The sequence below is a fragment of the Bidens hawaiensis genome, unplaced genomic scaffold (assembly GCF_021521415.1).
Source record: "Bidens hawaiensis isolate Kalapana, Puna unplaced genomic scaffold, B.hawaiensis_p1.1 tig00022925_1, whole genome shotgun sequence".
Lineage (NCBI taxonomy): Eukaryota > Viridiplantae > Streptophyta > Magnoliopsida > Asterales > Asteraceae > Bidens > Bidens hawaiensis.
The window spans coordinates 253,378-325,466 of NW_027493589.1; the positions used below are offsets into that span (position 1 = coordinate 253,378).

Consider the following 72,089-nt stretch of genomic DNA (forward strand, 5'->3'; position numbering starts at 1 on the left):
CGTAAGATGATCACCATTTGTAACACGTCGTCTGTTGTTCAGGCTGTCACCAAGCGTAAGGTGATCACCATGTGTAACACGCGATCTACTGTTCAGGTTGTCACCGAGCGTAAGGTGATCGCCATTGTCCAGGCTATCACCGAGTGTAAGGTGATCACCATTGTACAGGCTGTCAGCGAGCGTAAGGTAATCACCATTTGTAACACGTCGTCTGTAGTTCAGGCTGTCACCAAGCGTAAGGTGATCGCCATTGTCCATGCTGTCACCGAGCTTAAGGTGGTCTCCATTGTTCAGGCTGTCACCGAGCGTAAGGTGATCCCCATTTGTAACACGCCGTCTGTTGTTCAGGCTGTCACCAAGCGTAAGGTGATCACCATTTATAACACGTGATCTGCTGTTCAGGCTGTCACTAAGCGTAAGGTGATCGCCATTATCCAGCCTGTCACTGAGCGTAAGGTGATCACCATTGTACAGGCTGTCAGCGAGTGTAAGGAAATCACCGTTTGTAACACGCCGTCTGTTGTTCAGGCTGTCACCAAGCGTAACGTGATCGCAATTGTCCAGGTTGTCACCCAGCGTAAGGTGATCTCCATTGTACAGGCTGTCACTAAGCGTAAGGTGATCACCATTTGTAACACGCCGTCGTTTGTTCAGGCTGTCACCGAGCGTAAGGTGATCACCATTTGTAACACGCCGTCTGTTGTTCAGGCTGTCACCAAGCGTAAGGTGATCACCATTTATAACACGTGATCTGCTGTTAAGGCTGTCACCAAGAGTAAGGTGATCACCATTTGTAACACGCGATATGCTGTTCAGGCTGTCACCAAGGTGATCGCCATTGTCCAGGCTGTCACCGAGCGTAAGGTGATCTCCATTGTTCAGGCTGTCACCGAGCGTAATGTGATCACCATTTGTAACACGCGATCTGCTGATCAGGCTGTCACCGAGCGTAAGGTGATCACCATTTGTAACACGCCGTCTGTTGTTCAGGCTGTCACCAAGCGTAAGGTGATCACCATGTGTAACAGCAGATCACGTCTTAGAATACACCAGAACATCATCGATAAACACGATCACGAATTTATCCAAGAAAGGCCTACACACCCGATTCATTAGATCCATGAAAACGGCGGGTGCGTTGGTTAAACCGAAGGACATGACCAAGAATTCAAAATGGCCATAACGAGTTCGAAAAGCAGTCTTCGGAACGTCTTCATCGCGGATGCGCAACTGGTGATAACCAGAGCGGAGATCAATCTTCGAGAAACAAGAGGCACCTTGGAGTTGATCAAAGAGGTCGTCAATACGCGGTAAGGGATACCGGTTTTTAATGGTGAGTTTGTTCAACTCGCGGTAATCAATACACATGCGAAACGATCCATCTTTCTTTTTAACGAACAACACCGGAGCACCCCAGGGCGAAGAGCTAGGGCGAATGAATCCTTTAGCAGTCAACTCTTGAAGTTGGCTTGCCAATTCTTGCATCTCAGCGGGCGCAAGACGGTAAGGAGATTTAGCTACGGGGGAAGCACCAGGGACAAGATCAATACGGAACTCGACTTCACGAGCGGGAGGGATACCAGGAAGATCATCAGGAAAAACTTCAGGGAAATCACGCACAACAGGGATATCGCGAAGCTTCTTTCCTTCATCGGGTTTGACCACATGGGCTAAAAATGCAATACACTTCTTCCTCATGAGCCTTCGGGCTTTGGCGCAAGACATAAGCTTAAGACCACTGGAGGGTTTTTCGCCGTAGATGTGAAGATCACCATTTTCTCGAGGTATGTGAATCATCTTCTTGGCGCAAATAACTTCGGCGCGATTATGCGTAAGCCAGTCCATACCAATGATAACATCAAAGCTTCCAAGGGGCATGGGGATGAGGTCGATTAGAAAATCGTTTTCGTTAAGGTTAAGCGTGCAATCCTTGATCACAGAGTTAATTAAAACAGTTTCGCCATTAGCCAATTCAACTGAAAAATTTTCTTTTAAATCGCTGCGCGGTCGCGCAAGCTTCTGCTCGAAGGCGCGAGAGATAAAACTTCGATCGGCGCCAGTATCAAAAAGTACAGAAGCATAAAATCCGTTAAGCAAAAATGTACCATTAACTACGTCATTATTCGCTTGCGCTTGGTGCGCGGTTATGTTAAAAGCTCGTCCACGCGTCACTTGGTTCGAAATCTGGTTCACCGGATTCGCTTGCGTAATCTGAACTTGTAGTCTTGGGCACGCGTTCCGGAAATGACTAGGATCACCGCAGTTAAAGCACGATCTGGGTCGTGGGTTTTGGTAGGTTGGTTGTGGATTCTGCGGGTAGACTGGTGGTGTTGGCGCAATTGGGTTGGCGAGAGGGACTCTACAGTATTCAGCAGAGTGACCAACGCGGCCACATCGGTTACATTGTCGACACGGGGTTTGGGTTGGGTGGTGAAGTCTACAGGTTGGGCAAAAGGGTTGATTTCCTGTGTAAGGTTTCTTAGTTGGCGGGGCAGGAAGTGCTGGATTGGTTAAGGCATAGTTGTGGACTACAGGAGGTGTTGGGTAGGCTGACAGAGGGTTAGGCGCATAAACTGGAGGTTGGTAGATGGGTTGCTGGACAATGGGCGGGTTGGTAAGCGCATAGGCCTTGCGCCTGCGCTTGAGGTTGTTACGGTTTGAGGGTTCAGGTTTGGTCTCTGCTGGTTCAGGAACAGTCTTGGTGAGTTTGGTCTTCTCAGATCCCCGCAGGAACAGGGTTCCTGCTCTGACATGGTTGTCGCTGAGCACAGCGGCCAACTCGATGGCGTCAGAGAGGGTTACTGGGTTTCTGGCCCATACAGAATCTTGAATTTCCATGAGGAGACCCCCAAGGAATTTCTCTATGGCTCGGCGGGAAGGGGTAACAAGGTGAGGGACAAGCAGGCTTAGTTCATGGAAGCGCGTCGCGTACTCGCGCGCTTCACCGCTGTACTGCTTAAGATTCCAAAATTCTTCCTCCAGGCGCTTAACTTCGTTGGGAGGGCAGAATTCTCGCGTCAGAATCTCCTTAAATTCCTCCCAGAGCATGCTAGAAGCAGTTTCTGCGCCACGCGCATGAGCTACTCCATTCCACCATGTAAGCGCTCTAGATTCCAGGACACTGGAAGCATACAGGGTTCGTCTGTCTGAGGGGCATTGGGTGTGGAGGAAAGTGTTTTCTATTTTCTCAAGCCACTGGAGCATCACGGTGGCTCCTTCAAGACCTGTGAACTTTGGAGGGTTACCCGCGTTAAAGGATTTAATGTTGTAACTGGAGGTGTTGGTATTGTTTTGGCTCAAAGCTTGGGCTATTGCGGTGGCCATTTCCTGGGAACGTTGCTGTCTACGCATGCGCGAGGCTTCTCTTCTCTGAAATCGGCGAGATAGCGGAGGCATTCTATAAAAGTTTTAATTTTAGTTAATATCTTGATTTTAGCGCAAAGTTTTAATCTTATAAAGCTTGGTTTCGCAGAGTTAGATACTATCAAAAGTTAAAGTAAAATAAATGACTTTAAACGCAGACTTAATAAAGGTAACAAATCCGAATCGAGAATCGACAATTCATGTATCACCATGACCTTCCAAATTCTCAATTTAAAATGTACGAGCAAACGGGTATTGGAGATTGACGATTCATGTATCACCATGACTTTTCAATCCTCAATATAAAATATACAAGGAAATGAGTATTGGAAGTTGACAATTCATGTATCACCATGACTTTTCAAGTCTCCAACCTTAGAACATAATCGTAAATGGAAATTGAAAATCAACTATTCATGTATCACCATGACTTTTCGGATTTTCAAATCCAACAAACGAATATGTAAGTAAAATCAATAAAAATCGAAATTCAATCAAAAATCGAAATATCGCGGAATAAAACATAAAATCATATACTGCGCAAGCGCGAGCATATTCATAAATAACGAGTAATTAACAATAAGCGCGCAAACATGAGATTTCTCTCATGCGCGAGAAGGGACTCTTAGGTATTCTAGGCCGTTACGTCTAACCACCTATCCTAAAGTCAACGAGCTCTGATACCAATCTGTAACACCCCGACCAAAGGCGGATTATACATCGGGGCGCCACATATTGTTTCATTACTCGTGACACTATTGGGTGTCAATATTTAATAAATACATTCATTCGCGCACGCGCAGCGTAAACACAAGATAACATAAAGCAACATAATTCAATATATTATAAGGCAAAATATTCGAACAACAATAACTTGTCTTGATACATTTTAATCTAGGTCCAAAATAAAGAAACTTCCTATGTACAAGCTCCAAAACAGCTACTGCAAACCTGAACATGTGTTAAAATAAACATCAAACACTTGCGTGTTGGTGAGAAATCAAGTTTAATACAATACATAGATAACAATAAATCTGCGCGCAACATGTGTATGTCTGGTTTTCAACAAGGGTGTAATCTGATCGGGACCAACTCTAAGATTCATAAGACTGCCAGTGCTCACAATTGAGCTCACAAACAAGACAAACTGTGCATGTGTAAACAAAAGAGAAAATCATAAACGATAGTTCTCCCGTGTTCATCTAATGGTACCATGAGAACTGCGGAATAGACCGACAAGACGGTTAATGATCCACACATACAAATAAACAGCCAAGTCTACGTCCTCAACACATGGGATACTGCGCGACTAAAGTTCATAAACAAGTTTAAGACTCTAAGTTTGTATAAACACATGAACATCCCAAAACATTAAAAGCAAAAAGGGATTAGGTACGAGATTACTCACTTGATAAACGATGCGGTGTAAGATAAAGCAAGAACCAACTTTAAACAAGCACAAGTTAACCTATAAATAAGATTATTGTTTTAATGATTTGTTTTAAGTCTTGATTATAAGTTAGCATAATTAATAAGTAAATTATTATATATATATATATTACCGGAAAAGCAGGGCAGAACAGGGAGGAAGACGGAGGCGGAGAGGAGGACGGCAGAGAGAGAAAGGAGCAAGAGAGAATAAGAGAGATTAAGTGTTTTGTGTGTGATGTGTTAGGAAAAATAATATTATTATTTATAGAGAAACCCTAGGGAACACAATCCCTAGAAAAGGGGAAAAAGATCTCAAAAAGCAAAAGATTCCAAAAGCAAAAGATATCAAAAGATATGGCAGCTGCAGGGGGCAAAGGAAAAGCTGACAGGGAACAGTAAAAAGGCATGGGCGGTTCAGATAAAGGTACTGGTCAAGCATGGAAAAAGCAGATTTCCAAAGATACTGTCAGTCACTTTTTCTGTCAACCAATGGGGTTGGTGCGCATGCTGCGCCGAAAGTAACTTTTGAGACGTAAAGCAGATTAGGTCAACAGCACAAAAGATAAGACAACACAAAAACAAACGGCTAGATTAAACAGAAGAAAACTCAAAGGGTTTAGCGCGAGGAGGCTCGAGCGCGAAGGCAGACACAGAAGGTCAAGAGAGCGCGAGCGCGAAGGCAGACAGAACCAACCTTAACGCGTCGCGGAAAGAACTACATTTCTAAGCGCGCCGCGGGAAGAATCACATTTCTTAGCGCGCCGCGGGAGGAACTAAAATTCCTAGCGCGCCGCGGGAAGAACTATAATTCTTCGCGCGTCGAGGGATGAACTACGATTCTTAGCGCGCTGCGAGAAGAACTACAAATCCTTAGCGCGTCGCGGGAAGAACTACCGTTCTTAGCGCGCTGCGAGAAGAATTACAATTCTTAGCGCGCTGCGAGAAGAGTTCGTCTCGCGTATCACTGAAACAGGTGGTCTTCACGCAGGATTCCTTGTAAGGGGTCTGGCGCGTGGAGCTGCGCAGACAACCTTAGGCGGGAAGGAACAAAGGACAAGCAAAGAGTTAGAAGAAAAAGAGGGAAACAAGGCGTAAGGGCGGGACGGCGACGAGAGGGAAAAGAAGGCGGAAAGAGAAAAGGAGAGGGACGGGACGGCGGAAAGAAAGAGAGAGAAAGAGGCGGGAAGGAAAATATATATTATTATTAAAAGTAAAATATAAGTATAAATAAATATTAAATCATAAAAGAAAGAGATCGGGTCAGAGAAACGGGTACCTGGGTCGGGTCGGATCGGGCAGATGTTACAGTGATCGCCATAGTCCAGGCTGTCACCGAGCGTAAGGTGATCCCCATTGTACAGGCTGTCACCGAGCGTAAGGTGATCACCATTTGTAACACGCTGTCTGTTGTTCAGGCTGTCACCATGCGTAAGGTGATCGCCATTGTCCAGGCTGTCACCGAGCGTAAGGTGATCTCCATTGTCCAGGCTGTCAACGAGCGTAAGGTGACCACCATTTGTAACACACCGTCTGTTGTTTAGGCTGTCACCAAGAGTAAGGTGATCACCATTTGTAACACGCGATCTGCTGTTCAGGCTGTCACCGAGCGTAAGGTGATCACCATATTTAAAACGCGATCTGCTGTTCAGGCTGTCACCGAGCGTAAGGTGATCTCCATTGTACAGGCTGTCACCGAGCGTAAGGTGATCACCATTTGTAACACGCCGTCTGTTGTTCAGGCTGTCACCAAGCGTAAGGTGATCACCATTTATAACACGTGATCTGCTGTTTAGGCTGTCACTAAGCGTAAGGTGATCGCCATTGACCAGCCTGTCACCGAGCGTAAGGTGATCACCATTGTACAGGCTGTCAGCGAGCGTAAGGAAATCACCATTTGTAACACGCCGTCTGTTGTTCAGGCTGTCACCAAGCGTAAGGTGATCGCCATTGTCCAGGCTGTCACCGAGCGTAAGGTGATCTCCATTGTCCAGGCTGTCACCGAGCGTAAGGTGACCACCATTTGTAACACACCGTCTGTTGTTCAGGCTGTCACCAAGAGTAAGGTGATCACCATTTGAAACACGCGATCTGCTGTTCAGGCTGTCACCGAGCGTAAGGTGATCGCCATTGTCCAGGCTGTCACCGAGCGTAAGGTGATCTCCATTGTTCAGGCTGTCACCGAGCGTAAGGTGATCACCATTTGTAACACGCGATCTGCTGTTCAGGCTGTCACCGAGCGTAAGGTGATCACCATTTGTAACACGCTGTCTGTTGTTCAGGCTGTCACCAAGCGTAAGGTGATCACCATCTGTAACACGCGATCTGCTGTTCAGGCTGTCACCGAGCGTAAGGTGATCGCCATTGTCCAGGCTATCACCGAGAGTAAGGTGATCACCATTGTACAGGCTGTCAGCGAGCGTAAGGTAATCACCATTTGTAACACGTCGTCTGTTGTTCAGGCTGTCACCAAGCGTAAGGTGATCGCCATTGTCCAGGCTGTCACCGAGCGTAAGGTGATCTCCATTGTTCAGGCTGTCACCGAGCGTAAGGTGATCACCATTTGTAACACGCCGTCTGTTGTTCACGCTGTCACCAAGCGTAAGGTGATCACCATTTATAACACGTGATCTGCTGTTCAGGCTGTCACTAAGCGTAAGGTGATCGCCATTATCCAGCCTGTCACTGAGCGTAAGGTGATCACCATTGTAAAGGCTGTCAGCGAGCGTAAGGAAATCACCATTTGTAACACGCCGTCTGTTGTTCAGGCTGTCACCAAGCGTAACGTAATCGCCATTGTCCAGGCTGTCACCAAGCGTAAGGTGATCTCCATTGTACAGGCTGTCACTAAGCGTAAGGTGATCACCATTTGTAACACGCTGTCGTTTGTTCAGGCTGTCACCAAGCGTAAGGTGATCCCCATTTTTAACACGTGAATCTGCTGTTTAGGCTGTCACTAAGCTTAAGGTGATCGCCATTGTCCAGCCTGTCACCGAGCGTAAGGTGATCACCATTGTACAGGCTGTCAGCGAGCGTAAGGAAATCACCATTTTTAACACGCCGTCTGTTGTTCAGGCTGTCACCAAGCGTAAGGTGATCGCCATTGTCCAGGCTGTCACCGAGCGTAAGGTGATCTCCATTGTCCAGGCTGTCACCGAGCGTAAGGTGATCACCATTTGTAACACACCATCTGTTGTTCAGGCTGTCACCAAGCGTAAGGTTATCACCATTTGTAACACGCGATCTGCTGTTCAGGCTGTCACCGAGCGTAAGGTGATCTCCATTGTTCAGGCTGTCACCGAGCGTAAGGTGATCACCATTTGTAAAACGCGATCTGCTGTTCAGGCTGTCACCGAGCGTAAGGTGATCACCATTTGTAACACGCCGTCTGTTGTTCAGGCTGTCACCAAGCGTGAGGTGATCACCATCTGTAACACGCGATCTGCTGTTCAGGCTGTCACCGAGTGTAAGGTGATCGCCATTGTCCAGGCTGTCACCGAGCGTAAGGTGATCGCCATTGTACAGGCTGTCAGCGAGCGTAAGGTAATCACCATTTGTAACACGTCGTCCGTTTTTCAGGCTGTCACAAAGCGTAAGGTGATCGCCATTGTCCAGGCTGTCACCGAGCGTAAGGTGATCTCCATTGTTCAGGCTGTCACCGAGCGTAAGGTGGTCACCATTTGTAACACGCCGTCTGTTGTTCAGGCTGTCACCAAGCGTAAGGTGATCACCATTTATAACACGTGATCTGCTGTTCAGGCTGTCACTAAGCGTAAGGTGATCGCCATTGTCCAGCCTGTCATCGAGCGTAAGGTGATCACCATTGTACAGGCTGTCAGCGAGCGTAAGGAAATCACCATTTGTTACACGCCGTCTGTTGTTCAGGCTGTCACCAAGCGTAAGGTGATCGCCATTGTCCAGGCTGTCACCGAGCGTAAGGTGATCTCCATTGTACAGGCTGTCATTGAGCGTAAGGTGATCACCATTTGTAACACGCCGTCGTTTGTTCAGGCTGTCACCAAGCGTAAGGTGATCGCCATTGTCCAGGCTGTCACCGAGCGTAAGGTGATCGCCATTGTCCAGGCTGTCACCGAGCATATGGTGATCACCATTGTACAGGCTGTCAGCGAGCGTAAGGTAATCACCATTTGTAACACGCCGTCTGTTGTTCAGGCTGTCACCAAGCGTAAGGTGATCGCCATTGTCCAGGCTGTCACCGAGCGTAAGTTGATCTCCATTGTTCAGGCTGTCACCGAGCGTAAGATGATCACAATTTGTAACACGCCGTCTGTTGTTCAGGCTGTCACCAAGCGTAAGGTGATCGCCATTGTCCTGGCTGTCACCGAGCGTAAGGTGATCTCCATTGTCCAGGCTGTCACCGAGCGTAAGGTGATCGCCATTGTACAGGCTGTCACCGAGCGTAAGGTGATCTCCATTGTTCAGGCTGTCACCGAGCGTAAGATGATCACCATTTGTAACACGCCGTCTGTTGTTCAGGCTGTCACCAAGCGTAAGGTGATCGCCATTGTCCAGTCTGTCACCGAGCGTAAGGTGATCTCCATTGTAAAGGCTGTCACTGAGCGTAAGGTGATCACCATTTGTAACACGCCGTTTGTTGTTCAGGCTGTCACCAAGCGTAAGGTGATCGCCATTGTCCAGGCTGTCACCGAGCGTAAGTTGATCACCATTGTCCAGGCTGTCACCGAGCGTAAGGTTATCACCATTGTCCAGGCTGTCACCGAGCTTAAGGTGATCGCCATTGTCCAGGCTGTCACCGAGCGTAGGGTGATCACCATTATACAGGCTATCACCGAGCGTAAGGTGATCACCATTTCGAACATGCCATCCATTGTCCAAGACATCCCTGGCCGACTTAAAGTCGTTTCTTGACCTAACACTGTTGTAGAGGCTGTCGAAGCCCGAGATGTCAATCTTGTTGTCTAGTATGGTTGTGGTTGTGATGATTTTACGGGCACACACCCCAGACAAAGCTATAAAGGCTGTGAATGCGATTACAAAAGGTGCTAGTAATTTTGCCATTGTTGTAATACTTAATTAGTGTCAAGTGGTCGTGATTGACTGATTGATGGCTGTTGATTTATAGTACAAAAAGTGTATTTGCATGCCAAACACGTGGAGAGGATGCAGGATTATGGCTCCTATTGGTTTGATTTTCTCCATTGATCACACTAATTAAAAGTTTAAACAATTGATCCATTAATATAATTGTGTTTTGCATGGGAGCCACGTGGACCAGGTTTATGGTTTACTGGAGTAGATTATCTTTTTTCCTTCCAATTAAAGTTGTTTAAAAACTTTATAAAATTATTGCCTATTTACCATCCACCTCAATGATACACTTTTTAATTATTTAGACACATCTCTTTTGAAATATCTTTTTGTACCTAAAAGCTTTATCACCTTTTTAATATAGAAACTGATTCTTGATATTATACAAATAATATAACATATTTATTAGATTTTTTTGTTTAATCAATTTTTCAAATCGAGTACGAGACAGTAATCTATATATACGTATATATCCTACGAAATTTAAAATAATAACTAGTTTTATTAAGAACCAGCTCAATACAGCATACGAAAATTGACGACAATGGTGAAAAAGAACGATAAAGTTCACATAAAAGCTGAAATGTAGTTCGAAACAAAAGTTATAAGATAATGGTAAAATATTAATATTAAAAATATATCAAATCTTTAAGACTTAAGTCCACTATACTAAAAGAAAAAGTAGGAAATAGATTAGTCAACCATATGGTGTGCATGCTTTTAGTAAGGCTGAGGGGTGTGGGGGGCGCGAGTGGGGGCTCTAGCCAATAATATTGTGACGTGTGGCAGAGAGAGAAACTTGATAAGATGGGTGTTGGTTGTGGTGCTCGCGCCCCGGGCCCTGGTGTGGAGGGGCGCGAGAGGGGGCGCGAGCGGTTTTTTTTTTATTTTTTTATAAATGTATTAAAAAAACGTATTATTAAAAAAAACTCATAAATTATTTAAAAAAACACACATTAATTAAAAAAACACATTAATATCTAAAAAAAAAATTAAAGTACTAAAAAAAAACATTATTCTTATTCTTCGGCTTGGTCTTCTTCGATCAACCTCTTCCGGATACGTTCCTTTTGTTTTTCCATCAGCATTTGGTCGACCGGATTTAGGTTACTGAAGTCTCTTGTAAGGAAGCCGAACCCGACCCGTCCGTTGCAACTTGTTTTTTCCGGTGGACGCGTCTTCTTTGTCCCGCAGCTTCACCTTCTGGTTCTTGTGTCTCCGGAACAACAAAGTTAGGAGACGGTTGTATGTTGGATGGTTGAAAGCCGGATGATTGTTGCGACCCCGAATAAAATATCGGTTGGTCCGGGTGCCGACCATAAATCGTCGTAACTGTAATCTGAATCTAGGTTTGGGTACCAATTTCCAGCCATGTTTTTAAAAAAAGGTTTGGAAGATGGGGTGATTTTGGGTTTTGGGTGTGGTATGTGATATTGGTATGTGATATTGGTTTTGGGTGGTATGTGATATTGGTTTTATAGAGAAAAATTTTTTTTTTTTTAATAAACTTAAAGAGCCAACGGCTCTATTTCTAAGCCCCAACGGCTCTTCACGCATTCCCAAGCCAACTTTACGCCCATTTTCAGCCGTGACTAGCCTTGCGCCCGCCTTGGTCTGCGTGCTCGCGCCCCTCTCGCGCCCCTCTCGCGCCTCGGTGGTGTGGTGCTCGCGCCCCAGGGCGCGAGCCGATGGGCTCACGCGCCCCCTCTCGCGCTCCACACCCCTTAGCCTAATTGATTACACATTACCCATGCAAAAGTGATTAATGCCAACCAAATAGAAAGCAGAAATTACCAACTAATAATCATCAAGTTTTGACCTTTTTCTTGGACTCATCTTCATGCTACCATTGCTTTACCTTTCCTTTGTGGTTTCCTTTCCATCACAATCCCATAAAAGAGTATTTTAAAACATGTATATCTATCTTATATGGTGAATTTAATATAGCCTTAATTATCACCTTTTGGTCGTTGTTGGTCAAAACTTTTAACCTTTTAATGTATTTGTTTCCAACGGTCCGTGACTAACAGAATCCTAACGTCGTTAGTTGTAGATTGCTGGAGAAAACGTTTTTTTTCTGGAAAACACCACCTAAACACCGCCACCACCACCAATTGACTCACCACCAACCAACAACCACCACTTGAGCTAACCAACCGATTCCGACGATGGTTCTAAGGTTGCGGCGACCTAAATAATTGGGCCTTTTACTAGAATAATATTCCTAAAGGTCCGATACAAAGTTACAAAGACGTATGAGACAAAAATATTGAGTTTTCTAGAAAAAAAATTTGTGACTAAAACGTTTTCCGGCGACCTGCAACTAACAGCGTTAGGATTATATTAGTCGCGGACCGTTGGGAATAAATACGTTAAAAAGTTGGACCGTCAGGAGCCAATTCGTTAGTTAGGACCGGCAGTCTGCCAACCAAAAGATAATGGTTGGGATTAATAAAAACCAATATACCTTTTTATGCAACTTGGTTATGGCGCATAGGGGTGCAAATGAGCCAAGCAGCCCGTGAGCTACTCGAGTTCAGATCGATAAAAAGCTCGAAAGGAGCCGAGCTTTTTCAAGCCTCAAATAAAGCTCGCTTAGTTATCGGGCCGAGCTCGAGCCTTGTGTATTTTCCAGTTTTTCCTCTTTTGGCCTTTTATATATTTATATTACATTGCACAACCGATTTTTAGCTCGTTTAAGGTGGTACACGAGCTCAAACCGAGCTTAGGCTCGTTAAAGGACTTCCCAAAATATATAAAAGATAATAAAAAACGTATATAATTAATATACCCCATCGTTGATTTTATTGGTCAACTGTGACCAAAAAGTCAACTAAAATAAAAAAGGTCAGCCTCAAACCAAATTTCAATTTTGGCTAAAAACTCCATCCTTTGTATCGGATTTTTAGCTACGCGCAATCAAGGTTTTACATGATTAATTACTACGTGAATCATAAAAGAAATTAACTTTTTTTGTTTTATTTATCTTAACTCGTTTTAACTTTTAATCTCGAAGAATCATCAAACTGCACATTTTGACAGCAACAAAACATATTAAAATACAGCAAACACTATGTTTTGACAGCAACAAAGCATATTATAGTTTGCACTGGTTGACAGAAATAAAATGCAGCAAACTGCATTTTTGACAGCAAAAAAAAAACTGCATGTTTGACAGCACTAAAACACGTCTAAAACTTCACATGTTGACAGCATTATCATGACAACATTAGAATGCAGCAAAAACTGCTCTTTTGACAACATTAAAATACGGCTAAAACTTCACGCTTTGACAGCATCAGTTGCACTTTTGACAGCATTAGAATGCAGCAAAAACTGCATATGTTAGAATCATGCATATATTAGATGCAAAAAGACTTGACAGAATGTTTGATCAATTTAATCAATTTCACTAGTATAGTACATTTCTCACAAGAAATTAATAAATCTCAGTAGGCTTCTAAATATATTGTCAACTTAACACTAAATCATCTTCTTCTGCTTTGACCAAATTCTTTTGCAATAACAACAATTCAGCTTGCACTTCATCAACCTCCGGGTGCATTCGATCACCCGACGAGAAAACATGCGCACCACTAACCAACTCAATCCAACTCAACCCTGCATCTTTCTCCCCCAAAAGCCCTCTTATCTTCCGCCTCATTCTCGCCACATCATCCCACCGATCCATCAACGCGTACAAACTCGTTAACAACACGTACGCAGCACTATCTTCTTCATCCACATTCACAATCCGTTCAGCCACACGCGATCCCACTTCAAGGTTCCGCTTATCGACACACGAGCTCAACAACGTCCTCCACAGTTCAAAGTTAAATCTGCATAAACTCGAATCCAAATCCATTATCATCTTCTCGGCTTCTTCCAAGAATCCTGCTCGGGTCAACAAGTTGACCAAACAAGAATAGTGCTTTGACCCGGGAGTTAACCCGTTTTGCTTCATCGAGCTCCATATAAACCTCCCTTTATCCACTAACCCGAAATGATTACACGTGGCAAGCATCGAAAGATACGTTACTTCATCCGGGATCAATCCGAGTTTCACTATTTCATTGAAAATTAAAAACGCTTTCTCAGCATCCCCATGGTTACCATACGCTAACAAAATCGAGTTCCAACATTTCAAATCCGGGTTTTTTATATTATAAAGAACCGACTCCGCTGACGTTGAATCACCCGTTTTCGCATACATGTCGATCAAGCTTCCACAAACGTTCATTTCTGAATCATACCCGCGTTTAACTGCTAGACAATGAATCATATCCCCTTGTTTACTAGCAACAAGATCCGCACACGCGCTTAACGCAATACTAATCGCAAAGCTATCAGTTTTATGATCTTTCGACATTTCACGGAAGCATTTTATAGCATTCTCCCCATCACCCATTCGAGCATAACCTGTGATCATTTCGGTCCAGAAAACAATATCTTTATTAGGAACTAAAGTTTGAAGCTTTTGAGCCGATTCACAATCACCGTTTTCAAAATACATAGACACGAGCGTGCTTCCAATGTACACGTTTACATCGAATCCTGATTTGATAACTTGAGTATGGAGCGGTTTTCTATAGCTACAACTCGGTAATGATCTTGTTCCCGATATAACTATCGCAAACGTATAATCATCCGGTTTGATAAACGAAGCTTTATGTAAATCAATAAACAATTTAAAACAATTTTCACCGTCTTTTTTTCCCGTTAATCCGGATAACATCGAGTTCCACGAAACCAAATCCGGATTCTTTATATCTTTAAAAACTTTCACTTCCATATCCGCGTCTTGACAACTCGAATACATATTCAGCAACGCATTTTGCAACGGGAGATCGGTCGGTGTTCCCGATACAATTAACCGTGTGTGAGTGACTCGCCCGATGTCATACCGACGTAACTTGCTACACGCGGTTAAAACCATCGAATACGTAAACCGAGTTAATAAAGCTCCGGACTTTATCATGTTTTCATATAAATAAAGTCCTCGTACGATCTTTTCGTTTTTCATGTGCCCGACGATGATTGTATTCCAAGCCGTGGAGTCTTTTCGGCTCATGAAACCGAAAACCTTACTCGAACTATCCAAATCACCGTGCTCCGAATACATCGAAAGCAAAGAAGTTTGAACCAATGTATCATTCACAAAATCAACTTTCACAACCTGTGCATGCAAAGAACATCCCAACATTACATCTTTATACCAACAACATGTTTGCAGTAAGCTAGTGAATGTCGATCCACTCGGCGTAAACCCGTCAAGGTTCAACCTTGTCAAAAGCTTAAATCCCACGTGGGTATTGTTGGGACAACGAGAATAAGCAGAAATAAGTGCGTTATATGACACAATGGTTCTTTGAGGCATTTCGTCGAACACTTGGTGTGCGTGTAATAATGAGCCGAATCTTGAATACATGGATATGATATTGTTGTATAGGTAGGGTGATTTGTGTATAGGTGGTCTGGAAGTGATGACGTGTGCATGGATTTGGCGGGCTTTTATTAGGGTTTTGACTGATTTGCATAGTTGGATTAGTGTGGTTGTTAATGCAGTGGCTTCTTGAGATGATGACATATACAATACAGCAGCTACATGCTGTTTAAATGTAATTAAAGGCTCATTTTATTTTATTTGAATAGCCCAAATATAAGGCCCAATTAAATGCTTAAACCGAAAAAATAAAATATTATGAAACTTAAACGAGTATGCACTTTCGCATTTCCTAACTTGTTAATTTGTAATAATTACTAGACTATTAAAGTTAACCCAATAATACTAAAATTATTATGTTTTGTTTTATTATTATTTTTTTTAAATCTCCGTTTTTAATTTAAACAACAAGAAAAATGACCAGCATGTCCTTTTGATCGGCAAATATCAAGAAATGTTCATTTAACCAGTTTTTCTCATAATGTCCACCCTCAAATCTCACTGATCCGAACATTTTTTTTTGTCGTTAATCGATATGATTTTCAACCAACAAGATCGCACATTATATCTTTTTTTCTTGAACAACCAACATTTCCTTAGAAAATCGTTGGACCCGACGAGATTCTGCACTTCTTGTCTCCATAGGTCTACCAAGTTTCACGCCAACATACAAGGGTGTTTCTGTCGACCCGACACTTCTTTTTAAACTTCATTTATATTCTTAAAACTGTCACTGCCTTGATTTAGAGCATCCCGACACACACAAGAAAAATCTCGTTGGTAGCACCAATCCTTCGACTCACGCTAACTCAATACATGACAATAACTGATTGGCTAAAATTCCGGTTGAGTTAATAATTAATAAAACTTCAGTCATTTTGTTAACTACTACCAACCGGTCAAATGAACATTTTCGTCATTTCGATATATTATATTATCTGCCGGTTTCTTTTTTTTTCCGGCTAAAACTAATTCATCTCCGGCGACGGAGACGGTGACGGTGAGATGGACCGGCTTCAATACTCAAACCTCTGTCATCTTATTCACGATTCACTCCATCCGTTTACTGTAAACTCTTCTTATTATATCATATCATATTATATTATTCTATATATATTCTTATATTCATCGTATTCTGCTAACATTTCACAGGTGAAATCAATAACCAAAGAACAAGAGAAAGCGATATTAATTACACTCTCTCAGGTCTTTATTACTAAATTCAACTTGCAATTACTTCAATTAGTGAATACTCTGTTTACTTGCAAAGCCCTAATTTGAATTTTTAGGTTTTGAACAAAATTAAGCTTTGGACTGCTGAATTCGACTCCGATTCCGGTTCCGGCTTTGGTTCGGGTTCCGATAGTGGCAGTAATGTGATTAATAATATTCATGATCATTCTTCAGCTTCACATTGTATACTCAAGATCATAAATCAACTGGTACTAATTTTTATTTAGTATTTATTATTTAATCAATATTAAATACGGATAGTATAGACCACACATGAGACTAGGGGTGCAAATGAGCCGAGCCAAGCCCAAGCTTGACTAGGCTCGTTTAACTTACACAGAGCTCGAGCTCGAGCTCGGCTCGTTTCTAGCTCTATATTCAAACCTCGATCTCGGCTCGTGAGTAGATTTTCAAGCTCGAGTTCCACTCGTTTACTTATTTTTTATATAATTATAATTATTTTTTATATTTTTTATTATAATTTTATGTATAAAATCATATATATTATTTAGTTATTTTTATTTATTTTTCATAACATTATATATATTAAATAATAATTATAAAATTATTAAAAATTATATTTTAAAACATTATATAAATGACTCGTTTAGGCTCGCGAGCCGGCTTGAGCTCGATAATTGAAGCTCAGGCTCGCTTATTAAACGAGCTTACTTTTAGGCTCGAGCTCGTTTATTAAACGAGCTTACTTTTAGGCTTGAGCTCGGGATCGGGCTCGATTAAGCTCGGCTCGATCGAGCTTTTTAACGAGCAGCTCGGCCCATTTGCACCCCTACGCATGACTGACAAGTGTATGAAGGTGACACAAAAAACAGCTTTTTCAGCCTATGCGGCCCTGTATAGGTCTTCAACAACTCAGGTCCTATACGTCTTGTATGCCTTATACGGCCCGTATAGGCGAAAATGGTATGTGAAGATCCATGGTGGTGCATGAAGATCCTATGCCATTAAATGATATGAAGTTGATTAGTTCACTTTTCGGTTTAGGTGTTATTGCTAGCTGTAGAGAGTGAATTTGTCCAACATTTGGCTGCAAATGTGGTTGTATCTGTATCTGAATTTGTGATGGCATCTGTAAGTTATAATATATTAATATCTAACACTAGTTATAAACTTATAATAATTTTAATGTATCTAATATGGTAACGCTGACGTGTCTTGCAGGGGAGTTACTGGGAAGAATTCATGCAATCGCTGTGTTCTTACTTCGAGTTAATATTTTGTAAAGTTCTTTCGCCTTCTTCAGACCGACCATTTAGAGCTAAAACCCCAGGGTTTGATTCAAAAGATTTCACATTGGATTTGCAGCGCGTGTTGGATAATGCCACATGGCACTCAGCAGGTGCTGTTGTTTTAATATTACGCGCTATTTTGAAACAGTTGAAGCATGAAGATGATGTTGAAAGCTTGGAAATTTACTTTCAAGTTCTTGGTTCTTGCCTTGAAGTTATACCGTGGGACGCGTATAACATTAGTTTAGTTGTTGACATTAACGAAAAGTTTTGTGGATATCTTGTTCAGTTATTATGTTCATTGGCTGATTCTGAAGACGAAAATCGAGCTGTTCGTGTAATCTTTAACGTATTTCCAAAAACTTTAACATGGTTTTTTGGAAAAGAAGAAAGTTATAATAATACAAGCATGTCTCGATACATTCGACACAAGATTTTGGTATGTTTTTTTGTTTATGTAAATCAAGATTATATGATAACATATTAATACTTAACGATTTAGTTAAATGCAGGTACTGATGATCAGGCTGAGTTATGCCAAATTAGACTGTGAAACCGCGGTTTCATGGTTGCATATTATTGAAAAATACTTTCAAGATTTGTTATCTGAACCTGTAACCGAGCCAGAATCTGATCAAGATGACTGCCTCAAAGATTCTCCATTTAACGAGACTTCTTATCGACATCTACAAAGACGGGTTATTTTTATTTATTTAAAGTGTGCATTTAGTTTGATAGGGTTAAAAGATAAACGCGAGAAGCAATGTTCATGTGGGAATATGAATTCTTGCTCACAAAGTGGATTTACAGCACTTTATGAATGGGTTAAAAAGCATCTTTCTGTGAATATTCTTGATAACCATGAGTTATATGATGAACGCTGCAAAAGCTTCACCAAATCCTTCATCCGGCTTTATATGCATGAAGATGATATGTTATTTAAAGTTCTCTTGCAGCTGACATACGCCCCATTTGGACACACGCAAGCGTGAGTAACCCGACTTATTGTTTTATTTTTTAATATTTTTTATTAGTTTTAAGTTGGGTTAATACATTAAAAGCCAACATACTTTCTGTCTTTCAACCTGATTTTGGTATTTTAAAGCCTTTACACACGTTAAAAACATACGAAAAAGTCAATGAACCCAGTTTTGGTATATTAAAGTCTTTAAACTTGCTACAATGAACTTACATAAAAAATATACTCGTATAAAATAATGACTTGTTAGTTGTTACTTTATGCAATTTTAACCAAATTAAGGGGTTGGAAGTGATTATTTTATTTATTTATTCATAACAAAATTGGGCTGAGAGACATTTTCGTGTTTTTAACACGTTTGGGTACTTTAATATACCAAAACTAAGTTGAGGGATCTTTTTGTGATAACTAAGATAGTATGTTAAGTTTTTTTTATGATATTAATCATTTAACCCGTCTAAATTTGTAGCATTTATTCATATATTTACATCACTCACCCGACAGGATTACTGATGATCGGATACCCGAGGTGGTTGCGAAAGACATACCTTTTCTATTATCTGATGTCTTTGATCCCGTGTGCTTATTCCATCTATTTCTTTCAGAGGTAAATGCTTTCAATTCCATAATATTATCGTTTTGAATCTTTTGTCACAAAGTTATAATATTGCACTCATATCTAATTATCTACCATTTGCAGCTACATTATGATCATCAAGTGCTTCTTGATTACCTTATTTCAAAGGACACTGGAGCCAGTTGTGCTGAATATCTTTTAAGGCATGATAAAAAAAATCATTTTACTTCATTTTTTCAACATAATTTGTTTGTTTCCAATCAATGTAAGAATATTTTCAGGTGTTTGCGAATTGTATGCGATAAGTGGGATTCATTTTTGAAGTTTCCATTTCGGGTAGAAGCTGAAAGACAACCATTTCACAAACGAAGAAAATTTGAGAGCGAGAAAGCTTGTGAAAACGCATTTAGTAACCCGCGTGACTGCTTGCTTCTGCTGAAGAAATCTTTGGAGAGTTTACATAAGAAAGATTTGTTTCCGTATAATCCACAAGTCCTTTTGCGACGGTACGTTGATTATTTACATGTTTCAACATGTTTTTTTTTGAAGTGTTTGTTGTACTTATGATTATTAGTGGTTTCATTTGCAGCTTAACAAGATTTCAGGAACTTTGCTTAAATAAGGTGTAGGAGACGGGTGATCCAGTCATCCAGCGTTACTCTTGCAGTTTCTTCGGTTTACTGATCGTTAAAATTGTAAATATATTGGCGGGTCGACTAGAGTTTTGGTTATAGCTTTGTTAATTTAATAGAATTTTCATTACATTGTCGCGACTTTTCATTATATTGTCGCGAATTGATGTTAAGAAAGGGTAACGCGATTTACATGATTACAACACGGTCCGATAATTTATTTGATGAATAAGCTAAGTGCAAGTTGTCGGAGTCGTTAAACGACAAACAGTTTTATGAAGTATATCAACCAGTTTAGTTTTTAAAATATTGGTTTTTGCAATTCAAAAGGGGGTAGTTACGTAGCTTATTGTCCATTTGCCTACTGTTTCAATATAATCATTACTTTTAAGGTTTATATTTGAATAAAATCTATCATATAAAATTCAAAATTAGTTTCTTAATCTTTTGCAATAATAAAGGTTTAAAGAATTTGTAGCAAGTTTTTTCCAATAATTCTGCTTTTTTCTAATTTCCATTTTCATTTGGTATGAAAGAAATAATAAATTCTTGTAAAAACCATTTTTGTAGTTTCATAATGCCTTTTTTTAAACAAAGGACAAAATATGAAAAGTAGTCAATATCATATACCAAATTACCAATAATTGTCACAACTTTATTAATACTAGAAGTGCCTAGAACACATTATTTGAAATTTCATTTTCAAATAATTTTGTTTGTTTTTATTCTTGAAAATAACATTAAGCATATGTGTGGGCTATGTCAAGAAGGCAACCATTAAGTTGTTTCGAGTCACATAACATCGCCATGTGATCGACATCTTCTAACTCTTTAAAGTCGTCCACGTGACTATTATCGATCATCCATTGTTGAAATTCCTTTTTAATTGCTTTATCTTCATCGCAGATGACGTATACTCGTCTTACATGACCGTACACTCCTTCTGTAAACTGTTTTGCAACGTGTAGATCTTTCATAAACAACGAGCTAGGTCTAATCAGCATTTACCCTAGTTCAAGATCCTAAAATAATATACAACAATTTTGTTAAATACAAAGGGTGAATATTTTAAATAACCATCATACTTTATTAGTTTTCTCAAAAACAAAAAAAAAAATTCGATTTAACATAATTTTCATATACTAATATATTCTTTTAAACATCCTTACATTTCTCTGTATTTCTACATTATGGCCACTTTTTTTATATTTATTTTTCTGTAATCTAACTGGCTTTTTAACCAAATCATAATAGCTATAAAAACTTATATAACTTGTTATTAAAAAACAAATATGTTTTTAAGAAAAATAATTTATACAAATTAAATTATTGTATAAAAAAATCAAATAAATGTTTTTAAAATATAAACGGTTACATATTTTTGTTATTTTCATCAAATTATAACATTTAAAATTTTAAACTTATGATGTACAAAGGATTAAAGGACATGTTGTGAAAACTAAACTTAAAAAAACAAATAATCTAGGTCCACAGATAGTGCCCTTACCGGCCATGCGCAAGAGGCTAAATGGCTAGAGGTCCCATCGGTAGCCTAGCCTTACTATGTACGATGCCACCTCCTATAGCCGATGGATAATTTATTTATTTATTTTTGTTAATATCAGTGTCTAGAATTTCTGGTATAAGTATATCACATATACTGCATAAATGTCCTGATACTTACTCATATCAAAACGAATGATAAGTTTTAATATATAATAACTTATATAAATGTGAACGTTTTGTTTGACTCATTAATTCTAGTTATATTTTCAATTCACTTTAATTATAACTTAAGTTGTATCTAGTATAAAATTTTTGACATGACCTATTATCAGTTGTCTAACCATTCTAATATATATGATTTACTTTTTGCACCCACTTAACAAAAATTTCTAAATTCACCATCGGTTATTAAGGTGGTAGATGATGATGAAAGTAACAACCACATCGGAGCAAAGTTGATAGAGTTTTGACGACATAAATTCTGGGCCGAAAAACATAGACATTTCAGACCCAGTTTGTGCGTTGTACGGCAAGAATTGCGTGTCCAACCAATCTTCTGCCGAGGATCTTTCTTTGTACTTCAAAATGAATAGTTAAATAGACTAAGCTTATATTCAAAAATCATTAACTCAAAATAGTTAACTATTAAGTATTAATAACATAAGTAACTTATTATTTATATTTTATAACCTACTCTAACACATAAGAAACCTTATGTACATAATCTGGCATGAAGGCGGCCAGAAACACTCCGACCGCCACTTTTTCAGGGAACATTTCCATAGCAAGAGCTGTGTTCATGCCACCTAGGCTATGGCCCACCAAAACCACCTTCTCATCTTGTGGCAAAGTGGCCATGAACTCCAACAATGGCTTATTGTAGTCCAAAAGTGTGGCCACATGTTGTATTTGTTCGGTGTTGGTGCCCGAGGCCGAGAGATCAAAGGCCGAGACGCAGTGGCCTGCGGCCTCGAGGAGGGGCTTAAGCTTGAACCAACACCAAGCTCCATGGCATGCACCATGTACCAAAACAAAGTGCTTTTGCTCATTGATAACTCCCATGTTATATGTTACCTTTGTATTAGTGTTTAATGTTTGGTTGATATTGGCTTGCACTTTTGATTGTGTTATTTATAGGGAGATTGAACAATGGATAAGAGTTGCAACTTGCAATGACAAGTTATATTATGTCATTACAATTTATATATATGACATCTTATATTATGTCAACTTTATTTTAAGATAATATGTGACACCCTTCCCTCCACACAAAATTTCGGGTCCATACCCCTACAAAGTTTGTATGTAGTTGGACGAAAACGTGATGGATGGTTTAAATTTTCAGATCAAAACGGGTAAAAATATGTATTCTTAATGCTTAAACTTAATTACCCAATTTAATTAAGTCTTATCTTTTATTAAAAAAAAAGTTTTGCACAATCCAAATCATAACCCAATAATCGCATTTAAAATTTTAATTGTTTAAAAGCAATAAAAAAAACTCATTTACTTAAGACAAAAATATTTTTTGTCTTTAGCCTAAATTCTTTTTAACGATGGTTTGGGTTGATCGGACATGTTGCTTTGATACAATGAATGTAATCTTCAATTTGCATTAACATTTTCTGTTAAAGTTATTATTTGAATATGGCATTTACCTGAACTAAATAGAAACTTAAATGTTTGAGGTGGTATAGATAATTATACAACTTTGATAAAATAAATTAAATAGTTAAGTAAAGTAGTAAACAACTTATTTATGATTATGTGATCTACCAATAAAGAAACACATTTAATCTAGTAAACAAAACACCATCTAGTAAACCAAAACAGTTTAATTTATAAATTTAGGGGCTGTTTGGAAATCTTAGACTGAATTATTAAGAATTTGACTGATTAAGAGTTAGACTCTGAATCATTCAACATGTCTATGAAACTCAACCATTAAGAGGTGTTTTTTAGTGAACAAACACACTCTACATCTAACTGATCCAAAGATAGTCTCTTAATGAAATCATTAAATGGTTACCATACAACCCCTTAGTATATTATACCAAAACACCGTTTACAATATGTGTATATATATATATATAAGCAACTCAACTAAAATGGTGAAAGAAAGGTTTTGGGTTCAAGTCACACATGTGACAAAATGTAAATGTTCTAGGTTGGGTTGGGTCTATGGGTTTTCTCCTAATGATGAAATGAAGATGATCATGTATGTCAGTGGCCTACAAATTAGTTGTTAAAAAAAAAACTAAAATGGTGAAAGCACGTGCTTCTTTTCTTTCATTATTGACAACACCTAATGGCTATGTGTTGCAAGTAGCCAGGTACACAATATGAAAATATTTCACAAGTACTTTTTGAAAATATCTAAGTAGTCACATATATATTAGCTTTTTGAATATATGATATGACATAACTAGGGGACGAAACGTGTGAACATTTGCTGCGCAGAGACACACAATCAATTTGGGCGGTATCAATTTGGTACAGTATTAATGTGGTATTGACATTAGCCCTACCTATAGCAACTGAAACCTAAAGAGAAAACTCAAACAATTAGGTTGTAATACGTTCAAAAAGTATATCAACACATATTACTCGTGGGATGATTAAGGAGGTGAGTACCTCGTAGTCACGTTTTTCTACGGTTGGGCCTCCATTTCTTCATTTATGGACTCCATTTCTTCATTTTGGATACCATTTATGTGTTTTGGCCTTATTTCTACATTTGGGCCTCCATTTCTTCATTTTTGGACTTCATTTCTTCATTTGGATTCTATTTATGCGTTTTGGCCTCATTTCTACGTCCAGACCTCCATTTCTTCGCCCGGTACTCCATTTCCGTGTCTAGGCCTGCATTTCACCAATATCTTCATATGGTTAGGGTGTAATTGTTTATGACTCCATATAAAATTGATTTCATGACAAACGTTAGAGAATTGAAATGAATTAATAATTAATTTATTAGGCATGTAAGTATATGCTGTTAGTGATTTTATAATATATACCCCATAAGTGTCATTGATTTTAATATGTTTATGAAAACTTTAGATTCTTTTAACATAAAATGCTTAATATTCTCATATAAAATCGGTTTTGAGCCCATGGGCTACCGGACATGTCTTTGGGCCGACCGCATAGTCATTTATATATGTAAAACCTTATGAGAGAATACTATTATAAATTCCTAACTCCTAAGTATGGGGGTTGCTTCATAGCATGTTAGTACATTATGACACAAAAAACAAGTTGTATAAACTATGCTAGGACTATTAAATGACACTTAAATCTACTAAGAAAAAGTCATTAGATGCATACAAACATGTAAAGCTGATGTTGGTGCACAAGGGTAATATTTCATATGTGATCAAGTTTAAATCAAGGTCGATCTTGCCCTAGTTTCGGGTTGTGACGTCATCAACAATTTTGGGCAGCTTCCTAACAAGGTATAGGACTATCCAAGAGTATAGAGTCCCTCAATCATCCAAACTTCGCTAATATCAGTACGTCACATGTAAACAAGTAATAGAAATGGACATTGTTGATATAGTGGATTTTGTTGATGTAAAATTAGTAATCATATAATTTAAAATGAAACAATAATATTATTTTTTTATTTATAACTTTAAAGTTTTGTGAAAAAAAAAGTAGGTCATGTAAGTATGAAACCAACACTAGAAAGAGAGAACCGTGGTTTTCGTCTGTGTGTTTTGATCAAATTTAAATCTAACAAAGAACTACGGTTTCATCCCTGGTTTAATCAAATTTATTGTTTTAACGAATTTAATCCAATAGTTTCAAATTTGAGTTTTTCGTCCAATAGTTTTGTTTTTACTTGTAATTAAACCCGACTAAACTAACCATGTTCGTTAAAACCCATCAACGTGCCCTCCACGTAAACAGTTTAAAACAAGATCTTGTACCTACTTTCAGGTTGTGACGTCATCCACGTTTTTGGGTAGCGACTACACGAACATACGAGGAACACAACCAATTAAAAACAAAATTGTCGCTCGCGTGAAGAGCGTGCACGTCGATGAGCTTAACCATCAGAGTTAACAAGATTAGTTGGGTAAAGGTAAAGTTTAATTGCAAGTAAAAACAAAATCACTTGACAAAAAAGTAAAAACTGTAAATTTAAAACTATTAGACTAAAACGTATAGTTAAAAATGAAGTTGTCCAGCATGGAGCCTAGTCAGCCTACACGAGAAATATCTCTCGTCTTATTAACCCTTTCTTACACGTGTCACAATCTAAAGCTATAGTCTATACACATGGCACACAATATTTACCATTTTACCCCTCAACCTCCTATAACTAACTCAATTCCGTTACAACAGACTTAACAATATATCAACACATCATCGACTCACCATTACACACAACTCACACAGCTTACAAACTCCATTAATGGCGTCTACTCTGCAACTCACTCTCATCACCATCACCATCGCAATCCTCCTATCAACCACCGCCGGAGCTCCACCTACCTCACCGGACTCCGCCACCTCACCTGCCACGTCACCACACGACATCCACGACTCGTTCGCTCCAACCTCAATCTTCGAACCGATTCTCGCTAACCTAGGGTTTCATGAACTCGCCATGGCCGTACCGTCACTCTCCGACGACTCAGCCTTCACCACATGGAACGGTCCCACCACTCTCTTCGCACCTACTGATTCCTCCATCCAGTCATGCTCTTCATGCTCCGTCGTACGTCTCCTTCGCGAACATATCGTTCCTGGTCTGTTCTCTCACGAGTACTTATCAAAACTCGCCTTCGGTACGAAGATTGAAACTATGGATCCAGGTAGATGCGTACCGTGACGTCATCAACGTCAATAACCGATTCTAATAATAATAATAATTACACGAAGATATTCATTGGAGGCGTGGAGATAACACGTCCGGATCTATTCAACAACGGACTAGTAGTCGTACACGGACTACAAGGCTACGTGGCACCGTTATCACCGTTCTCATGTAACGTCGAACGGATGACGTCACTTTCGTTTCCTGATAACCGTCAGTCCGTTACACAGCAATCAGTCCAGTATCCTGCTTACGTCATGCGGTTAATGCTTCGAGACGCTATGCTTAGACTCCGTAACAGCGGATTCAGTATACTCGCACTCGCGATGAAGTTAAAATCAGTTGAATTGTTAGGTTTACAGAACATGACGGTTTTCGCACTCGATGACGTGTCAATCTTCTCCGGTTCGCATTCGTATGTGAATAACGTCCGGTTTCATATTATTCCGAACCGGTTGTTGGCGATATCTGATTTGGAGAAGTTATCGGCTGGTACGGTGTTGCCTACGCTTGAGAGTACGCAGTCGGTGATGGTTACGACTGCTGCCGGTGAGTTTACGCCGATGAGGATTAATTACGTCAGGATTAAGGTGCCTGACGTCATGAGGAACTTGAAGATTATTGTGCATAGTGTTTACTTACCGTATCCGCATCTTCATCCGTCAGCTGGTTTGTTTGAAGAGACACGTGGCAGTGGTGGTAGTGCTGAGGCTTTGTTGGAGGTGGTTAATACGACGTCGTTGAGTTCAGGCTCGTGTGTGCATGAAGCGAATGGAAGTTGTGGTGTTAAGCAGACGGTGGTGAAGACGGAGCATCAGGGTTTGTAGGTGGTTTCGTTAGTCAAAGTATGAGATGATTGGGAATAAAGGGAATAGTGATTAGTTGTAGTTTAAATAAAGTCTTGATGCATATGTTAATTGTACGTTGTTTGTTTTCGTGCATCTACTGGTTGTACTGTGACTTACTAAGACGGATTGGATATTAAATGAAGCTTTGATGATTTGATTTGATTTGATTTGATTTGATAACAGATACATAAACTATAAGTCCATAAGTTAATAGACTTTAAGAGTTAATACTCGTGTTATAAATTTATAACTAATATACATTTTTAATATACGAAACCATAACGAGTCTTCTAACTTTAAGTATCGGTTTTTAGTCCAAACTTTCTTCAACCGAAAGATGAATGTGTGTTTCTTCCTTATCATATGATTACAGCTTCAATTATGGTAAGCATGGCTTAAAGTAACGAGTCATGGGTAATTAGGGTCAACGATCATTTGATTCCGAAGAACTTATTATTTGAAGAGAAACCTGAATCTATTATTTTTATTTAACTTTATTAACGGCGGTAAATATTAGAAAGCACCTACTAGCAAGAAATTAGAAGTGCGGAAACATAAGAATTTACATTACTAAAAGAGTGTTTTTCAACTACTATATCCAAGATAACTTACACTTTTTTTTTCCTACTCGAGTACTAATAAAAAAACTATTATTAACCGACAAGACATATTGTGTGCTGAAGCCTGAAAGACTATTAATTTCATTAATATATACTGTGGTATAGTCATTTATAATGTGACTCTACATGCGAGATGGAAGCTCTAATACTAACTGTTGGTTCCCGAGTGACTCTCACAACTTGTATTGAATCAATCTGTGTTAATGGTGAGCGGAAATCACCACTAACTTAAATGTTTCTGGAGTGGCCAGTTATGCAAAAACTGTTACTATACATTTTAACTCAGTGGCATTACAAGGATCCATTTCTTCTGTTTGAGTTTGAATTGTTGCTATTGATACACACACAATACTCGTGCACAATGGCGGTGAGGACGGAGCACCAAGGTCTATAGTCGCTTGCTAACGATTTTCGTTAGTCAACGTTAGTCAAACTAATTATGTACAATAATAACTGTTATAGCCAATAGTTGTACTGTCACTAAAACATATTACATATTAAATGAAGCTTCTCTGTTTCCATTTCATTTCATTTTTATACAACATAATAGTAGCAGATACATAAACCATAAGTCCATAAGTCTATAAGTCAATAGACTTAATAGTTAATACTCGTGTCATATTCAACATTTTCAATACATGTAAGTATGATCACAGCGCGTACACAATCTCACCACTGCTGTCAATATGAAGTTCTTCACGATCAGAGTCAAAGTCGTGTAGATCAAAGTCTAGATCATCGTCCATCATATCAAGATCATAAAGACCGACAGTCGGGATTGTTGCCTCGGATAGTATCTTCATGATTGAATCCACACTTTGCATAGGTTCATCAGGCTCTTCAAACTGAATGTTCACCATGCTCTCTTCATCCATTAGATCCGCAGGCATGTTCTTTAGAAACCATTCGTGCGTCTTTATTTCCGTCATTGTGATTCGCTGTTTAATTGCATACACAAATGGTTAACAATAAATTTAGGCCTGTAAACGAAATGAGCGTTCAGTGAACTGTCCATGAACCATTCGGCAGGAAGTTCGTTTATGTTTGTTTGTTTAATAAATGAACGAACATGAACAAAAAAATTATGTTCGTTAACTAAACGAACGAACATGAAAGCATGTTCCGTTTTCATGAACGTTCGTTTATGTTAGTTTATTTATGTATTAATAGAAAATAATTAAATATAATCTGGATGAGTCATCTACTTAAAGGTTTTATATTTGTTAATTTGGGTTCATTTAAGTATTTTAATTATGTTCGTTTATGTTTGTTTGTGCTCATTTGCGTTTGTTCCAATATGTTCAGTTATGTTCGTTTAGAGATTTTAAACAAACGAACATAAATGAACACAAATGTTCACTCTTTAAATAAACGAACATGAACATAAATATTTATTCGATTAAGTGTTTGTGTTCGTTTAAAATTAACTGAACGAACACGAATATGCCCTTGTTCGTGTTCATTCAATTTGTTATTGATGAATACATCAGTCTCAATCTCTAGGCTCTGCCGATTTTATTTGTGTTCGTGAACACATTCATTTCCTTAATGAACGAACACGAACATAAAATCTTGTTCGGTAAGTGTTCGTGAACCATTCGGGACCACATTATTTCCTTAACAGCCGAACATGAACAATGTGACAAAATGATATTAATCAACCTGTGCAGGGTCGCCAACGAAGATTCGTGACAGTAAGTGGCGACATTCAGGTGACAATTCAATATTATCCGGAATCGAATACTGAACATGGAGAATTCTCTGCAGACCATCAAAATGTGCATTTGTTAAAATTTAAATGAAAATAAATTAATATTAATAAAATGCAAGTTTTAGCTAAGTGATATGTTAAGTACATGTATAGTTTTCCTGAAATCTCTTGGTTCATTTGGATCCTCAAAAGGATATCCGCCAACAAGCATGACGTATAGCGTCACACCACAAGACCACACATCCGCAATCTGAAAACAATGCACCCCGATAAGTTGTTTATTTTTTTTCTTTTTATTTTTGGCAAAAACGTGTCGAATTTCATACCTTCCCATCATATTCTTGTGTGGCCAACACTTCTGGAGCAATGTATGCTGGTGTCCCAACTGTAGATTTCGGCTGCGAATGCAATACCGATGACTGCAATACAACATTCACAAATTATACCAAAATCAAGATTTTATAATAATAAGTTGTATCATGCTTATTAATTATTATACCTTTGAGTAACCAAAATCACATATCTTTAATCTGGGAGCAGGGCTTCCGTCTATCAACGTGTTTTCTAGCTTCAAGTCTCGATGACATACTTGCTACAACCGACATAACAAAAATAGTTAGCACATTTCGATCTAGTCATATAAATAATATCAAACACATACCATTGCGTGACAGTAGCTGACACCGGATATCAGTTGCTGAAAGAAGAACCGCGCCTACACAAAAACTAAATTAGTTTTTCATGTTTTATATAATTAGTGAAAAACATAAAATAAAAAAATTATGCAAAATAAAAGTACCTCATCCTCACTGAAGCGACCCGCGTTACAAATTCTGTCAAACAACTCCCCGCCAGCAACATATTCCATAACAATCGCTAGATGAGTCGGGGTCAATATGACCTTTGAATTAACAAAATATAAACATATTAACTATTTGAATCACGGTTTAACCAGGGGCGAAGCATAGCAAGGACCCAGGGGGGCCACTGTTTTTTCGCACAGTAGTGTAAATTTAGCCGTTTTTCTCCTGAAAACTTTTATATGTATATAAATTTACCGTTTCAGACCAAAAATTGACACCCCCCCCCCCCTTTCGTTTATGAATTTTTCCATACATTTTGAATCCCCCCCCCACAGGCGTTCTAGACCAAGCTTCGCCACTGGGTTTAACACATAATAACCAAATCAAGAAAGTATTAACGATTTCAAACCTCTTTAAACCGCACTATATTCGGATGCCGCAAAGGCCTGTGATTAATGATTTCCCTTTGAACATTCTCATCTATCTAAAACACAACCAATATTAACATGCTAAACATAATTTCCATATTTAGTATAAAACTTATATATATTATGATCATAAATCAAAACTCATAATAATAATAAGGTATATTGGTTTTTATTAGTCCCAACTATCGCTTTTTGGTCGATGCCGGTCCCAACTAAAGAACTGGTTGAGCTAACGATCTCAACTTTTAACGTATATGTTCCCAATGGTCCGCGACTAACATAATCCTAACGTCGTTAGTTGCAGGTCGCCGGAAAACCGTTTTTTCCCGGAAAAGTCACATTTTTTTCGGAAAACACCACATGAACATCGTCACCACCACCAATTGACTCACCACTAACCAATCACCACCACTTGAGCACCACCAACCGATTCCGATGACGGTTCTAGGGTTCTAGCGACCTCAATAATTGCGGCTTTTACTAGAAAAATATTCCTAAAGGTCCGATACAAAGTTACAAAGATGTTTGGGACGAAAATGCTGAGTTTTTCGGAAAAAAATGTGACTTTTCTGGCAAATAAACAGTTTTCCGGCGACCTGCAACTAACAGCGTTAGGATTCTGTTAGTAGCGGACCGTTGAGAACAAATACGTTAAAAGTTGGGACTGTCAGAAGCCAATTCGTTAGTTGGGACCGACGACGACCAAAAGATAATAGTTGTGATTAGTAAAAACCAATAATAATAATAATAATTAATAATAATAATAATAATATACTTAACCAATATTAACATGCTAAAAATAATTTCCATATTTAGTATAAAACTTATATATACTATGATCATAAATCAAAACTCAAATAATAATAATAATAATAATAATAACAAAACTAATTAACTAACCTTTTCACCTCTCTCAATATACTTAACAGCAACAAGCTCTTTAGTTTCTTTATTTCTCATAAGCCTTGCAACACCAAAATTACCCGACCCGATATCCCGAACAAAGTCATACTGATCAGTATCATGCATGATCGCCATCTCGACGACCGGATTCACCGCAGGCAAATCCATATCCATATTCCAACTCAAAAAAACAAAAAACTCACGTTACAGTTTCATAACCAGGAAACAGTATATCAGCATGCAACACAAATACAAATACTTAAACGTGAGTTGCATCTGGTTGATATATATATATATATATATATATATATATATATATTATTATTATTATTATTATTATTGATGCAGAGAAACAGGGTGATACGGTATCGTTTTGGCTAGAGTTTGGTTGCCAGACGACAAGTGATGATATTGGTTTTATTGAATCTTTGTCGGGTTTTATGTGTAGACTTAGTTAGAATCGGCCATCATATGTTTTTTATATTAAAAAAAAAGAGAGAGACAATAATTTTTTTTTTCAAGTTTAAGATAGTATAGGCTGGTCAGAGTCGGTAACGGGCTCTTCAAATTTGGGAAGTGGGGTAACTTAAAAATTAAAAAAACATGAAAGTTGTCATTTTAAAAAAATATTCAGGTTATTTACGGTTTGACCAATGATAATTCTAGTTTTTCACTATTGTTGATAAGAGCAACTCCAATCAATGGCGAAGGTTGCTTAGGGCCAGGGGTGGCACCGCCCCCTGTTTTTTCATGCAATAGTTTAAATTTATCCGTTTTCGTCAGAAAATTTTTATACATAGTGTAAATTTAGCCGTTTTTTGCCGAAATCTTTTATACGTAGTGTAAATTTAGTCGTTTTCGGCCAAAATTTTAAGTCGGCCCTCTTTGTTTGTGAAATTTTGTATGTTTTTTGAGTCTAGCCGCCCAGGTGTCTTAGTCCAAGTTTCGCCGCTGATTCCAATATAGCCATCATAGACTTTATACTTAATTTTACATGTGGTTTATACTCGATTTTTGTTTATACTTTTCTCCGTTTCGTTTATGATCATCATTATGAAAGAAATAAAGTGAAAATCATGTATAATTCTATGATGATTATAATATCGGAATTGCTAGTGATAACAAAAGAGAATGTTAATATTAATATATCATCATTGGTTAAGTGTAAGTAGAGATTATTATCGGTCAATAGACCATAGTTATAATTATTAAGTCCAGTTTTGTATGAATTAAATGTATTAATGAATATGTATTAGCCCAATGAATCACTTTTTTTTATACTATTTTCACTTTGTTACTCGAATTAGGACTAATTTTCACACCATCTACTTATGTGATTTAATAATTTAATAATTTCTTTGTAAACAAATATAACTCATTTCTAAATTTATTGAAGAGTTTAAATTTAGGTATCTTCATATATACGTAACTAGTTTTTACCCCTATATTACGGGGTTGTTTTATATTATTTGTTCTAATACTTATTTATTTTTTGCATTTATATTTTTTTATTGTATGAAAGTTAATAATATACTTATGGTTTGATGATAAATTGTTTGACAAATAAATGAGATGTTATAACCCGATTTAAAAGCTATATGGTTTTAATGAGACCCAAGACCCGTTTATTTCTTTTACTATAAAATTGGTTTTTTAATTATAAATAATATATATGAAAGTTAATAATATACTATTTTTTTAATATCAAATTGGTTTTTTAATTTAAATAATATATATATATATATATATATATATATATATATCTTTTTAAAATAAATAAGATATTAATTTTTAGTATATCCTATTTTATAGGATTTTTACATCAATAATTTGGTGAGAATAATTTTTAATTTAATGAGATGTTATAACTCGTTTAAAGAATATCTGGGTTTGGTAAGACCCATACCCATGAATTCGGGTCAAATGCATGAGAAGCCTCCATTTAAAAATCAAGCAAATCTGGTGACTCAAAAAAAAAGGGAGCGACCACATCGCGACACAAATTTTTATGTCTTCGTTTATATATGTTATAGATAAATAGATGGAAAAGAACCTGACATATATGTTATTGTTGTTGCTGCCAAATCATAATTAAATTAGTAGTACTTTATTCAATTTGCAAAATGCAACTTGTTGTGTTTAATATTTTCTTGAAACAACTTGCTCTAACTAATATTGTGACACGAAACGAGTAGATATTATTAAAAGTTTAATGTATAAAACATATTATTTTTATTTGGGTTTGGTTTGAAAATAGGATCATGGGTTTAGGTATCAACCATTTATATAAGGAAATGAATTAAATTATAATCAATCAGATTGTCTGGTTTAAAACAATGGAATTTGATATCCATTTTAACGCATTATCGACCAAATATTGTATTTCTGGTATCAAATCATTTTGTGTTAGTGTGTTACTATAAAATTTTTATTATTTATTTTTTCTTTATTTTTATAGTACGACTAGGCGTATAAATAAAAATTATAAGTTGAAGCTTCATTATAATATTTAGATAATGTGTAGTAGTTTAATTTAAAAAGTAGAAAAACGTCCCGTCATGTAAGCATGGAGGCACTTATTTTAAAAAAATAAATTAAAAAAGAGATAATTTGATTGGTTGAAAAATAAGTTTGCCTCATAAAAAGAAAGCTAGTGGCACCCAAGGGAGCTCTTTCACCTTTGGCGGTGACACCCATATGAAATTCTATTGTAATGGTTTATGGTTTAAGTGTGGGAGAGGATTGGTGGTAGGGACGTCACCGCACAACACACACTTTTTTTAAGGGAACTAATAGCAAAAAAGTTGTATAGTTTTCCTGTATTCCAACTTTAACATGTGTTATCATGTTTCTTATCAAAATCGTGTGCATAAATTATGTCATCAGATTCTCCCCAAAGCAAAAAATATTAATGAAAGATACTATGGTTTTAGAATTTGCTTTACACCCGAAAAATACGTATTGTACTTCATCGTGAGAGGTGAGCCGTGAGGGGGAAGTGTGCTACGAGGTTCAAAATCGCAGGAACGCAATGCGAGTCTAATGAGTGGTAAGTGGGTACCTAGTTAATGTGATTCCGCTCGTGAAGTCACTCATTTCAAAATATTCTTAATAATTAATTAATTTTAATATCACTCATCACTCACTAGACCTAACGAATGATGAGTGAATGAATGTATGTCTTGCTTGTGTGACTCCATGTATCACTCATGCTCATTAGGTATAACTTATAAACAAAAGTCCAAAGAAAGTTTAATCAGAGGCAGTTAATACGATAACTTAATATTATTTTTAGTGACAGTTTAAGCTTCCTGCTCAAATCGCTTAATATTGTATAAAAATAATACAACTTATTATAAGAAAAAGATGTTTTGACCATGAAAAGTGTCTAGTATTTGTTTAAAGATTTTATACATTAAAATAGGTTCAACTGGATTTGTTATTTCGTGCGTCTAGTGACTCTAGTCACATATTTTTTTAATTCCTAATAATTTGCTATTTGGAGAAACTTTTAAAAATTGATTAAATAATAAACTAAAAGATTTTTAAATTCTCAAAGTGAGAGCAATAATTTTCCAGGATTTGTAATTTCAACTATTCATTGAAGTCTCAATCTAATTTACAATAGAAAAACTAGACGTCCTCAATTTGGAGTCTTTGATTATAAAAACACAAACTTTAAAGTTATTTGCGTTAGTCATAGTTTAAAGGGCAGGCTAAACGTACATGTTATTTAATATTAAATTAACTTATTTGTTTATCTGTATAAAATAGGCTTAGTTATTTTATATTTGTTAACTATTTAGCATTGGTTTGTATGTTAATATTTGTATAGATTTAAGTACTTTTTTTTAAGAATTTCCCTCACTATTTCTTGGGTTCGGTTTCAAAACCTTATGGGGTTATATCCCTGGCTCCCAACCTAGCTACGCCTCTTATTGTATTGTCATATCAAACTTGTGTAATAAAGACTATGCTTGAGCTAATATTTTTATCAAATGAAATTATATTGTCGTGTTTAAGTTGATTTTAATAACTCGTTAACGATTATTTAATCATATTGCATGCCAGCCTATTTAAATCTAAAAGTAGAATTTAAGTTTTATTTTATAATGCCAATTTTAGTAAATACATTTTTTATAACTCGTTTACAACCACCAATGCCTCTATGCTTAAGATTTGTTTACAACTTAATTACAATCCGTCAACATTCTTAGCTCAGTTGTATAAATAAGTTACACCATTTAAGTGTGCTCAGTTAAGGTTTAATCAAATATAAGTAATGCTTGTGATTATCAACTCAACATGTTAACCGCTACATCTATTACACCAACTCGGACCCAATTATTTAATTAGCAAGCTATTTTATGTTGAGTTTGGTTTTATATAAAATGTTACAATTATTTGATGCATGCCTTTAAAAAAAATTCTTCATTAATTATTTCAACTTGTTAATCCAAAACGTTTTTTTATTTGCAAATGGGTGATATATAAATTAACAAATTGACCATAGAATAACGTGAAAGGGGAAAGAAAAGAATACTTTATTTTAAAGTGGAAAGAATTTCTATAAAAGATAACCTCATTGTATAAAAAATGAAATTAAATAATTAATAAAAGACACTTGACAAAACAAACATAAACGGTAAATTGCATTTGGTGGAATTTTTCAAGCAACAGTTAAACACTTCGTTATTGACTTTTGTTTTCACCTAAGAAAATTCTAATCAAGTTTTTTCTCGTCTATTTTTCTTAAATGCAGTATTTCTTAAATAATAATTTGAATTGTTAATGGAGTATTTGGTAGGTTGTGTGGTGAATATGATGAATTCATTGATCATCTTATCTTATTGACAATTTATTAGTAACTCGTGTAAAAATCCTTTTATCTATGCGTTTTTGACGTGAGACTTATGTGTAGTTTGGGTTTTAAAAGGAAAAATGTCTATAATTTGTGAATCACATATGCAGATTTCTATAGATTAAGAGATGAACCGAATGTCTGTAGTTTGTAATAACAATGACGTTTATTTTTTAATTTATGCACACTGCTAAAATAAACTAAAATATATGGTGAATGATATAATTTCCTCAAGTAAAAAAATCAAACCTAGATCTTTTAAATATGAGTTCTCATAATATATGATTTCAATTTTCAAATACACAAAAAATTAATGACTACTTTCAGTCATATCACAAGAAAATTTTAGCAAATAAAAAATTTGATGGTTGTTAATTTCAGTGAACGTTGAAGTTCGGAAGAGACGCTAGGCAGTGGCGGTGGTGAAGAGCAACAAGGACGATAGGCAGGGTACAATAGGTTTATGCCTCGAGTGTTGGATTTCAATCGGTAGAATAGGGTCGGTGGAGGGGCGACACCCAGTGGAGGAGTGAGGGGTGGTGGCTATGGTTGAAAGTCTGTGAAGGAGAACGATGGTTTATGAGGTTAGAAAGAGCTTAGAAGAGGTAAAAAAGGCAATGCTAGATCTCTAAAAATATAAAAAATGTTAGATGAAAAAATCGATTATCTGGTGCATGTATAAAATGGCCTTAAAGAAAGCTCTAAAATACTCCTAAACATACTATTATTTTATTTTTCTCTTTTTACGTTTTTAAGTACTGAATAAGCATTCAGGAGACAAAATATCTAAAACTTAACATAAAAATTTATAAAACTGAAACACAAAATTAAAAATTGAAACATTAACCCATTGAAATACACAAAAAAGCAAGCACAGTAGTGTTTAAAATTAAACAATCCCAAACATGAAAGTTATTGCAATGTATAATTGAAAACCACTACAGTATTATAAGTACATCATTTCATCAATTCATACATGCTATTGAAACTTTGAATCAGTGATTAGTCCCCTTGGGCCTTGGTTCGTTGCTCTCTACTAACCTTGTTCGACTGGACAACTAACAGAGTGAACGAAGGTGGGATTGGGCTAAAAGATGAGAACAGGGAACTAGGAAGGGAGGCCGATGGTCGCCTAATGGTTTATGTTTTTGTTTGAAATCTTTGAATTGTTGGTTGTTGCGTACGTAAACTGTAAATAAGTTAATGGGTTTTGAAAAAAGAACTACACGATCATTTTAAATAAAATGAGTTTAGCGGCCTAAAATACATGGATTTGAATTGGATTTAATATATATTCTTATATTTATATAATTATTTTCTAAGAAACCTCGGGTCTCACAGGAGACTGCGCCTAGAATTGTCGCTCTCCCTGCCTCTCATGGGCGGCCCTAGATTGTTGGTATATAAAATTAAAAGTGATAAACTCGAGTATACAAATTACTGGTAGATTTCTCCTTCAAAATGATCTATATGTAATGAGAATCAAATATAATACTCGATCTTGTTTGTATTATATATTTCAATAATCTAAGAAATTTGATTGTAAACCTAATTTGATGATGAAGGGTTTGTTCTTGATTTAATCTTTGAAAATGTGTTGATGATAGTAATTGGTATTATAAAATCGTTAAATTGGAAATAAAATGGATTTGATGTGCATGTATAGTGACATTTGGGTTTTTTTGAAGACTTTTAATCTATGGTTAATGGGATTGATTAAATAAAATATATTTTTTTTTTGAAAATTGACTTTCATTAAAAACAAACACAACCAACGACTATCACCAAGACGGAGAAAGACGCTGAAATCCAAAAACCAAAACCAACAATCACGTTACATCAAATAAACACCAACTTTTCCAATCCACTACCCCTATCTTAGATCTATTTTTATACCAAAGAAAACCCAAAGATTTTATATCCGCAACCATTTCTGCCACCTTAGTGTTCTTGCCCGAAAAAATCTTTTCATTCCTAGCACGCCAAATCCTCCAACAAGTAATGATGACAATTCCATGAATAATCAATCTCTTATTCCCCGTCGCACCACAAACCTTATGCACTTCCACCAAATCATTGACATGAAAAACAAAAGATCTAGGGATGTTGCACCATGAACCAATCGCATTCCAAACGGCCATAGAAATGAAACACCCGGTTAACAAGTGCTCGAGCGATTCCTCATTACTCTCACATAAAGCGCAACTATGATCATCACAATGCAAATGACGTCTAGCTAAAGCCTGCTTGGTTGGAAGACTATCCAGAACGGCCCTCCACATAAAAATATTACATTTTTTCGGGACCCAATCGCTCCATTGGAAACTGGAACTCCCAGCATCCACAACGGACCGCACCATCCATCTTTTAATCGCCGAAACCTCGAACTCTTTGCAGCTACCAACCGCCCAAGACCATGAATCTTCACGGTCAACCATCACCACCCCTTGAAGGAGATCTTCCAACTCCTGCTTCTCGATCACCTCCTGTTGGGAGCAAGGAGCTCTAAGCCAATCCCACACAATGCGACGAGAAGATCCAGTGACCACCAACCGATCTGCTAACAAGACATTTTTATGTTTTTCTACCGCATATAAGGACGGATACTTGTCCATAATCGGCGCCGAACCCAACCACAAATCCGTCCAAAACCGAACTTGGCGACCATTCCCAACTGTGGCCCGGATCACTCTATTAAAACCCACACCATCAACCTTAAATTTGTTCCAAAACATAACACAATTCTTCCAAACCCCGGGAACTCCATTATTAACCGGAGCAAGCCCCCAACAGCGCGAGGACCCGTGAATAGACAACACTACTCTTCTCCACATCGCGTGATGATCATTTAGAAATCTCCCAAGCCATTTAGTAATCAGCGCTTGATTATTAACCTCTAAACGAGCGATACCTAAACCCCCTTCTTTTATAGGTTTGGTGACTACCTCCCAAGCCACCCATGACATCTTCCTCACTTCATCCGAACCACCCCATAAGAACCTTCTCATCAAAGCTTCTAAATCATTGGTAACCTTCTTGGGTGCCTTAAAAAGCGAAAAATAATAAGTGGGAAGACTATCCAGCACCGATTTAATAAGGGTTAACCGACCGGCAATAGATAACGAATTAACTTTCCATTTAGATAGCCTCTTCTTGAACTTGGACACAACCGGTTCCCAATTAACCACCCTATTCATGTTAGCGCCAACCATAATCCCTAGATAAGAAAACGGGATTCTACCCGGCTTACAACCCATGAAACCAGCTTGGATATCGATCTCACCATCTTCTACACCTACTCCAAATAACACTGATTTATGGAGATTAATCTTTAGCCCCGAACACAAGTAAAATATGCGAAGAATACGTTTCAAGTTATCAAAATTAAAAGAAGACCACTCTCCCATAATCATAGCATCATCCGCATAAAAAAGATGGGATAAAGTAGGACCTTCATTAGGAAGAGTAATACCATGAAACGCACCTATATCACAGGCTTGTTTCAACATACCTGAAAAAGCCTCCATCAGAATAATAAAAAGAAAAGGCGATAGCGGGTCACCTTGACGAATGCCTTTATGACATCCAAATTCGAATGTAGGAGATCCATTAACAAGAACAGACGATCTGCTCGCCAACAAGATACCACTAATCCAATCGCACCAGACCGAAGGAAAACCCATCTGAGAAAGAACCGACAACAAGAACTCCCAATTCACATTATCAAAGGCTTTATCGAAGTCAATCTTGAACATAAAAATTCTTCTCTCCCTCTTCTTAGCCCAAGCAATAACCTCATTAGCCACCAAAGGGCCATCAAGAATATATCTCCCGGATAAGAAAGCCGACTGATGCTCTGAGACAATCTTATTCATAACCGTTTTGAGTCGATTCACTAACACCTTCGACACAGTCTTTAAAATACAACCAATGAGACTTATCGGTATAAAATCCCCCAAAGAAGACGGATTGTTTACCTTAGGAATTAAGGTGATAAAAGACGAACCAACCCCCGAGCAAAAACTTTTAACCTTATGAAAATGATCAAGAATATCCACAAAATCCTTCTCGAACAACTCCCAATAAAACCGAATGAACCTAAAATTAAAACCATCCGGCCCAGGAGCTTTGTCACCACCGCAATCAAAAACCGCCTTCTTGATCTCATGCACGGAAAAATCACTGATCAAAAAATCCGCCTCCACCGAAGACAAGACCGAAAACCCATATCCAATCAACCGAGGCCGATGTGTAATAGATTCTTTAAACTTACCAGCAAAGAATCGCAAAACTTCCTTTTTAATGAGAACCGGGTTTGTTTCCCACGCCCCATTCACTTCCAAACCCGGAAAATAATTTGAAGCTTTACGTTTATTAATAAAACCGTGAAAAAATCGAGAATTTTCGTCTCCATGAATCGCCCAATTACACCGAGCCTTTTGCTTCAAATCCCGGTAATAATGATTATCCAACTCGCCTAGCCGTCTTTTAATTTCGCTTAAAGACCATGTCTCTTCTTCCAACAAATCCCGGACCTCCAAGGTTTGGTCCAAGTCACGCAACTCTTGCTCCAATAAAACCCTCTCCTCCTTTTCTTTGGCTTTACAATCGATCGCCCATCTAGTGATAGCATCACGCAAAGCTTTAAATTTATACAACAATCTCGCGTCCGGAGAACCATGAAACGAGCCATCAACAAGCGTCTTCTTAACCAACGTCCCAAAATCCTCTCTACCAAGCCATGAATTGAAAAACCTAAACGGTTTGGGACCATAGTTCTTGGAAGAACCAATTTTCAAAACCAACGGACTATGATCCGGCTTATTCCTTTCGAGAGCAATATACTCCGCACACGGCTATTCCATAAAGAAATCCCAATTAACGAAGATTCTGTCAATACGGCTTAATTTATTTCCTGCGACAAAAGTAAAACGCCTCCCTTTCAAGGAGTACTCGTGAAGATTCGAATCATCAATGAAATCGTTAAACTCATTGGCCTCACCCACATTAAACAAAGAATTCCGCCTATCCTCAGCACACCGAACCGAGTTAAAATCTCCTGCCACAATCCACCTCCCATTACCCTCCTCGATCAAATCACGAATTTCCCCCAAAGAGCTCGTTTAGTAACTAGATTTTGAGGAGAATAAACATTGAGAATATGATACGAGCTACTCTTTCCTTTCACAGTGCCCGAAACTAGAAGCCAATTATTATTCTTGACCACCCTTTCCATACGGAAGACTTGAGAATCCCAGATCGATAATAACCCACCCGACCTTCCAGACGAAGGAACCCAATCAAAAGAATACTCACCATAACCCCAAAACCGTCCCACAATAAAGCACAAAAACCCGATTTGTTTACCTCTATTTCAAAGATCTTCCATTTGAGCATGTTAGAGTAGAGGTGCACATCCAAACCAGTTAACCAATCACTAATTTCTACCTGTAAAAAAACCGGTGGTTAGTAACCAGTTTTTCATTTTTAAGCCCATAATCGGCTAACTGTTTTAGGTTTTTAAATTATTTCTTTTTAAAACTGATTTTTTTTCCCGGTTAATTACATGTTAGGGTTTTTTTGCTTGGAAACCGGTTACTAACCGACCCAATTAACCGGTCTAACCGATTAATTCAGCATTAACCAATAACCGGTTATTAAATTAATAGGTTAACCGTAGAGGTGCACAAATCAGGTTTTTTCTAATACCCGGGTTCAGGTATGAACCGATTTCGGGTATGATCGGGTATTGGAAAATCGGGTATTGAGATAAATCGGGTAGGGTTCGGGTAGGGTATTGAGGAGAAAAACTCAACCCTATGTACCCGGGTAGGGTATGATCGGGTTCGGGTATTGGAACCGGGTACGGCCGGGTATTAATACCCGGTTTTGAATTTGTAATTTTTTATACATTTTGTAATTTGTTTAAAATTTAAATTTGCTTTGTAATGTATAAAAATAATTAAACTATATAACAAAAACCATAAATCCATTTAATTACAAATTATTTACTTAGTAATATGCATTTTACAAAACTTAAACATAAAAGTTGTGAAGCAAGCATAAAAATATACTATAAAAACTCATGTATTATTTCGGGTATTAGAAATTTGGTATCGGGTATAACAGGGTATCGGGTATTGGGTATGACCGGGTCCGGGTATTTACGGGTATAAATCGGGTACGGTTCCGGGTACGGGTATTGACCTCAAAATGCATACCCTATCCATACCTTACGGGTAGGGTCGGTTCCGGTCTCGGGTATAGAATACCCGGGTATAAAAAACCGGTTCCAGGTATTTTTTCGGTTCCGGTTCTAGGTACGGGTTTTTTGTGCACCTCTAGTTAACCGGGTTGTGCACTTATGCATGTTATGTAAAGTTAGAAGCCTTCTTGGAGTTGTTGGGCCGAGGACGTGGTTTTCTGGGCTGGATATTTGGGCCTTTGGGAATAAGGACATACAAATTCAATAATAATAATAATAATAATAATAATAATAATAATAATACTTTAGAGACGAACCTGTAAATTGGATGTTGTTCAATGATAGAGCACTGAATTTACTAGTGAGAGGTAGGTGGTTCATATCTCATTATCACTAATTTATATGGGAGATATGAGGGGTGATCCTGGCTTGCCAGGGTTCGAGTCCTGATCTCACCCGGTTTTACCGGCTCCTCGCTGTCGTGCCATTTGGCGGGTGTGGGGTCGGGTTTTATCCGGTAAATCCTTCAATAGGTGGACCGCTAGGGGCTCCGTCCGTCCAGACTAGTGGCCGACTCGGGCTACCTTTAGCCAATGGGGGCCGCGTACGGAGTACCCGGGGTTACTTAGTTGGTCGTTCAAAAAAAAAAAAAAAAACTTTAAAGATGAACCTGACATAAACTAAACTACAAGGACCAAAACTAAACATAACATCTATACCACAACAACTTTCACATATTATCATTTCTCACCCCTCAAACTCTCTAACCGAATTAATTTCAATTATCACCGCCGGCGAATAATAATAATAATAATAATAATGGTATCAGACACAGAACTCACCGGCCGGCTACGGCAGTTCTTAACAACCGCCGATCTCACCACCACCACCACCGCCAGTATTCGCCGGAAGCTGGAGGAAGAGTTTGGAGTCGATTTAACGGACAAAAAAGCGTTTATTCGGCAACAAATTGATTTGTATTTAGAAACTCAACAGCAAGTTAACGAAGAAGAAGAAGAAGATAACGAAGAAGATGATGAAGAGGAAACGAGTAATGGAAAGAGCAGAAAACGAAAGTTAGTTGTTTATTATTATTATCATTATTATTATTATTATTATTAATTTGTTAATTTGATGGTTTAATTGTTGTATGCAAGTTGTTAATTAGCATTTAGGATTTTGAATTTGTGATGTATTGTTTTTTGCCCTAATTATGTGAATGTGAATTGGAGTCATGATAATGAATTTGCATATTTGAATATTTATCAATTAGTATATGAATTGGATGTTTAATTGTGTTTAGGAAGATAATTAGGTTAGTTTTAGTCAAGGTTGCAAAAGTCGCTAGCTGAGGTGTATGTCAAAATAAGCATAGTTCACGTAAAAAATGTGAATAGAAGTGATGGTAATGAATTTGCATATCTGAATAATTAATTAGCATATGAATTGGATGTTTAATTGTGGTTAGGAAGCTAATTAGGGTTGGAAGATTTGGTTTCATTAATTAGCATACTTTTTGTTTCCTAGCGCCTGAGGCTGTGGAGCTACTTAGCCGAGTCCAGCGGGCTATGCAATCAATGTAGTTTATCAAAGACTTGGTTTTGCAATACTTGAGCAATATGTTGCTTTTGATTGATCTGGGGAAAAAAAGAATTCAAATTTCTAAAAAAAATTGTTACTTTTGTTAAAGTATATTTGTTCATGAAATTAAGTCAAAAATGTAAATTTCAGTGATGGTCATGTATGCATATCTATGAATAATCCATTAGCATATGAATTGGATGTTTAATTGTGTTTAGCAAGATTATCAGGTCATCTTCTACATTTGGATATCAATTAGCAATTTAGCATAGTTGTTACTTTTTTTAATTTATACATGTTCATGAAATTAGGTCAAAAAATGAGAATAAAGAGGTGAAGAAGAAAGGGGGCGGGTTCACCAAATTATGCAGTCTTTCTCCGCAGCTTCAGAAGTTCACAGGGGTACCTGAGTTAGCAAGAACAGAGGTATGAACACCATTCTGCATATTTGTTTTATCAAGTTTTGTGATTATTGCCACAAATCAGATTTATACATCTCGATATATATATTATAGCACGGTAGCATTATAATCATAGGTTGTTAAACAACTATGGAGTTACATTCGTGAACATGATCTGCAAGATCCGGCCAATAGAAGGAACATACGTTGTGACGAACCGTTTCGTGAACTATTTGGTGTGGATACGATTGATATGTTTCAAATGAATAAGGCTCTTGCTAAGCATATATGGCCATTGAATTCTGATGGTGGTATATTTTCATATCATTGTTCTTCATAGTTATAACAGTACAGTTAATATTAAGTTTTTTTTTTTTGCTTACTGTTTTATATTTATGACTGAAATATTATTATCTGCAGCAGCTCAAGCTAGTGTAGAACCCAAGGAAAAGAAGCCAAAGAAGGCAAAAGAAGAAGGCGGGCTCTATTTATTTTTATTTTACTCTTCTTATAAGTTAACGACTTAACGTTAAATAAGCAATCATTTTGGGAGAACAGACTGAGAAATGGGAAATTTTGATGTAGAGAATGTTAATCATCTCAATGGTTTAAACTTTAAAGCTGTAATTAGGGATGTAAAAAAACCGAATGGACCCGAAGGGAGCATGTTCGTGTTCGTTTAACTTTAACCGAACAAACGATAGAACACAGACAGTTAAGCGGACGGTTTTTTTTTCCTTCTTGTGTGTTCATTAAGAAAATCAACGTGTTTGTGTTCATTTATGCTCGTTCGTTCGCTAATGGTATAAAAATATGGTTCATGAACGTAAATAAACGGGCATAACTGAGCTTAAGCCCATTAAAAGTAAACGTGAACAGCAATTTGGGGTCTAAAAGGCTATTAGAACTAGACCAAATTGTAATGCGCCTAAAAATATAAAAATGAATATAGTAACAACTGTAAACGAACATACGTAAACTAACAAACATATATGAGTGTTAATAACGAACATAAACGAATTTAAATGAAAAAAACATTCATGTGTTCATGCTTGTTCGATTAGCTAAATGAACAAGAGTTTTGTTCATGTTTTCGTTTATTAAATAAACGAACATAAACAAACTTCCCGCCAAACGGCTCACTGAATGTTTGGTTAGTTTACAAAGTTGTAGTCTCACTTAGTTTGGCTTACAGACTCAGACGAGCCCAAAAGAAAGAAGAAACAAAAGAGTGCCGGAGGCGGCGGCAGTGGTTCGGGTCTTATGGCTCCGGTTCCACTTTCAGAAGCTTTATTGAAATTTCTTGGAACAGGTGAAGACGCATTGGCACGCTCGGATGTTGTTAAGAGAATATGGGACTACATTAAACAAAATAACCTCCAGGTACATATGTATGTCTCAATCATTAGAATATTATTAATGTTGTCATAACTAACGCGTTAAACATTCATCTGAAACATGCGTATAGGATCCCTCGGACAAAAGACGGATTTTATGTGATGATAAGTTGAAAGAGCTCTTCGACGTTGACACATTCACTGGATTCACAGTTTCAAAACTTTTGTCACCTCATTTCATAAAGGCAGAAAGGTGAATCTTGCTAGTTAGGAACATGTAGTTTTGGATACTTTTGGCTTGAATTATTTATTGATAATATTTCAGTTAATGAAAATGGAATTTTTAACCCTCAAATGAAAATGTGAACACCAAACATGATTATTGAAAACTGTTGGTTTTGCTCAAGTTTTTGATGGATTTATATATGCTTAAGATCTTCCATCATGAAGATAGTTTGATTTACTGTCTCCAAATTTAATGTCAAATTGTCGAGTCAATAAGCTTTAGCTAGCTTGACATTCACGACCATCCGAATACATTCCTTCCTAGACTGATGTTGCGAGTACTAGCTTTCAACCGATGCAAAACCGCAAAGCCCTAAACCTCTCTCCTCATTTTAGTTTTGGTTATCAGTGACTGTGACTGGTTGGATGTTTCATATTCAAGTGGTGACTTTGGATATTAGTAGTAATGAAAGCGATTACGAGTGTTGTTAGGAGGTGTCATAGAAAACCCTTGGAACCATCGAAATTAAGTTGCGACGGTCACACGAGTGGCATAGACGTTTTAGTGCTTTTTGGTTCAATGTGACAATATATGTATCATATGTATACTCAAGTGAAAATAAGGCAGAAAAATTGACTTTGTTAACGACATGAGCCGCAACCAAATGCACAGAACCACAACTGGGTGATGTGAACCGCTAATACAACTAAGCGACCGGCAACTGGGTTGAATCACGTTGGGCATGGAGCCGCAACTGGCGATGGGTGTTGCATATTAACACTCCCTCTCAACACCCACTTCTCCTATATATAGTTACGTTGTCGCATAAACAAATTAACAACAATTTCCTTAGCTTTCACACTAGTGAAGTGATAATGAGCTTCAATGCGTTTAGCTCGTGCATGGAAAGTAAGGTTCTTAGCAAGTTGAATCGCTAAACGATTATCATGGAAAAGACCAAATCTTGAATAGTTGAAAGGGCCAGACACTTTCTTGATCGAGCTGCCATGGCTACAACTCGGTATTCTTCTTGAGTTGTTGATAACGACACATTAGTTGACGTTTACTGCACCATGATACCGCACTTGACCATAGCAGAAACGCATAGCCAGTAGTTGATCTTAGAGTGCTTAGATTAGATACATAGTTAATATCATAGTACACTACTCGTTGCGTAGGAAATGTCACAACTTTCCAAGATGTTTTATTTTAAAGCATGCGCACGAGTTCTTAATTTGAATGATATCTTCTTCGAGATCACATAAAATAGTTGAAGTTGAGGAAAGGTCTTCACTTGCGCATCCATAATGAGATCAACCTACAAGTAAAGGAGAGTATACGAGAATGAGTGTCAGCACCAATGAAGAATTTAACTGATATCGATCGACCGAACAACATAGGCACTTGTATTGGTTAACTAAAAAAAGATTGAATACGTTGATGTGTTTAATTTTCTTCTATCAACGTTCAAACACAAATGTTGTAGAAAACAAACATGTATTCGAAATGTGTTTTTTTGGGTTGGTAATTAATTTAAGCTATATCAAGTGTCGGTAACGTACTGATACACTGACGAATGGAATCGAGACTTACCAAACACCATCAATATTGTTATCAGTACTATCAAAACTAGTACCAATATATGTTTATACATTATTTTATTAATGTAACCATTGTAAATAAGCCTTTTTCATTGTAAACAATACCGAGTATCAATACCATAACAAGTTATTTTTGTTGTCGTAAATTGTGCTGATTGTTGGTACCATACCAGTTAATGAAACGAATCCAATCCATACTTACCAAACAATGTCAGTACTACCATCGGTACGATCATAACCTGTGTCGGTATATATTTATATAGTTTTTGATCGATCTAACCCATTTTATTTCTTTTCAAATATAACATTTTATTAATTTTTGGGAATACAATTATTTTATCTATGTTTTTATTTAGATTATAAAACCACTTGTTTTAGTACAATTAAGTGATTAACAACCTAAGTTTATTCATAGCACAAACTATAGTTAACACAATTTTGATTTGACCATAAGATATTTCTAAGTCAAAATGAAACAAATTTAGAAAATAATATATATATATATATATATATATATAGGATTGGGTTCATTTCAGAAGTGTTTCTTAACGCGAGAAGTGCGAGAAGTCATTTTAACCAATCATAACTTTTCTCTTAATTTTATATATAATTTATGTAAATAGGGTATATTTGTAATCTTCACAAATTTATAAATTTGGTAACTAGTAATTGAAGGGGGTTTCAAATAAGAGTTTCTTTCAAATAATAATATATACTTTTGAAAGAACGACAATTGATGATGATGCTAATATCTAGCACAAATTATTTAATATTGTTGATGGTAACTTTGTTGTTTTTTTTTAAATTGCAGATGCTAATATATAACTATCCACTTTCATATTATTATGATACCCAATAACAAATATAAAATACTATAATTTCAAAAATATATATACAACACAAGAATACACAAATTTGAATTAATGAAATGTACTACACATCAAACAAATTTATTAAACAATAAAATATATTTGTGAAAGATATATATATATATATATATATATATATATATATTTATGCAAAAAATCAAGTGTATTTTATATGTTTTTATATGTAGGTTATATGTATATGTGTAGCCGTGTAGGAACTACATAACTTACACTTGTGAACATATAACAGGAAAACATATTTCCTACACATATACATATAGCTACACAACATGCACAAAAGATATATAACTTAACACTTGTGTTCGTATGACCTACACTTATGTTTTAACATATAAGAACATATTTCCTAGTTCCTACACATATGCATTTAACCTACACATATGTACATTAACGTTCACAAAAAACATATAACTCACAATTTATTTTCGCATGACCTACACTTATGTCTTCGCATACATAAACATATTTCCTAGTTCATGTGTAGGACTATATGCGAAAACATAAATGTAGGTCATACGAAAACACAAGTGTAAGTTATATGTTTTTTGTGTAGGTTAATGTATGCATGTGTATGTTATATGCATAAGTGTATGAAATATATTTTTGTAACTAAATACACACCATACACTACAAACATCATTCAGACTCCCATACACTATCTATTTGAACTAACACAAATACACGATTATAAATTATTTATAATATCCTACACAAAAAAAATATAGATTATTAAACAACTTTATTAAAAAAAATAAATAAAACTATACATGTTAAATAAACCTACACATGGCTCACACAAGCAAATTACCAACACAAACTTAATATATTCTACATGATACTTGTCAATCAAAGAGAATAACATGAATATTTCATATTCCTTTTTCTTGCACTGATAATTTACGTAATGTTTGGACCATAATTCATAAAGTTAAAGAAAAAATAAAGAAAGAATTAAAGAAATATTAAGTTACCCATATCATACACAACCAATATTATAAGAAACGTATTTAATGTTATATTTATTGAAGCATGAATTGAGAAAAAACTCATTAAGAGACTTTCAATTATTATTTAATTATGACAATAACACTTGACAATTGTACCATTTTGTTCTTTAATACTTGTTATAAGAATGTCATATTAATTACAAATATGCCATATATGATTTCCACCATTGATTACACATAATCAATGGTTAAGATCGACTTCTCGCACGTCTCGCTGTAATATCACTTCTCGCATGATCCACATATATATATATATATATATATATATATATATTTTCATATATGATTTTGACCGAAAATGTGGGCAATTTATTGGTGAGAAACGGTGACAGTTTGGAAGTACACTGGTTTCTCACACAACGTCTTATCTTCCTATCTTTGCTTGCCGTATAGACCAGAAGATCATGTGTATACTAATATAACGGTTAATTATATTCAACATTTAAACTTACTTTACTAGGATAATATTAATGATCATTTCACCTATAAAATAATCATGTGTAAATAGCCGTGTCTAGCAATTCAATCTATATATATGTTGACGGTGACGTGTTGAATGATATAGTTGAGTAGAAATGATTTCATTTTTAATAATATACTTATAGTTATGTTCAAGTTGTGTGCTCTCAAATCGACGTTTTTTTATGAATAAAATAGATGAGTGTAAGACTATGTCTTGAAAGAGAAGTGTTAAGTAGTTCAGTTTCGTAAATTTTCCATTATAAGTAGTGGTTTGTTTTAGTTCCGATTTATTGTAATTTTCTTTTACTTTGGGCCGTTTGCCTCTTGTTAGTGATGATTTCTTTTGCTTTTAATAATTTTTGCTTTAAAAATTAAATTATACGGTTTAAGTTTTCAATTTAAATGAAAGCTCACTACTTTCAAAGTTTGTAAAATCAAATTTTTATTTGCATACACGATTTATATTTACATTGTTTACTTATATATGTAAAGGGTATTTGTCAAATATAAACCTCAAATCATATTAATGACCTTTCCCACACACAAAATATATCAGTAAGATATGGTGCAAGTGTTTTTTATTATGGTTTATATCAAATATAAATAAAATTATCGTGTTAATTGTGATTATCAAGTAGAGTTTTATATATACAAGTAGAACAATTATGTAATTACATAATATAGATTTAATTTGTATAGTAATTACGTCATATAGATTTAATATATGGGAATCAAGTACAGTAATTACATGTACATGATTATCAAAATTAGCACGTTAATTTAATTTGTATGTTAACTTTCCTCTATCTATTTATTTTTTATGTAAATGATGCTCACAGACATACAAGATTTATAACAAAAGAATTTGTATTGACATACAAGATGTCAAGATGTATGCATATTCACAAATCACAATTAATGTTAGCTAGCTTATTATATTTTAAGAATATAAATATTTTCCAATTAATACAAACCTCTTAAATATATTTGTGGTTTTTTTTACCTCCAAAACTTTTTATCAATGGCTACTATATAAACTCGTACATTTGACATTATAGACATTTTTTTTTAAAACTAACAACATTTAATATTTCTGTAAGTCTATAATACACACACGAATAAATAACACGTTAAAAGGAAGACAGAGACAAAGAGGAAACTCAGATTGCCTTCAAATCATTCCTCAGAAATCTAATCTCTCTCTAAAATCGTACGGTCAAAACACAACCCTATTCCAATCACACGGTCAAGAATATACACCCTATATTTTTCTCACACACATACACACAACTAGACTCATTTATACACAATTTACGATCCATATACATGTATGCATATATATTATTACACCTTCACAAGCAAGTACGAATAACGTCATCAATATTCTGATAATGGTTCAATTAACTCTTCTTCAATAAGCTTTGTGTGCGTGTGCGTGTGCTTGTGTGTGTATTTTCACTGATAAATTTGTATCAGTTTTTCATCTCGTTTGAGATCTTGAAAACGTTGAAGATCGGATCAAGATCCTAATTACCATACATCTTATATCAAGGTACATGAATCTTTCAATCTATATTTCATTTTTTTCATAACCATATAAATATAAATATAAGGAATATATATGTCAAATTAATATGTGTTATTATTTCCTTAGTTTTTATATTATTTGCAGTGTAATTGATCAATATTTTTTTTGAGAAAACAAAAGGTAGGAATCACAGGATTAGAATGATTTATGATTCAGTTTTTGTTTCTCTTTCCTTAATTTCTCCAAACATGTTTTAGAACATATATGATTGATTCTGTTGATCTAGTTTTCTTTTACTATATATATGTTCCAAATATATATTGGATCTAAAAGTTTTGTTATTATGGTATATGATCATCAATATTATTTTTACATAAATTAGTGTGACTGTGTGTAGCTCAAAGGTATTACTATTACTATTAATCTTAATCCCTTTTATTTTTTTTAACAATTTTCAATATGCAAGATTTGAATAAACAAGTTATTTGACTTGGAATTGTGTGTTTCGATACATGAAGAAATTAAGGCTTTAATTGCCACCACCTGCTTCTTAATATCGGTAAACGAACCTTCTTGAATTCATGTGCACTTATAAGTTATATTATAAATTTATAATTTACATATATGTCATTATGTCATGCCCATAATTGTCAACATGATCACATGTTAATGGTTTTGTGAATTCCGTGACATAATAATATTCCAAATCTGATCATGATGAAATAATAATATTTTCAGCTAGCTAGTAAATCTCAAGGTGAAGAAGAAAGTTATTACATCAAACATGTCATCTTCAAACTCACCATGTGCCGCTTGCAAGTTTTTACGCCGAAAATGCACACAAGAATGCGTGTTTGCGCCGTACTTCCCACCAGACCAGCCTCAAAAGTTTGCAAATGTGCACAAAGTGTTTGGTGCTAGTAATGTTGCTAAGATCCTTAATGAGCTAAACACCACTCAACGAGAAGATGCGGTTAACTCATTGGCGTATGAGGCGGATGCAAGGCTAAAGGATCCGGTTTATGGATGTGTGGGATTAATATCGGTTCTTCAACACCGGTTAAAGCAAGTTCAGATGGATTTACATAATGCGAAAAGAGAATTAGCTAGTTACATGGGACCTTCTATGATGTTACCGGTTTTGAATCAAGGATTTATCCCACAAATCCAAAATATGCCTTCGTCGTCCGTGCCAGTATTACCGTATAACATGCAGTCCATGCTGGGCGTGCCAAGTGCCAGGTCCTGGAAGCTTCCGGGACCCACAGCACGCCCAGATCATGAACCCACAACAACAACATCAACAACAACAACAAGAACAACAACTGATGCTTAGAAACTACGAGCATCAGCAACAACCACCACCACCACAACAATAGTCGCTTGATCTAGTAAGATTTAGCGGTGGGTTGGATATTGCGGCAACTGGGCAGGTGACTGGGAGTGGGTTTAGCCTTATGACAGCTCCGGCGGCCATGTCACCGCCTTTAGGGTTAACTAGTTCTTATGTTAATAACATGTATCAAATCCAACAGCAGCCGCAGCCACCGCAAGAAGTACATGATCATCATCACCTTGATCTACAACCGCATCCGCTGTTGATCCAACAAGAGTCTCAGCAGCCACCTCCCGCAACCGCTAGTGAGGAGGATAGGAGTGTTGCTCCTTCATGTTGATTTTGATAATAATAAGTTAATAACCATCTTCAGCTATTCTAATTCATATATTATTAAACTTTCAATGCAGGTAATTAATTAAGCTTAATTAATTTCTCTTTACTGTTATATTGATTGATTAATTGTTTTGTTTTATGCTTATTGGTGAATTAGAAATAATGTTAATTTGTGTTATCAAATTGTCCTAACCAAAGTGTAGTTTTAGGTTTTGGCATGTTAGATTGACCATTACATAACATTAATATTATAACACTTTTTATGCAATTATTAATTTACTGTATATATAGAGATAGATTCATGTATATATATAGGGTTTTGCTTTGCTTATACTTAACAAGGTAAAACTTGTTAGGTGGGATATAAGATGATCCCTTACAAGGGATTATTGATGTTATCTTTAACAATTCGAACAACTATTAATTTTTTCCTTAGAACGATCATTCGTATCACTAACAGGCCACAGACCCATCCGATAATCTCAATTCTCCAATTTACGATATTAATTGTGTAGTTGGTTCCTTCTTATTTGATCATAGTTTTTATAATTACATACACCCTTCAAAAAATAAACCTCATCACATCTATAATACTGTTTTGCAGTTTTTCAAGTTGAAAAGAGAGAAGTACATGCATTTAGATTTATGGAAAACTTGTAGTATTCCTTATTTTTTTCTCTTGAGTTCTATTTTTTTTTATTATTATGTAAGATTATTAATTAATCTAATACAAAAAAAAAAGACTATCTGCCCTTGCTATAAAGAAATGTTTCAGTTAAGTTTGGGTAGGAAAATGAAGAGAGTGGTTGGATTTATATTCATCAAGATTACACTAAAATGACACATTTAAGTTTTGAGCTTTTGCCCTATTTTTCGTATCCTTGAGAATACGCGTACCTTTATTTCTTCAACTACCTTATGAAGGTTTTATCGTTTCGAGTCTTTCAAATAAACCACAATGACATGTAATGATCACATAAAATAGCTTATTCAATGGTTTGTCAAAGTGTAAGGAGGTAGGAAAACTAATTAATTCCTTACACCTAGGTTGGACATGTTGCCAAACAAATTTCGCAAAATAACAAGAGATGACGGAGAAGGTGATTCGTTGCATCTTTCGACCCCTTGCACTAAGGAAATCCGATGAACCTATGGTTGTGCGTCTCTTTTTAGCGGACCTCTTTGTTAGTAATTGATTCGAAGTTACCCTCCAACCGAAGACACCCACATTTTTTATGGGATCTAGTTCGACACATATGTTTGTTATCATTCGACCGGCCATCTATCTTTGTCGTAAGAGCTTATTCATTCCACTTTCCTTTCAAGGAAGAGTTTTTTAAGATCAATGAAGGTGAAGGAAGAGGCCATAGAAGTTTAACAGCTTTGTTGTCCCTTGCTCCTTTCATGTCGTAATTATTCTTCACACCACCCTCACATGCGCGCGCGCACAAACACATCGTTAGTTGAAGATCTTGAAGATCTTTTATAGGGTTTAGTGGGGATTGAAAACATTAGAGTTTTTTGGACCGATCCTATATCTCTTATTCTGGACCGTTTATGTTTTCTTGTTCTTTAAGCTAGAAACTCAAATGTATCTCTATATCTTGTATTCATAATTTCTCATCACGAGTGTTGAAAGCATAAAGCAATAATAAATTATGCTTGCAACTCGTGGGCATAGATCACATAGATCAAACCTTCGTTCCCGTGTTTGTTTAACATATTTCTGTTGTATGATTGTATGTGTTTTGCATAACGTACATCTTAACAAACACACACACACTTAATTTTGACCAAACGGAGAAGAATTAGCCCCCTTTGAGTGTCACAAGTTTTCTCAACGTATACCTTAATTCTAATAGTAACGAACGCAATGAGAAAATGTTTTATGATAGTAAAATTTTACGAAAATGATTTGTGCTTAGAAGAAAATGTGGAATTGTGGTAGTATATTGGTTGGAAGTAATGGAATGAAGAAGGAATGGAATGAGAAAAGGAATGGAATGAACAAGTGAATGAAATGGATCATTGCCATTCCATTGTCTTGTTTGGTTAACATATGGGAATGAAATGAATAATTACCTTATGTTGTTTGGTATTCAAAAAGAAAATTGTAGGAATAAAATAGAAATAATAAAAATATTCTTGTCCCATAATACATATTTTTTTACAAAAAAAAAGGAAAAAGAATTGCCAACGGTGGTAGTGGTAGCTCCGGCGACGAAAATGGTGGCATTGGCGGTTAGCCGGATGGTTGTGGTGGTGAGGGTGGGGGTAGTAACATTGGTAGTGATGGCGATGGTAGGGTGGTAGTTAGGCAGCGACAGTAGTGGTGGCGGTTATGGTCAGGTGACGGTGGTAACGCTGGTGGTAAGGTGGTGGCGACGGTGACGGTCAGGTGGTGGTAGCAATTAGGGGTGAGCATGGTTCGGTTCGGTTATTGGGTGAAACCTAAACCTACACCTACACCTAAGCTATCGGTTATTTTAGAATACCAACAAATCGGTTTTCAGTTATTCGATTATTCGGTTATTTTCGGTTTCGGTTTAGGTTATTTTCAGTTTTTTTTATTGTGAGTAGACATTACCAAAAAAAAAAAGAATTAAAAAAAATAGAGTACCTCGTGCATATTGAATTCAAAATACAAAAATAGGCACGTGTTATGTGGAACCAAACAAATACAAAGTTGTTTAAGTAATAGAGTTTAAAATTCAACAACGTTCTTAATAAAAAAACTAAAGGTTTCCAAAATCTTCATTCATTGTCTTATTCATTTTCAAATGTTAGACCCAATCTTGATCATTTTCATAATCTTCATCACCATCAATGGTATATTCTTTTGGTGTTTTGTTTCTGGTCATAACATCTTAAAAAAAACATGTAGAAAACATAGGTTCGATTAATCGGTTTGGTTCGGTTTTTTTCGGTTTTCTTAAAATGGATAACCTAACCTAAACCCAAAAATCGGTTTTTCAAAAAACTAAAAAATTAACCGTCGGTTAATGCTTCGGTTCGATTTTTTTCGATTCGATTTTTTCGGTTATTCGGTTTCGGTTCGGTTAATTCGGTTTTATGCTCACCCCTAGTGGCAATGGTAGTGGTGGTGGTTGTTGTTAGGTGGTGGTGGTGTAGAGAAAGTAGGGTAAAGAAGGGGGGGGGTGGTGGGAAAGAATGGTTTTGATGGAATGGGATTCCATGTGTAATAGATGATTCCATTCCATCGAGTAACCAAACACTACGTTCTTCTTTCCCACGTAATGAATCATTCCATTCCCCGTTTCATTCCTACATACCAAACGCTACCTAAAGAAGATATCAAGTAGATCACGATCAATAATATGTTTCTTTTTCTTTTTTTTTCTCTCATTTCTAATAATAAAATACAATGTAAACGCATTAAGTATGGATGAAAGATTAAAATAATGGTCCCAAAATTCGAAAAATGGGGAAACCACACTCACATGTTCATAGATTTGACAAAAGGTAAGCTTCCGATCATCAATTAATACATGGTACTTAGAAATTATGATATTCAAATGCTAACCTCATCTTAAATAATTAAAGACTTCACATATTCAAAATAAAATTGCACGGTAAAAGTAAAACTTTCAGTGCTAAAACAGTTAAATATTTATCATGTAGAAAATGTATACAAACAGAATATTGAATTTGATAAGGAAAAACACATTAAAATTTACGTTTTCAAAAAGTATATATATAGAAAAACACAAATACATTGAGTACAGGTAATGCGGTGTGTATGGTTCCGTTTAGGTCGGCTTTATGTAATTACTAATTAGCAAGTGCATAACCTTCTCGAGCCTATTTAACAAGACCTTGGTAATGACTTTGTAGATGCTATCAAGGGGATGTATAGGCCGGTATTACGGCTATGAATTAATGTGACTTAAGGATTTATAAAATGTTGACTAATTCTCATTCAGATTATATTTGTTTTTTCAATTTTATATTTATGTTCCATTTCAAGTCAAATCCAAAAGTTAATATCGGTGAGTTAAACTTTTGTTTATTACTTTTGATAATCATTAATCAAGCAATAACTCCTAGGATTAGGATATAATAGTTAAATATTAAAAAGTTCACACGCCTTGCATGATAACAATTAACTTTCTCTTATAAAAATACATGTTTATTAAAATTAAAAATTCAAAAATGAATTTGAGAAGTAGCTAGCTTTCACTTCTTGGACATACTTTCTTTTATATGACCGCCATGAATGATTTTATAAAATAATACATCTAGCAAGAAGCTTGAAATCAAGTACACAGTCCCTCAATTTAATAATAAGAATTGACAACTAAATTCACGTGACATTAATTTTTAAATACCGTCCATATATTTTTTTTACCTAAAACAATTGTGTGCTTAATTAATATACACATTTGAAGTTTTGAACAATACAAAATTATGATGTGCCGTTGTAAAACGAACGTGCATATATAGTTTGACTATGTTACTAATTCTGTCATGCACAAGTAACAAAATTATGATAGATAGATCCGATAAGTTAATAACCTTTCTTTCTAAATCATCGGAAAACTCTCAAAGGGTTTGAAGTCGTGAGACTTAATCCGTTGAGTGTTGCTTCATCCAGGTTTAAACTCTGGAATATGACACGTCTGCAACGTCAAACAGAAGAAATTCTTAGGTGAATCGAGGGTGAACTTTTGATCACCACACCAAAGTACATGATGTCACAAGTTAATAACTTCTAGTTATGATAAAACTAGCAAGAAAAGAAATGATCAAATATTCATATAGATTGAGTTGAACCTATAAAAAGATAAAAGAGTTCATTAGTTATTTCCCTCACATATATCCTTTATATCTGGAGGGAAAGAAGTGGTTGAATAACGTTAATATTTAGCTGCCTATATTCTAAGTAGTCGCGTCAAGAAGAAGAAACTAATTATGTTCTGGGCTTGGACGAAGTCCTGATATGGTCAAGGTCAACATCCAGCCATTGACATAATCTAGATGAAACATAATTCTATTTGTATTAAAATAATTGATTTTAACTCACATAACTTATTAATCGGGTTGATAGGTCGTATAAAAATGGCCAAAAATGGCTAGCTGGTCGACCCGTTTAATTAAAAAGTTAGACAGACAGTTCACCTAAACACAACCTATATTAAAGAAGTTAAATATAATAACTCAAAATCTGCTTAGTTTTTGTTTTTTTATTGGTCATATGAAAAGTTGCATCAGCCGGTTAAAATCTAATCTAGGCTGAACCCGAATAAACTATAACCAATGAACCCTAACCTGATGAACTAAAAACCCGAGTGCGATCTATAGTGAGTTGATTCGGTTAACGATTTTATTTATTGAGTTTCGGGTCAATGGAAAAAACCCGGGTTGGTAATCGATATGTGACTATTTGTTTTTATACTTGAATAAATTCACGATAGAATATTAATTAGCATTCAATGGATTTTAGTTACATATGAGCTCGATAGAGGTACTAGAAGTATATATGTACCGAAAATACCGATATCGTGTAGCGGTAGCAATAATACTTGATACGTACAATACCGGTATCAAAGGCAAAATTTGAGATTATACCTGTATTGTTCGGTACCGATAAATACAAAACCAAAAATGACGAGTAGTGAGATCCTCAATGGTTAAAGACAAGTCAAACATTTGTACTAACTGAATGTAAATTGTTGGTGATCTCAAATAATATATTTAAAAACTTATACACTAAAACTCTAAGGGCGCGCTCGTTTCACGGAATGGAATGTAATTGGAATTGAAATTTGCGTAGGAATTGGAATTTAAAGGAATTGGAATTGGAATATAAACATTCCCATAGGAATGGAATTTGCTGGAATTGGAATCCCAAATTCCATCTAACGTGTTTGGTTGGCTAATGAGTTGGAGGCAATCACATCCACCCACTCTACCGACGACCCACAACGTTTTTGGACGATCCGGCCCGCTGATGATCCGAACCGCTTCCACCCGACCCGACCCGGCCCACTTTCGTTTTCTTTTGTTTCGCTATTTTTTCCAGTTTCATTTCGGTTCATTTTTTTGCTTCAGTTGGTTACTTTATTAGGTTTTGTTCCGGCTCGGTTTCAATTTTTTCGGTTCGTTTAGGTTGGTTTTTCGTTTTCAATTTTCTTCGAGTTCGTTTTTTTCTTTTTTTTTGCTTAGTTTTATGGGTTTCGGCCCGTTTCGGTTTTTTTGGTTCCTTTAAGTCGTTTTTTTCTATTTCTGTTTGGTTCAAGTTCTTTTTTTTTTTTTGCTTATTTTGTTCAGTTTTTTCGTTTTTTGTTTGGTTCAAGTTCGTTTTTTTGCTTATCTTGTTAGTTTCTTGAGTTTCGCCTCGTTTCGTTTTTTTTTTGTTTTGTTTATGTTGTTTTTTCGGTTTCTATTTGGTTCAAGTTCGTTTTTTTTTGCTTATTTTGTTCAGTTTTTTGGGTTTCGGTCCGTTTCGTTTTTTTGTTCATTTTTTTCGGTTCCTGTTTGGTTCAAGTTCGTTTTTTTGCTTCTTTTGATCTTTTTTTTTGGGTTTCGGCCCGTTTCGGTTTATTTAATTCCTTTATGTTGTTTTTTCGGTTTATGTTTGGTTCAAGTTCGTTTTTTACTTATTTTGTTCAGTTTTTTTGGTTTCAGCCCGTTTCGTTTTTTGTTTGGTTCAAGTTTGTTTTTTTTGCTTATTTTGTCATTTTCTTGGGTTTCGGCCCGTTTTGGTTTTTTTTGGTTCGTTTATTTTTTGGGTTTTATGTTTGGTTCAAGTTCGTTTTTTGCTTATTTTATTCAGTTTTTTTGGTTTCGGTCAGTTTCGTTTTTTCTGATTTGTTTATGTCGTTTTTTTGAGCCGAACTGACCCTGGCGTCAAACCGAACACAAACTGGCGCGGGCGTCAAACCGAATGCAAGCTGACCCGTGGCGTTGACCCAAACGCGACCCGACTCGGAGCACTGAGCTGAAAGCGCTAAGACTCGAAGCGTCGACCTGAATGTGAACACACCCGAAATGTCGACCCGAGCGCGACCATGTTAGTCGCCCAATTGAAGATTCCATCAAATTTACTTGAATTCCTTAACATGATGGAAGGATTTAGAATCCCTTTGTTTAAAGGAATTTGAAGGAATTGAATTCCAATTCCAATTCCTTGTCAACCGAACACACCAAAATGGTATTTAGATTCCAATTCCAACGAAACAAATACATCATGTCATGGGATTTTAATTCCAATTCCTTTGAATTCCCACGAATTCTGTGAAACGAACGCGCCTTAAAAGTCAAATTCTAAGTACAAAACTATAAACAATTGGTAAACATGTCTATTACTCCCATTTACTTTTTTTATATTTCTGCCAATCATTAAAAGCAAAAGTAGTTGTATGTTGCACTTTGAAAAAGTCAAAGTGTTTGACCTTCCCGCGTTAATGTATCAACAACTATAACTATAAATACTTAATAAACAAACTACAAATCGATGTCACTTCTTCTTATTAAACGGAATATATAACGGCCGAACAGCGAAGCCGGAGCATAATAACCCGAACACCGGCATAGTTCGCTCGTTATTGATTCTCTGAGTTGAAATGCAGTGGTTGTATACCACATTTTCTTCATCTTCTTCTTCGTCGTCATCTTCTTCTAATGATAATATTCGTACGAATCACAAGAACCTCAAGGATAACTACGACGTAGTTCAGGCCTCATTCTCCTTGCCTCTTCCTGATTTAAAATCTCTCATCAAGCATGAATTAATCGCGAGTCAGAAATGTAATAACATTCTCCCCTTGCCCGAATATGCAAATAAGAAATTTGCGTAAAAAAGCCGAACCATCGGAGCTAGTCACGCCGATTCTGAACGACCTCCAGGGTACGATTTAAGTATTCGTGGTCTTTTATTGTTTTATTATTGATCAATAGCATTGCTATACCATGGATGATATTTGTGCCGGTATAGTACTAAAAAGTACGTAATCATTTTTTTTGGTTTGGTACCATTGAAAATGCCGAAACTCAATGGTACCAATACCGAAAAATAAAAATAAAAAAATCCAGGCACCGATTGAGTTTGATTGGTACTGGTACACGTATTCACGGTCTTTTATTATTTATTATTTATTATTGATCATGGATGATATTTGTACCGGTATAGTACCAACATGTACGTAATCATTTTTTTGGTTTGGTACCATTGAAAATGCCGAAACTCAATGGTACCAGTACTAAAAATAAAAAATAAAAAAATACAGGCACCGATTGAGTTTGATTGGTACTGGTACTCGGTAAAAAATGCTCATCCCTAGTTACTGTTCCCGGTAATTAATCGCCTAAATAATTTGATTATGTAGGGCAACTTAGATCTTAATCACTTTTACCATATTTATTATTTCAGGATAGCTAGTCAAGGTCATTCAAGAACACCAGGTGTTGCATATTATTATCAAACTATTACTCAAAGAAGTATGCATAACTCATTTGTTCATAGTCCAAATGTTACTCGACCTGACCGCAACACCCGAGTCCACCAGTTGCCACTCCCTCCAGGAGCTGCAGGACTTGCATATTCAACTTCCTCACCACAAACCATTTACAAACCTGATTTGGCGGCAAAGACACCGAGACAAAGTCAATGGAAAAAGGGGAAACTTATAGGTCGCGGGACGTTTGGAAGTGTTTATGTTGGCTCTAACAGGTCTGTGAACATTACATGCCTAGTGTTTGTGAACATATGGTGCATAGACTGATATTGTTTCATGTTTTATTAGAGAGACTGGAGCTTTATGTGCAATGAAAGAAGTTGAAATACTACCAGATGATCCTAAATCCGCAGAGTCTATAAAACAATTACAGCAAGTAAGTATATTTTTGTAATCTGTTAAGTCTTTGATTATACATGAGTAAACTACGGTTTTCGTTCCTGTGGTTTGTCCAAATCTACGGTTTTAGTCCAATAGTTTCAAATTTGTGATTTTCATCCCTGTGGTATCATTTCACTTGCAATTGAACCCTAATTCATTAACCCTGTTAAGTCTGTTTGTTAAACTCATCAGTGTGCCCCTCACGTGAGGGGCGGTTTTGTCCTTTTTCTCCTTAAATAAACCTCAGTCCAAATTCACAAGCCCCCTCACGTGAGGGGCTGGAATGCATTTGGAAAAAAAAGGACAAAACTGTGAGGGGCTGATGAGTTTAACGAAAAGACTAAACGGGGTTTATGAATTCGGGTTCAATTGCAAGTGAAATGAAACCACAGGGACGAAAATCGCAAATTTAAAAACTATTGGACTAAAACCGCAGATCTAGACAAACCCCGCAATTAACTCATTGTACATATTTGGGCCTTTTGGTTAGTATTCATATCTTTCTTATTCTCTTTTCAGGAAATTGATGTTTTAAGTACGCTTAAACATCCAAACATTGTACAATACTATGGTAGCGAAATCGTAAGTTTTTTAGACTTTTTATTCCTTGTTGTACTCAATATATACTTATATGTTTGGAAGCAATAGTAGATACTTTACAAAAATGATTAAACACATGTAGGTTGAGGACCGGTTTTACATATATTTGGAATATGTTCATCCTGGTTCAATCAATAAGTATGTTCGTGATCATTGTGGAGGAATGAGCGAGTCTATTATACGAAATTTTACACGACATATTGTATCTGGGCTAGCGTACTTGCATGCACCAAGGCCATACACAGGTAACCGACTAACCATTACGTGTTTTATTGTGTAATGAAAGTTGATGCAACTAGTTATATGTTATATACTTATATATGCGTCTTTGAACACAAATGCGTTTTGTAGGGATATCAAAGGGGCTAATTTGCTAGTTGATGCTAATGGTGTTGTGAAGCTTTCTGACTTTGGGATGGCTAAACATGTAAGACTCTAGCCACTAGGCCTGTAAATGAAACGAACGTTCAGTAGACAGTAGACTGTTCGTGAACCATTAAGTAGGAAGTTTGTTTATGTTCAACATGAACAAAAACTTACGTTCATTTAGTTAACCGAATGGACACTAACACATGCCTCGTTCATTCATTTATGTTCGTGAACTGTAGTTTAGCTCAATTCGTTTACGTTCGTTGTATGTCTGTTAGTTTATGCTTGCTTAAGTTTGTACGTTTACACTCGTTAATATTATTTAAGCTTTTTTGGCTTAATACAACTTAGTATATTTGTAATAACTTTTTAGACCCAACACATTGGTCTTCACATTATTTTCTACTAGTTTTAGTTCAGTTATGTTCGTTCATCTATGTTCGTTTGTTACCTTCATGAATCGTTTGTATATACTATTAATAAACGAACATAAATGAACACAAACATGTTCATTTTCTAAACAGGCGAACACGTCTAAGAAAGCCTTGTTCGTTTAATTATTAGTGCTCACTCATTGTATTCAAAGACGTCCGATAGTTATTGTATATTCTAATGAATTAGTTACGCGAAGCACATACTGAAACTTTGATCTTGTTGCACAGCTAGATGGACAAGTTATTCTTTCTCTGAAAGGAAGTCCATACTGGATGGCTCCAGAGGTATTAATATTAATATTAATATTAATATTGATCATTTAATTATTGATTAAATAAATTTGATAAAATTATTAACATAATAATCTAAACTGCAGCTCTTTCAAAGTGAGCCACAAATAGATGGTAATCCTGATCTTGCTCTAGCTGTTGATATATGGAGTTTGGGCTGTACAATCATCGAGATGATGAACGGTAAACCTCCTTGGAGTGAGTATGAAGCGGTAAGCAGAAGATAATATTATTTCAGTTATGTTTTTGAATTTTAATTTTAACTTAAATCTTGCTCTAGCTGTTGATATATGGAGTTTAGCGGCGCAGCTTGTTGCTCGCTTACCCTTATCCAGATGTAGCTTGGTTTGTGTTTAATGTTAACATTTATAATAAGAAAGGCCAACATGTGATTGCTATTAAAAAAAATAAAAAAATAAAAAAATAAAAATAAAAATTATGATTCACTATTTGATGTATAATGCAGCCTGCAGCAATGTTTAAGGTTATGAAGGAGAGTCCGCCGATACCTGAAACAATGTCACCGGATGGTAAAGATTTCTTGCGCGGTTGCTTTATTCGGAATCCGGCTGAAAGGCCAACAGCTAGCATGTTACTTGAACATAAGTTCTTGAAGGTAAGTTTTATTATAAATCATCATCATCATCATCGTACTCAGTATATCCCACCAATAGCAAAGCTATGGTAGGGTCTGAGGAGGGTAAGATGTAGACAGCCTTACCTCTACCCCATGGGGATAGAGAGGCTGCTTCCGGTGAGACCCCCGGCTCGATAGTAGTTTTGCATCAAGCCTTGGACATATTACATAAGGCACATAGCACTCAATCATCGGGACGCCGGCTGATTGGTGCATGTACCCTTGTCTTTCGGCTATCAACGCCACCACATGATGCCTAATTAACCTTCCATCACTTTTAACGTTATTTTCACAAAATTAGTAAAATAACGTCAAAATTAGTGCAATTTTACTTTTGCCCACCCGAGGGTTCACACATATATACATTATATGCGCGCACCACAAGCAGGGCACGTAAGTTTTATTATAAATGATTATGTTATATACACTTATAAACTACAAAATTTCAGTACCATAATAAGTTATCCTAACATTATGTTATAAACTTGTAACAAAGTTTAAATAGTTAGTTTCATTTTTCTGGTGAAATACATAAGAGAACATTCAAGATAACAGTAGCTCCAATTATTATTTTATGGATTATTTGTGAATGCATTTATATAATGTTAGGATAACTTATTATGGTACTGAAATTTTGTAGTTTATAAGTGTATATAGTATAGATCTTAGTATTTCTTGTATTGTGTAACCTTAACCCCGACACACTTATAATCCATTTAACCCGAACCAGACTTGTTTCACCCTTTTATCTAAACGAGCCAAACATGTGACGTGTTGTAATGGTTATAAACAGGTTGGCGGATTGTAATAAATGAGTTAAACGGATCGTGAACGGGTTGGCCTGATCAAATACATATATTTTTATTCAAACTTCAAATGGGTGCCAGGTTGTTTAAGTAAACGGGTTAAACAAGTCTACCTGAACACGACCCTATATAATTAAATGGACTAAATAGCGCGTTTCTCAAAAGAGTTTATAGTACAACCCAAAACCTGATTATTTTAATTTCGTGTTTCATGTAAGACTCTTGGACTAAATCCTTTGTTTTTAACTTTCTGTCCAGTATGTATATATACACACATGCATGTATTATATATATAAAGTGTGGTAAAAACCGCTAGTCGGTAGTCAGGGCGGTGGGGTGGGGACAAACGATTAATCGGGATTAATCGAGATTAATCATATCGGACTTTAATGTATATTTTTCAGTTTTATATATGCACGCACACATTTTTATATGTAATTTTCATCTTTATACATACACAAACATATTTTGGCCGGAAATTGGCCGGATTCTCGCTGGAAACCGTCGGTTTTTGTTGGAATCTCGCCGGAAACCCCGATTTTGGCAGGATTTGATCGTTGGCCGATTAATTAGCCGACTAGCCCAAAATTAATCAGTGAAGTGGGGACTAGCGATTAATCGAGGATTAATCGGTGCCTAGTCGGGATTTTTGCAACACTACACACATACTTGAAACTCTTAAGCAGCCACCAGCCCACCAAGGGATAATTCATCTTGATCCAAATATTCTATTAGAACACCGAAATTCAATGAATTAGGCTTGTTTGCACCAAAAACACATATAAAACAGCCACTAGTATAGAGTGTTATCCTATTGTCTTGAACTATCAACTTCTTTATGCGTACTAAATGAGCACAAACTCCACTTTAAACCTTCATCTTAGTATCCAAACTCAAAAGTGCATGTCACCTTGATATTGACTAGTTCCAAACTATTTCTAGTGGCACACCCACTGTGTACATTAGTACATAAAAACATCTATTTAAACGCCTCTTGTCTTGCCATATGTTCTAAGTATAACTCTAAATATCAAATTCTTGTAGCATACTAGATATGCATTTTCCAACTATTAATCCTGTCCTTTGCCTTTTGGTTTTTTAACCGTTTGTCGTATATGGTCAACTCGATTACAGATTCTATGATTACAGTTGTCCTAATTTGACAAAAAGCGTGAGGTTCGGTGTCTGGTCTGCTATGGCTAACGATACCAGAATGGCTGCCTCGCTTCTTCGCCTGCATTTTCATGACTGTATTTCTAATGTAAACGTTTCATCATTATTCATTTTTGTGTCCTTTGGCAATGATTTTATTAAATATTATTTTTTATGACTGTAACTGTAACCGAATAACTGGCACTACTAGAAAAAGAGATGTTTTTCTACAACTGATTCGTAGGAAATTTGTTGGAAAATCCAGTTTCTAACAGTTTTCCAACAAAAAATTACACTGAAAAAACACATAATTGAAATCGTTTTTAACCGTTTTCCAACAACTTTTTTTACAAAATTGCTACAAAAACATGTGGTCGTAAACTTCCTACAATTTCCTACAAAAACTATTTTAACTTAACATAATGTTTATTAGATAATATTGTAGCAAAGTTGGAGCTTATTTTTTTGTTGGAAATCTGTTGGAACCACTTGTCGTAGAAAATTTGTAAGAGATTTTTGAGAGAAAATGACTTTTTTTCTAGTAGTGTGGTTCTGTTATGCAAGTTCTGAATTCGGTTATAAGTGCATAACCTGTATTAACTGTTTTTCTTAAAAAATGTCAATTCAGTTAAATTTGGTTGAAATTGGTTTGCTTGATTTTTAACTTAAAGTGAACCGAGTTCTTATTCGGTTCACTTACGCACTTATCTTATTCGGTTAAACTGAATAGACAAAAGCCGAACCGATGAACACCCTTATAGATTACTAGTGCAAGCTTGATTTAAACCTAAGACCTCTACTAGAGGGACTAAATTAAACATTTATTTGTGTCAGGGATGCGACGGTTCGGTGTTGCTTGACGAGACTAGCAGCTTCAGGAGCGAAAAGGACGCTGAAGAAACACTAACCGGACCCCGGGCAGATTACTGGTAACCTGGGGGTTAGATGTTTTCCACGAGGGGTGAGACCCTGAGAAGATGGTTCTTCTGATAACCTGCAAAACAGACCGTGAGCTTGTCACTGAGAAGGGGGGGGGGGTTCCTCCTTGTGACCACCCTCCGGCGTGAGAATCAGACTAGATTGCTCTTTAAATATAAATGTATATTAAGAGATTGCTAGAGCAGATATCAGGTATAATATGATGATACAAGATAAGATATGATGGTCATACCATTTGTGGTATTTATAGCCGAATGTAGGTTTCCAAGGAGGTGTGGCCGGCTGCAACAGTGTTCCTGTTCAACCAACAGTAGCCTACGCACGTGCCCTGCTGGTAGTTGGTGGGTAGGCAGCGGCTGATAATGACCAGGCCTGCTGTATACCATTCCTTTTCCACCAACTGCCGGCTACGCACGTGGTATGACAGGAGTTGGTGAGTAGGCAGCGGCTAATAGTGACACAGTACAGGAGCATGCTGCTCGCCATACTGTTGTCAATAAGCTGTCGTATCTTTAGTCAGATCTTTTTCCCATACCTCGTCAGGTACAGTACAGAAGATCTTCCCGTATCGTACGGACTGGCTTATTTGGGCAGGAGTATTCCCCCTCCCGCCCTTGTGCGGGATTGTTCCCGGCTTCGCTCATTCCTTCAGGTGACTGAGTGATTGAGAGCTAAGTGCCTTGTGCGTGTAGCCTTGCTGCGCGGGTGGCCTTCCCTGATGGCTTGTATCCGAGGCTGCGGGGACAGGCGGAGTCCTTCACCATCGGGAGGCATTTCCTGCGGGACCAGCTTGCGTACTGCGCGTAAGGACGTCACGTCTCTGAGCATGGTTGGTCCTGCGGATCCAGTTGGTTTCTGCGCAGACGTCCATCTTCAAGGTGAGTCTTGCGGGTCCAACTGGGCTCTGCTGGGACCTACCTCTTCAAGTCCCCCCAGTCCAATGTTCTTCTCATGAGTGTTTAATAAAGTGAGGTGAACTTTTGGACTTAAGCAGAGGGTTTTGAAAAGGGTTTTTTAAGGTTTTCCATGTGGATTCCTCCCGCGGAAGTCCTTGTCACTTGCAGAAATTCCCGAGTTTCCTGCTTGGTCTTTGGGTATGATGCGGGTAGGTCTGTAACCTCCTCGCAAGTCGGGAGCGTTGAGTCCCACTTGTGTGGATTCTCCATGAGGTTTTGGTTGTTTTGAACATAGTGATCAATTATGTTAAAACCACCAATTCCATCCTGGAGTTTCAAACAACGTAGTTCTCGACGTTCCCGCTATGCGGGGATGTTATTCCCGTTTCCGTAAGCATTGCCCAGAAGATCCTTCTTGGTTTCAATTCCCAGCGGAGTGCTAGGTATGTGAAGGGTTTTGCCTTAACACTGTACCCGCGCTCGTCTTACGGTTACTTTACTTCCAAGGTATTCCTGGCGTCAATTCCCTGCGGGTGTTAGGTATGTGAAGGGTTTTGCCTTAACACTGTACCCGCATCCGTCTTACGGTTACTTGTTCGCCAAGGTTTACTTGGCTTCAATTCCCTGCGGGTGCTAGGTATGTGAAGGGTTTTGCCTTTATACTGTACCCGCATCCGTCTTACGGTTACTTGTTCGCCAAGGTTTTCTTGGCTTCAATTCCCTGCGGGTGCTAGGTATGTGAAGGGTTTTGCCTTAACACTGTACCCGCATCCGTCTTACGGTTACTTGTTCGCCAAGGTTCTTGGCTTCAATTCCCTGCGGGTGCTAGGTATGTGAAGGGTTTTGCCTTAACACTGTACCCGCAGCCGTCTTACGGTTACTTGTTTGCCAAGGTAAGGGGTATTTTCCCGCCTATTATTTGATCTTTTTGAATTTTGAATTTTGAAATTCGAAAGGTTGGTGAGGATAAGAACAGTCCAAACATCTGAAACGTCGTGCGACGGTTTCTTCTGACTGTGTCAGGACGTGCAGGAAGTTATGGTGACGTGACAGTACATGGTCATTCCAGACGCTTTTTTCAGGCGCGTGGGCGCTATTTTTCGGGCGCGTGGCCGCGAAATTAATGGTACGCGTCCTGTCAACAGCTGTTGCCAGCTTGCTTTTTGCCACGTGTCATAGTTTCATTGCACCTTCGATTTCTCTTTCCTCCGCATTAATTTCATCGCATTAATTGCGATTAGTATATAAAGGGGGAGAGGGTTCTTTGTAATCCACACTTGACCATACCGAGCGTAAGCTAAAGGGCGTCGAAGAGGCTGCGGCGAAGGAAGTGTTGCTTGCCAACCTTAATAAAAGTGAAGCCGAACGCGCCTGTACCCAAGTTCAAGCCGCCCTTCAAGAAGCTCTGGTTGCCAAGGAATGGCTTCTTCGAGAAGCGTTGTCTCAGGTAAGTCTAACTTTATGTCTTCACGCTTTTCCTTATAAATAGAAAAGGCTCACTTGTATTTTTCTTTGTAGGTTGTGCATCGGGTCTTCTCAGAGACATCTTACGACGATGCTATGAGCGCAGCCCTCAACGCTTCTCACGAGGATGGGGAAAAGGCCGGCTTCCTGCTTGGTGTAGGGTTCGTTGAGAAAGGCATCCCGCCTTCCAACTTCCCTTTATTCGATGTAGATACTGAAGCCATATATGACCAAGCAGTAAATCAATACGCCGCCTTCCCGCATCCGGTGGTGGAGAAGGTAAACGAAGTTGCTGCTGCTGATGATGGGCTAGCTATCCTCAAAGCTTTCCTTGAACTGCCACGCTCTACTGATGGGGCTGGTCCAAGTGGAAGTGGCCCTGAAGCCTGATCCTGAAGATCCCTTCCCGCTGCTAGGATAGATTTAGCTTGTATAGATTTATTTTCTTGTAGGCGGGTAGTTACCCGGCCATTCTTGTAATCAACCATTGTGAAATGTAAATCTTTTTGCGGGTAAGACCGCTACTTTCGTTGGGTTCCTTGCTTTGTAAACGTTGTATGACTTGCATACTTTAGTTTAAATTAGCAATTTTCCAAGTGCTTTAGAATAAGTTAACCTTTGAACGTGGTAGATAATAGGCTGAAGTTTTGCTTCCTCTTCCGTGATTGTGCGGGTAGGACCGTCACTTGCACGTAGTAGGATGGCTAAACTTTACCATCTGACCTGCGTGTAGGTTTTCTTCATCTTTTGAGGATAAGTTAACCTTTGAACGTGGTAGATAGGTGTGAAGTTTTGCTTCCTCTTCCGTGATTGTGCGGGTAGGACCGTCACTTGCACGTAGTAGGATGGCTAAACTTTACCATCTGACCTGCGTGTAGGTTTTCCTTATCTTTTTGTTAGAAATTGTCTTGAACCGTTCGACGCGCGGTTGTCAATAGGTTAGTGTTCAGTTCCCTTTTTCATGATTCATGCGGATAGACCGGTACTTTTATTTAATAGGACTGAACTTTTCCCCTTCGACTGACCTGCGTGAAGGTTTGTCGTTTTTTGGGTTTATGCGGGTTTTGCCGCCTAATCCACGCAACGACTTTCCACGTATTTATGCGGTGAAAACCGGCATATTCGTGTTGGATAAATTAACCGTTCGACGCGCGGTTGTCAATAGGTTAGTGTTCAGTTCCCTTTTTCATGATTCATGCGGATAGACCGGCACTTTCATTTAATGGGAGGACTGAACTTTTCCCCTTCGACTGACCTGCGTGAAGGTTTGTCGTTTTTTGGGTTTATGCGGGTTTTGCCGCCTTCCCCATGCAACGACTTTCCACGTATTTATGCGGTGAAAACCGGCATATCCGTGTTAATAGTTCATAAAAATGTAAAATCATCAGCGTCAACGTTTTAAGGAGAATCGTTTCCATTAGAAGTGGCTCTTGGCCTTTTCTTTACAAATTTGGAATTGATTTACATGCAAACTGTGTAAATGAGCTCCCTTCCATGCTGTTGGGATGGGAGTGCCATCGAGCCGATACGCACCTGGTTCGGGATCTCGTTCTTTACGCAGCATGTAGTCTCCACATTGAAGCTGGAATTTTATTCGTGTTTTCCCCAGCTGGGGTTCTACACGCATCAGCCTGCTCAGCGTTCATTGCGCCACGAGGTGCGCGAGCGTCCCATCTCTGACGAATGCTTCGACCATGTCCTTCACGTCTATGCATTCTTCGGTGTTGTGGCCTTTTGTCCTGTGAAAGTCACAGTATTTACTCCGATCAGCATTGTGACGATGTCGGATTATTTGAGGCTTTGGCCATGGGAGCTCCTCGGTGGCGAATATCTCGGTGACGCTTTTGGTGAGCGGCGTCCATCTGGAGTTCTTGTTGGACTGTACGTTATCCCTTCCGCCTAACCGATGCTGCAAGCCGGATGAGGTGTCAAAGTTTACCCTTGACTGCCAAATGCCTAGCTTCCGCCTTTTGTTTAATCGGGCGGTAAGGACGTTCTCTTCCCTTGTTTTTTGGGTGTAGAGGTTTGTGCTCTGCGGGAGATCTCTACCCAGTTGCTTTTCCGTTTCCGCAAAGCGTTTAGCTGCTGTCATGATGGCATCCCATGTGGATGGCATGCCATCTTTACCCGTTAAGGTGCGGATGAGCTCTGGGTCGTTCGCGCCCTGAATACAGGCAGCGCGAACAAGATCTTCGCTGATGTTACCCAGACTTAGCTTCTTCGAGTTGAAGCGAGTGATGAAGTCCAGCAAAG

At 37.1% G+C, this 72,089-nt stretch overlaps 5 protein-coding genes and 4 pseudogenes across 6 annotated transcripts in view; 6 read left to right on the top strand and 3 right to left on the bottom strand.

The window, feature by feature from the left end:
• Window positions 1–13,239: 13,239 nt before the first annotated feature.
• On the bottom strand, window positions 13,240–15,457 carry LOC143566598 (pentatricopeptide repeat-containing protein At3g50420 pseudogene; annotated as a pseudogene).
• Window positions 15,458–16,309: 852 nt separating this feature from the next.
• Window positions 16,310–20,307, top strand: LOC143566609 (uncharacterized). Its single transcript, XM_077053263.1, has 10 exons — window positions 16,310–16,372; window positions 16,457–16,510; window positions 16,594–16,746; window positions 17,543–17,629; window positions 17,720–18,226; window positions 18,300–18,775; window positions 19,271–19,373; window positions 19,467–19,546; window positions 19,625–19,849; window positions 19,933–20,307. Exons 1-10 carry the CDS (start codon window positions 16,310–16,312, stop codon window positions 19,970–19,972), a joined length of 1,788 nt encoding a protein of 595 aa, XP_076909378.1. The 3' UTR covers window positions 19,973–20,307.
• A 273-nt stretch (window positions 20,308–20,580) lies between these two features.
• LOC143566600 (salicylic acid-binding protein 2-like) lies at window positions 20,581–22,667 on the bottom strand. The gene is made up of 3 exons (XM_077053255.1): window positions 22,172–22,667; window positions 21,922–22,059; window positions 20,581–20,997 (listed from the first exon to the last, which is right to left on the bottom strand). The coding sequence occupies exon 1, from the start codon at window positions 22,541–22,543 to the stop codon at window positions 22,172–22,174; it is 372 nt and encodes a 123-aa protein (XP_076909370.1). The 5' UTR covers window positions 22,544–22,667; the 3' UTR covers window positions 20,581–20,997; window positions 21,922–22,059.
• A 3,047-nt stretch (window positions 22,668–25,714) lies between these two features.
• On the top strand, window positions 25,715–27,133 carry LOC143566601 (uncharacterized; annotated as a pseudogene).
• Window positions 27,134–28,236: 1,103 nt separating this feature from the next.
• LOC143566602 (serine/threonine-protein kinase SRK2I-like) lies at window positions 28,237–31,840 on the bottom strand. Its single transcript, XM_077053256.1, has 9 exons — window positions 31,617–31,840; window positions 30,698–30,772; window positions 30,285–30,386; window positions 30,147–30,200; window positions 29,985–30,077; window positions 29,812–29,904; window positions 29,631–29,735; window positions 29,437–29,535; window positions 28,237–28,712 (listed from the first exon to the last, which is right to left on the bottom strand). The coding sequence occupies exons 1-9, from the start codon at window positions 31,791–31,793 to the stop codon at window positions 28,425–28,427; spliced, it is 1,086 nt and encodes a 361-aa protein (XP_076909371.1). The 5' UTR covers window positions 31,794–31,840; the 3' UTR covers window positions 28,237–28,424.
• Window positions 31,841–43,409: 11,569 nt separating this feature from the next.
• Window positions 43,410–46,410, top strand: LOC143566603 (uncharacterized). Of its 2 annotated transcripts, none has more exons than XM_077053257.1 (6): window positions 43,410–43,761; window positions 44,578–44,692; window positions 44,804–44,978; window positions 45,088–45,144; window positions 45,863–46,050; window positions 46,136–46,410. In XM_077053257.1, exons 1-6 carry the CDS (start codon window positions 43,505–43,507, stop codon window positions 46,259–46,261), a joined length of 918 nt encoding a protein of 305 aa, XP_076909372.1. In that variant the 5' UTR covers window positions 43,410–43,504; the 3' UTR covers window positions 46,262–46,410. The 2 variants fall into 2 exon arrangements, with proteins under 2 accessions (XP_076909372.1, XP_076909373.1); XM_077053258.1 differs by having other exon boundaries at window positions 45,091–45,144.
• Window positions 46,411–52,496: 6,086 nt separating this feature from the next.
• Window positions 52,497–53,490, top strand: LOC143566604 (LOB domain-containing protein 10-like; annotated as a pseudogene).
• A 7,486-nt stretch (window positions 53,491–60,976) lies between these two features.
• LOC143566610 (mitogen-activated protein kinase kinase kinase 5-like) lies at window positions 60,977–65,209 on the top strand (annotated as a pseudogene).
• A 149-nt stretch (window positions 65,210–65,358) lies between these two features.
• The window catches only part of LOC143566611 (peroxidase 10-like), a 9,359-nt gene continuing 2,628 nt past the window's right edge, over window positions 65,359–72,089 (top strand). Inside the window, exon 1 of the mRNA XM_077053264.1 lies at window positions 65,359–65,383. Within this exon, the coding sequence (XP_076909379.1) occupies window positions 65,359–65,383 (25 nt within the window). The remainder of the gene's footprint in view (window positions 65,384–72,089) is intronic.

Excerpts from the sequence above, each read along its gene's own strand:
- LOC143566609 (XM_077053263.1), top strand. The coding sequence starts at position 16,310 with ATGGACCGGCTTCAATACTCAAACCTCTGTCATCTTATTCACGATTCA. Across the intron at positions 17,630-17,719 it reads CTGAATTTGTGATGGCATCT|GGGAGTTACTGGGAAGAATT; the intron begins GTAAGTTATAAT and ends CGTGTCTTGCAG. Across the intron at positions 18,776-19,270 it reads CCATTTGGACACACGCAAGC|GATTACTGATGATCGGATAC; the intron begins GTGAGTAACCCG and ends CTCACCCGACAG.
- LOC143566600 (XM_077053255.1), bottom strand. The coding sequence starts at position 22,543 with ATGGGAGTTATCAATGAGCAAAAGCACTTTGTTTTGGTACATGGTGCA.
- LOC143566602 (XM_077053256.1), bottom strand. The coding sequence starts at position 31,793 with ATGGATATGGATTTGCCTGCGGTGAATCCGGTCGTCGAGATGGCGATC. Across the intron at positions 30,773-31,616 it reads ATATTGAGAGAGGTGAAAAG|ATAGATGAGAATGTTCAAAG; the intron begins GTTAGTTAATTA and ends GTTGTGTTTTAG. Across the intron at positions 28,713-29,436 it reads TCGTTGGCGACCCTGCACAG|CGAATCACAATGACGGAAAT; the intron begins GTTGATTAATAT and ends GCAATTAAACAG.
- LOC143566603 (XM_077053257.1), top strand. The coding sequence starts at position 43,505 with ATGGTATCAGACACAGAACTCACCGGCCGGCTACGGCAGTTCTTAACA. Across the intron at positions 43,762-44,577 it reads GGAAAGAGCAGAAAACGAAA|GTCAAAAAATGAGAATAAAG; the intron begins GTTAGTTGTTTA and ends TCATGAAATTAG. Across the intron at positions 45,145-45,862 it reads AAAGAAGGCAAAAGAAGAAG|ACTCAGACGAGCCCAAAAGA; the intron begins GCGGGCTCTATT and ends TTTGGCTTACAG.